At 42.6% G+C, this 72089-nt stretch overlaps 4 protein-coding genes and 1 pseudogene across 6 annotated transcripts in view; all 5 read left to right on the forward strand.

Annotated features, from left to right (window-relative positions):
• Window positions 1-1181: 1181 nt before the first annotated feature.
• kctd7 (potassium channel tetramerization domain containing 7) lies at window positions 1182-11816 on the forward strand. Its single transcript, XM_084075273.1, has 4 exons — window positions 1182-1760; window positions 4024-4193; window positions 5334-5512; window positions 6567-11816. The coding sequence occupies exons 1-4, from the start codon at window positions 1305-1307 to the stop codon at window positions 6941-6943; spliced, it is 1182 nt and encodes a 393-aa protein (XP_083931399.1). The 5' UTR covers window positions 1182-1304; the 3' UTR covers window positions 6944-11816.
• Window positions 11817-13435: 1619 nt separating this feature from the next.
• LOC311057192 (succinate dehydrogenase [ubiquinone] iron-sulfur subunit, mitochondrial-like) lies at window positions 13436-14487 on the forward strand (annotated as a pseudogene). The gene has a single exon. The product of its transcript is annotated as a succinate dehydrogenase [ubiquinone] iron-sulfur subunit, mitochondrial-like (transcript).
• A 1263-nt stretch (window positions 14488-15750) lies between these two features.
• On the forward strand, window positions 15751-29609 carry smg8 (SMG8 nonsense mediated mRNA decay factor). Of its 2 annotated transcripts, XR_014601961.1 has the most exons (10): window positions 15751-16055; window positions 18493-18671; window positions 18993-19228; window positions 19951-20628; window positions 21229-21351; window positions 22290-22552; window positions 24689-24834; window positions 25568-26491; window positions 26948-28322; window positions 28359-29609. XR_014601961.1 is itself a non-coding variant. In XM_084074437.1 (9 exons), the coding sequence occupies exons 1-9, from the start codon at window positions 16007-16009 to the stop codon at window positions 27158-27160; spliced, it is 2811 nt and encodes a 936-aa protein (XP_083930563.1). In that variant the 5' UTR covers window positions 15751-16006; the 3' UTR covers window positions 27161-29609. The 2 variants fall into 2 exon arrangements, 1 of the variants encoding a protein (XP_083930563.1); XM_084074437.1 differs by having other exon boundaries at window positions 26948-29609.
• Window positions 29610-53813: 24204 nt separating this feature from the next.
• Window positions 53814-59356, forward strand: ypel2a (yippee-like 2a). Its single transcript, XM_084073479.1, has 4 exons — window positions 53814-54165; window positions 56165-56208; window positions 56550-56658; window positions 57113-59356. The coding sequence occupies exons 1-4, from the start codon at window positions 54058-54060 to the stop codon at window positions 57200-57202; spliced, it is 351 nt and encodes a 116-aa protein (XP_083929605.1). The 5' UTR covers window positions 53814-54057; the 3' UTR covers window positions 57203-59356.
• An 11839-nt stretch (window positions 59357-71195) lies between these two features.
• LOC311057106 (E3 ubiquitin-protein ligase TRIM35-like) overlaps window positions 71196-72089 on the forward strand; it is a 4860-nt gene continuing 3966 nt past the window's right edge. Inside the window, exon 1 of the mRNA XM_084074035.1 lies at window positions 71196-71321. The gene's annotated coding sequence lies outside the window, so the exon portion shown is untranslated. The remainder of the gene's footprint in view (window positions 71322-72089) is intronic.

The raw sequence follows: 72089 nt of genomic DNA on the forward strand, positions 1-72089 counted from the left end.
ACTGGCAGTGGTTCTACTACAACATGAAAATAATAAATTCAATTTATTGTAGAGCCTTCTTTGGGGGAATTCATAAAAAGAGCGTCATAATATGTGATTTAAATGTAGTACATTAACAGAATCGTAAAACATGATCAAATCATTCAAAAAACATACAAATGTTCAACTGAATCGACACTACCTGTTCTGACTAATAGACAAGCGTCTAAAAACGTAACAGTTTATGCATAATATTACGAGCAAAGAGAACTACTCGAATGCATCACAGAGCCGCCCTCTTGTTACACCAGAATTGGTGACCTTTCAGAATATGTAACTCTAGACGTAGCTCGGCGTTTCTTTCTATTGTCACCTCGTTCTGTTTTGTTTCTTCTTAAGTGACATTATTTTCCCCGATGTAAATATAAATCAAATAATAACACCTGACCTATGAGCTGCTACCACTGTAGTACAGCTTACTCCTCATAATAGGTCACCAATTTCGGCGTAACACCAGTTCAGACACTGGTTTATTATTGTCAACCACGTGATTTGTGTCGGGTGTGCGGCATTTATTCTGCCACAACCACTGATGTTTGGTTTTGTGGTTGTAATTGTAACGATATATTACTGTCATACAATTATTAATATTTAATAACATCTGTTATATGACATAATAATATCCTTGCTTGCAGACGGAACCCTGGCTGCAGTGAGGAATTTCTAGTGGATTTATCGGACGGGTGCCTCCCCTGACCCAGACCAGGGTTGCCATGTCCGCTTATCATAAGCGACTTTGGGCTTATTTTCTGTGAAGTTGCTTGTGTTGGTAGTTGAGGGTTGCGTTTTTTTCCGGATTTTTTCACATGACGCTCGTCGGACAGTCATGTTACAGGGCTTCCCCCGTACCAGATTTGTGTACAAAAATCTTAATATTCCACTTTTTTTTTTTGAAAATAGCTGCTATTGTAGATCTGCTATTTTGCCAATGTGTAGTGTATACACTGTAGCGTCCCCATCACGCTACAATACTGTGTAGGTTTAAAGTCCTCTAGGCTAGCCTCTAGTGGAGTCTAGTTGCTTCTTTTAGGCTTGTTTTCATAGACCTGGTTGCTTGTTTCTCTCGCAGAACCTGGCAACACTGGGTTCTTTCTGCTTGGCTGCCTGGGACTGTGGGAGGCTGTGTTGCGTTCCAGCGTGGATCCATCGTAGTGTTTCCATAGCGATCACTGCATCGGATCGGACCTGTCCTCCTCACCCACCCCGGGGCCCCCCGATCAGCTGGCCGCTAGAACAACAACAACAAACGTCGCTGGTGTGCGTGCATGCAGCAGAATGGATCCGACGAACCACCCCCGGCCCACAACAACGGTGGCGGCGGCGGCGACCCCCGCCACCTCCTTAACCCCCCGTCCGTCCACTCGTTCAACATCCCCGGTGGCCCGTTATTACCGGCCGCGGCGGCGGCCGCTTCTTCTTCTTCGGCGGGGGGGCCGGGCACTTCGCGGGTGAGGCGCTTCGTCCAGGAGAGACAGCGGACGCTGCCGCTGCCCAGAGTGATGGTGGTGTTCTCCAGCGACCACAGCGACAACAACACCATCACCGCCACCAATAACAAGACCCCCGCGGCGGGCGGCGATCATCATGCCAGTGCCGCCGCCGCCATGGCGAGTTCAGATCCCGGCGGGGAGGAGGATTTCAGAAAGCCGCTGGCCATCGCCGCGGCTCCTCATATGAACCTGGGCAAGGCGCTCCGCTCGACCTTCAGTGCATCACAGGAGGTATTATTACCGTTACAGTATGTATGGGGCCCTGTGTGTGTGGGTGTGTTATTGCAACTGTACCGCTAGCATACTGTACACAGGAACGCCTCTGAATTCAGGGCTCATCGTGTGTGTGTGTGTGTGTGTGTGTGTGTGTGTGTGTGTGTGTGTGTGTGTGTGTGTGTGTGTGTGTGTGTGTGTGTGTGTCCAGAGTGGATACGTTCTGTTCTTGGATGAATGACTCCTACTTGACTCTCTCTGGCTCTGCCACATTTTCACATGGACCAGTGATGTCCAGTACAATAATAGTTCTCAAAAGAACCCCAAAGGCCACATTGATATGTATTTGGCCGCAGACCAGAAGACACTATTCACGTTATAATTTTTTTGTAATCAAAATTATTTAAAAAAAAACATTGTCGACATTTTTCAAAAATCACGAAGTGACGCGCTGTGAGCTTGTAGATCTGCTATTTTTGAATAGCCAACGTATAAAGTGGTTAAAATAATTCTGATGCTATATTAACTAATTTAGCTGGGGACCCCCTGGATTGGAACCCCCTCCAAAGACCCCTGGGGATCCCCGGACCCCACTTCACACTTCACAAAATCACTACGCTACACAACATGCCTGCTGTTGGGATAACAGCTGTACATGTGTCATTGTGTTGATAGATGGCACTCATTATGTTCACTGTTCACTGTTCAGTGACTGTACATATACAGTGTACAGTCACTTATCCCCAAGTGCCATTGGGGATAATGGTTGCAAGTAGTTGCAAGTGATTAGCTACATGTTGCAAGGAGTTGCATTGGTGTGGACTGGCCTTTAAAACAGTTTTGTTGAAATGAGTTGTGACTTGTTGCATTGGACTGACCTTTACTTGTGTACTTAGTAATAGACTATACTGTACATACCCAGTCAAAGTGCTAGCATCAGATGTTAAGTCTACTTAGTACTTATTTTTGTATTCATTTTTTATCTAATAGTCATATCTATCAACTCACCTGTAGCCTACCTATCCTGTGTTTCATGCTTATTGTTATTGCTGCAACAACACCTGAATTTCACCAACGAGGTCAATAAAGATCCATCGATCTATGCAATATAACAATATTTTATTGACATGTCTCCTGTCCTCTATTTCTACAACACGTTTTACAGTACATGCAACAGATGAATTATATTACACACACACACAGTTATTCCTCAGGGGTCTGTCCACTCGCATTGGCTCACATGGCAGTGCTCTGTAGCCACTAGCTGGGTCATGACTACCTGTTACGTGTCAGGTCTTATAATGTCCAAGCCAAGCTGATGGATCCCCATATGGCCTGTCAACACCAGTGTTGGGCTTGCTAGTACAGTATATAACCACAGGATAATCCTGTGGTCTCTTTAAGCTGCCAATTGCCAATAGGCTATTATGTTGTTTGGCATTTAGAAAATCCAAGCTCTGCCTCTTGAATGAAGCGATCCGCACTTTCAATCAGCCACCTTAAATGTGCCCCTGTCAGTCAAGTGAGTCAACCATTTTTAGTCAAATATCACCACATAAACATTTGGAGTGTTTTGCACTGCGGAAAAGTGGAAATCCAATTGCACATGTTTTGATAATGCATCATTTTGTGTACGCTCCAGATGTTAAGTGAGATATGTTTCAATTAAGTAACACCCATGTCTAGAATGAAATGATGCAAACTTTAAACCATCCACCTCAAATGAGACCCAGTTTAGTCAGATGTACAGTATATTTATGGTTATGCATTGCAGGAAAGAAGAGATCCTGGAATTTGCAATGATAATACTGTATATAAATATGTGACAGGAAAACCATTTTAGAAAATATGGCCTAATAGATTGCACTAAATTTATGGGGCCAAATTCCCATTGAACATGCTTAGTTTGCTTATAATCAATTTATAATCTGGATATATGACAGCTGTTGACAAACATGTTTGCGTCACTAAACTGTTCTCTTAACAACTTAAGCCCTATGTACTTAATGAAAAACACAGAATAATCAAGAGAATAGCTGATCTACAAACTCACAACACGTCACATTGTGAGCTTGTAGATCGGCTATTTTAGCTATTTATGGGGGTAAAAAATAGAAAGAGGGGTGACAGGGTTAATGGGATTAATCTCTTCCTTGTTACGGTACAATTTCCAGCTTCCTAAATACATCAAGAGTAAATTAATTATCGTCCCCCTCACTGTGTGAGTCTCATTTTCTCCAGTGTGTGTGACCTGCTTCCCTTTCATTCTGATCCCATCCAGTTCCCAGAGGTCATTCCTCTCAACGTGGGGGGCACCTTCTTCACCACCCGCCTGTCCACGCTGCGGCGCTACGAGGACACCATGCTGGCCGCCATGTTCAGTGGACGGCATCACATCCCGCGCGACGCCGAGGGACGCTTTTTCATTGACCGGGATGGGGCATACTTCGGGTGAGCAGCGTTGCACTATTAGTGCCTCTGACCACCAGGAATATACAGTATATACGCAGTGAAATCCTGATTTAACCCAAATGTTAAATGAACACTTAAGATTTGGGGCATTTTCTTGGGGCCCCTTTTTGTTAAGCCAGTAAGACTTGAGGCCGATTCTACAAAATTACTATATCAGTGGTGCTCAAACCTTTTCATATCTATTTGGCAGCAGAGCCCCATCTCAAATTCTTGTGTTCCACGGACCCCCAGAAGCAAAGATTTGAGTTACTAATGTTCGCTTTAAAAACATATACATTCAAAGATTTGCACACATTTTCAAGATTTTTCTAAAATAGCAGATCTACCAGCTCATAGTGCGGCACTCGGTGCCGCGCTATGAGCTTGTATATCTGCTATTTTTGAATAGCCATAAGTATAAAATAATGGTTTAAGTGGTTACACAGATGTGTTCCCGGTCTTAATGGGTTAAATGGATTTGATGGGGGCAGTGTAGAATGTCTCGAACTAGGGCTGGCTGATATGGACAAAATCTAATGTCACAATAGTTTTGACAAATTACCCCTATCCATGTTGGGGATGATTATTGGTGCTTTCACAAAAATATTTACACGATGATATTTTTGATAAATAATCATCAGTAATGCCTATATAATAACTAAGTGGGTAAAGGCAAATAATGGTATAGCTGGAACAGCCAGGTAAGGTCAGAGCTTTACCTCACTTTACTGTAATGTAGGCTTTAAGAGGATGGCCTTATCATGATATTATGATATCCCAGACCATATCTAGTCTCATATCACAATATTAATATAATATAGATTTATTATTACACGTTTTTACGTCTTTACTTGATTTTAAGTGCATTTGGTCATTTATTTTCTATATCTGAACGTGAATGTATGCTGGACATTATGCTATGTTGTGGTGGTGTTTGAGGCATATCTATTGTCTTGTATCTTATATTTTAAATACACAACAATGAAGAAGAGGAATTTCTGCATGGGTACAATGCGATTTCTATTCTGCATTGGTCCGTGTGTTATTGATTCAGATGCTGTGGATAAGCCAGTATTATATTGCTTTTGTACTGTCACACGGGTCGTGTGTGTCAAACGGTATATCGTTTCCCTTTCAAAGTGACATCCTAAACTTCCTGCGAGAAGGCGAGCTACCTCACAGAGACCGGGTCCGGGCGGTGCACAGGGAAGCACAGTACTACGCCATGGGACCCTTGCTGGACAGCCTGGAGGACAGACAGCCACTCACCGGAGAGAAGGTGCGGCAGGCCTTTCTGGACCTGCTACCCTACTACAAAGGTGTGGCTGGCATTCATTGCATCTGAATCTGCACAGTAAAAGCCTCTGTGTTAATTTAACTCTGAGCGTGTGCAAAATTGCGGGTCCATTTGGTTCCATTTGTACACACTCAGAGTTAAACTATTGTGTGGGTAAAAAATACCCTATGTCTATGCGTTAGTGTACAGCTGTGACGCTTAACAAGTCACTTCACGTCTTCGGGCATACGGAATGAATGTACGGCCGATAAGGTGAAACAACATGCCCAATAATGTAAAACGCTGTGTTTGACGCCAGAACTGTGCACTTCCCCATTCGTAGGAGGAATATACAGAATTATTAAATATTATTTACCAGGCACTCAAACATGTCGTTTCCCACCATCGGGCATACAGAATATACAGCTATGATGTGACATGATGGGCCCCGAGAACACAAAACAACGCTTTTGACGTCATGGGCATACTATGCATTCCGTCAGGAGAAATACACAGAAGAAGACAGTATTACCCCCTTAGTCATCCGCACATTTAGTTATAGGAACCTGAAATCCATTTATGCTCTTGAATGTTTTTTCATCAATTATTTGGTTTTATCTGAGTGCCTCACACACTATGATCTACAGTAAAAAATACATTTGTCATTTTCTTTTTCCATTTAAGTTCTAGAGTGACATTTCCTCCATACTTGTGAGCTGTGCTGAGGATTTGTTATCAGTAATATAAGACTGATTGAGCTGTTGCCTTCGGCTGAGTATGTACTGTAAGCAGCCACTGATCTTGTGCGATGATGCCTGTTAAAATGCCATTCAATAAAACCTGCAACTATGAAATTAGAATTTAGTTTTAATTGACAATATTGTGAAAATGAGAATGATGAAATATTATTCTTGTTATGAAATAATATTAATAGTAAGTTAACCATTTACTGTCTCATTTGTAGTACTTAGTTCACTTTATGGAATCCACAGACATCTAGTCTGGTTGGCAGAAATAGGGTGTTAGAATGCAGTGTTAAATAGGTGCCGTCCTGCTGGAGGTATGAAAAACCCCAAACAATTTCTTCCTCCTTCCAGACAATCTGGAGCGCATCGTGGAGATAGCGAAGCTGCGGGCCATGCAGCGGAAGGCGCGCTTCGCCAAGCTGAAGATCTGCGTGTACAAGGAGGAGATGCCCATCACGCCGTACGAGCGGCCGCTCTTCAACTCGCTGCGCTTCGAGCGCAGCGACAGCGAGGCCAAGCTCTTCGAGCACCACTGCGAGGTGGACGTCTCCTTCGGGCCGTGGGAGGCGGTGGCGGACGTGTACGACCTGCTGCACTGCATCGTCAGCGACCTGGCGGAGCGCGGCATCACCGCCGACCAGCAGTGCATCGGCGTCTGCGACAAGCACCTCATCAACCACTACTACTGTAAGAGGCCCATCTACGAGTTTAAGATCACGTGGTGGTGAAACGTGGACTGGGGGGGGGGGGGAACCTACAGGTCAATACGTGCTCCTTCCGACGTCGGAAGATCTCCCGGTTCGGAAAAAAGGCTTCCCGAACTATAGTTCGGAGAGAGCAGGGACATCATGGAGGTGCACGGGTTCCGAGGAAAAGTTCTGGGATCGCCCTTTCCGAAGCTCGGAATGGCGTCAATTTGTAGTTATTTCACCTCCCTTTCCGTAGAAAAGATAGGAGGGTCGGAAGGAGTATGGACCGCGCTATATGTTCACCTTTACGGCCCCCGGGTGGGGCGGGGGGGGAGTGGACCACGAAACACTATGAATGTCCTGAATGGGTGCTTTTGTCTTCGTCCGAACCTGGGTTGATGTGAGTGGATGATTGATCACCCCGATTACAAGAACTGACGACAAAGAGATACGGAAGAAATTGCCGAAATATTGCAGAAATGATCTTCTAGGACACCGTTTCTCAATGAAGGTTTCAGGGACCACCACCAGGTGTCCAAATGGACCTTTACAGTTCTGTAATTGTGAGCGTGTACAAATGGAAGATTGGTGTCCCAGAGCAAGAAAATGGTATCAATTGGGGGTCCGTGGACTAAAGGGGCTTTTTTGAGACGGGCAGCGATATAACACCTCTGTTGGTCTCACTTGGCTCCTCGTGGGAATAGATGCGTTTTAACACATTGCGTCGGTTTGCACAAATTACTATTTACTATTAACCAGAGCGACTTACAATAAGCAAGGTAAACACATACATCAAATGCAGATAGACAGTGTAGTGCCTCAGTAAACTAGGATCACGAGTAAACCAGGAACCTGCTAAGGTGCACGAATGCGACAGTTTCACAGGAGTGCGCCCGCTTGTCGCTCCGCCTGTCATATTGCCCGCACCTCCCAACCTGAATTACAAGGCACGTGTGAAAAGCCCTTAATGCATAACTGGGGGGTCCTTGAAATGAAAAGTGCTGAAAATCTCTGACCTAAACTATGTTATACTGGAAATACCCCAAACCTACACTGCAAAATGTGGGTCCCATTTGTACACCCTCAGAGTTACAGACCCATAAGGGTCAATTTGGACCCCTGGGGGTCCCCGGACCGGACCTGACATTGGGAACCAGTGCACTAGGCTCTGTCATTTCTTTTGAAAATCTCTATCATGCTGCTACCATAATATTTTAATGAATGAGTTAGTTGAAGGTTTTGTAAGCCGGTCGTTTTGTGTCATTTGCTTTCAGTTTTCCTGTTCGCATCAGTGATCATGTATGCTGTTAACTACGCATTGTGAGCCTGGAGATCTACTAGTTACGCAATTTTTTGAAAATTCTAGAAGTTCTTTCAAAATGGACAAATTGGACCGTTTTTGAAAATTGCAAAAACAGCAGATCTACAAGCTTTCCATACACCTCCAACTATAAGCTACTAGTCATCTGTCCGAGGATTGTTTAGGATTTAAGGGTAAGTTCATATTTTAATTCTTAATTTTCCATCCCTGTTGTGATTCCTTGGTATCTTAGATATGAGAGGACGCCTGACGCCTTCAAATTCAACCGGGATTCAGTGAATATATACCTACATGTAAATAACTCTAACTTCTGGTTCTGATGCCGTCATTTTAAAGACTTCTATCCTTCACATAGGTTAACTAAAATGTGATTCTCATGATCAATACCATTACTATTCATCTTCATAATAAGTTATACCAATAGAGCCAGCTTCATAAAAAATACACGGTTATAAAATGGCTTCAATTAATGACCTCAAATTGCTGCTGTCGGGCAGAAACCTTGTATCTCCATGTTGAAACTTTTTTATTTTTTTCGTAAATTAACGTCGTACTTCGTCATGCAAGAATATCACACAAAAGTTGCGAAAATGGCCGATCTACAAGCTCGCAACATGTCAGCTTGTGAGCTTGATGTAGATCAGCTATTTTCTTTCCGTCTACTTTTGAAACATTTCGAAAGTGAGTCTTTGGGTTTTCTAAATATTGAACCAATGAAAAGTATTAAAAAGAGCTTGGATCCATTGGACCACAGGTTATTTTCTCCATTTCCTGAAAAGTTAAGGTTTTGGGCATAGTTTAGTTAGTAAGTAATAACACAGGTTATAACCAATCGTGGATGTGACACAATAAAGTCCAGGACTTATTTCCATTGTGGTCCTCTTACAGTACAAACAATCCAAGGTTTCCACCCGACGGGGTTAAAGTGTATCTTCAACTTCTAACAAAAGTATAAATGCCAAACATCCCATATTAATGACTTGCGTCTGGCTGAGATAAAGATCTTCCTTTGTGTTTAACTATTGGAGCTGTTGGGTAGGGTGACATTCCTCTTCTGCAAACACCACATATGGTACCATTTTCAATCGCGAGCTGTTAATGCAAGCACTGGCAAAAGAATCATGCCGCTCTCAAAAGCAGGAATGGGACTACTAAAAGTTGCCAAAATTGGTATTGAGGGCTTCCAAATGAGAGGCAAAGTTCATAAAGTTATATGCTATTATCTTAGTTCTAAAAAGTACTATATACTTTATATGTATATAGGCGTTTGGAAACTTTTCTATTGTATACAATGCGTATACTGGCATATCAGCTATACACTACAGTTAGTAAAGTAACCCTCGATTTGTACTCGCATAGTTGTGTGACATGTTGCACACTGACAATAGCCGATGTACAGGCTCATAAAGGCATAGCGCTGCGACGCGTTGTAGATCGGCTGTTTTGATTGCACGAAACCAATGCACAACTGAGTATGAATCACCCTTTACTCTCCCAGACTCTTTAATGTCATCACAGAGAAAGATGGAGGGCTCCCAAGATGTTTTGCACTTGGCAAAATGAATGGGTTTTTGTTAAAAGTTTCTGTATACATTCAAATGGATATTTTTTGGAATAGGTGTTTTGCATTGTCAGTGCACGTTGTGGTGTAACTGGTACATACATTTACAGCCCCTGACCCTTGTTTAACTTGAGAAAAGATGCATAATGCTAGTTTATCCATATGGAATCGTGTTCTTAGATGGTGTGGTAACTCGGTCAACCCCCATCCAAAACTAATTTACTTATGGGGTTTTAGACGAAACAATCCGATATTGTACAGAAATCATAGTAATATCAATATGTTTGATCGTGTCAGAATGTCCAAGACAAGAAAAAGATTGTATTTTCATTACTGCATCACAATCCTTGCTTGCTACAGAAGTGTATTGCATTCATCTCCAAAAGGAATTTGGTTAGGTTTTCTTCTAATGTCAACACATTTTCTGGCACTGTTGACATTTTCTCATTATATTGAGATCTCTCCTTGGTATGCAGTCTATACATGTCATTTGTCATTATCATCGTTATTAATGATTTCAAGGACTCTCAGGCACACTTTGCGATGGATTAATAGTTTAAGTAACGGCAGGGCCTTATTCTCAGTCAACCCAAAGCCAGCTTTAAAGCATATTGGATGGTTTATTATGATCTGATCATCACATATTGGATAATGTGTTCCTAAAGGAATAAAATGACATCATGCCAGATAATATTTTACCCTCTGTACTACCCTAATTAATTTAATGACTTTGTATCTGTTACAATCAAGAAAGATGGTGGCTATTGCCTTGCCTGTTCACCCATTGCAAGGCCGTTATTGAACATTCTGCCAACATGCTGCTTGTTGGTCTTATGTGTACACTGCAGCAATTGAAAGAGATTTAGGATGTACTGCCTTATCACCAGATTACTGATCTTGTGGTGCTATGGTAGATTCTTTAACCAATTAAGCCCTATACACTTCGTCTTATAACAAAAGGTGAAAATAGCCAATCGACAAGCTTGTAAATCGAGCTATTTTTGCAAATCGTTTTGTAAGTCTTTCTGAAAACATAGGGGAAAAAGAGGAAATATATAATGAAATGCCCAACATAGGGACAACAGGTTGAAAGTGGTGATGGTTACAGGTCTAATACTGATATGGACATCATGTCATTGTCAATATACTGTAAGTGGAACGTTCTAATCAAAATGACACAAAGCTCAATCACAATCACAGTGATATTACTGTATTTGTTGTGATTATGGCACACACTATTTGCAAATCATGTTTATTTTCCATTTTAGAAGTCATAGAATAAACGTGGATATCTGCATACTGTACAAAGCAACATGGACATTAGATTCTGTACTGTTCAAAAATGTCCAATTATTTGATGTCTATTTTCAAGTGCATTAATGACAAAATGTTATGATGCTTCTAACTGGAACATTGTGAGCTATGCTTGTCTGGTACATTGGTGTGATTTGTTAGACGCAAACAGGCTTCTTTGTACAAACTCTACATACAGATGCAGTGGCGCCCTCTCTTGGACTAACTATTAATGTGATGCACAGAGAAAATATCTCTATTACAGTAAAAGCTCAGGTTGCCATGAGAAAAGATGTCAGAAAGAGACTAGGGGCCCTGTCTTAGCCCTTATGCCTAGGCGGCGTGCAAGATGGGGCCCTAGATCCCACTATCTGGAGAACACCTGATTACTTCTTTCAAGATAAATGCTCTTCCAATACCTTTATGGTACCGTAGCAACAGCTGCACTTACACCGTGGCATAAATTAGTCCAGGTGTTTCATGGAAATCTGTTGAGTCCAGGTTAAGTGCCTTCTCCCAAAGGCACTGCAGTTTTCCAATTACTAGTAGCCTAATTCACCAATTATTTGCATTCCATAGTATTAGTGTTTTTACACCATTTGACAATTTTGAGCTCAAAACACATGATTAGAATGTGTTTCCCGAGTTTCTTTTTAAAATGACTGATAAGTGACTGGTGGAAAAAGTGCAATGAGTTAGCTGGTACAATCACTGTAGTGTTATAGGGTGTCCTCTTTTTTAAATATATAGTGGGGTCTACTTTAGTTGTTTTGCAGGTATAATTTATTTAACAACCCTTATGGATATTATGTTTATGGCTCTCTTAATTCCCTTCACAGTCAGAGCCTGAGTGTAAGTGTTGTTTACTCTAAAAGTGTACAAATGTAACCAAATGGACCAAATGCAGCCCCTCTTGTGAAACGGCTTAAAATACCGAACAAATAAAACGATGGAAATAGCGGAAATAGACGATCTACAAGATGTGTTGCAAAGTTTTGGGGCAATAACTGAATGCCCAAAGAGCGACGGCAGGTTCAAAGTGTTGAACTGGCACAATAATCTTATGAATTGAATTTAAATTATTATTTTTTTAATTATAATTTATTCTTTCCAATTGGCCCTGGCCCCCACTTTGAAAATCATGTTTGGTTACATTTGTTCACTCGCCGAGTTGAATTAACGGATTTTAGTTCTGAATGTTTAGTTCCTGAATGTCATCATTAATCATTGTGCATCATTTCATTGCTGGCTGTAGCCGCCAGTGGCACAAGAAAGTAAAAAGGTGTTCAGCTGCACCAGTGTCCCACTATTCAGTCTTATCAGACTCTTGTGTTAACATGATATTGCATTATTTGTTGTAATGCTCTGCTATATTGTGCAAATAGTAAGTTATGTATATTTTATGGATTTTATAACAAAGTAAAATACAGTTTGCCTAATTCTGTATAAAGCTAATGTCTCTGTTGTCATTTATTTGCCCTGGTGGATGAAGGGTCAAGGGCAAGGCACTCATTAATTCCTTCTTTTTGGATAATTCATCAGGCAACTGAGTCCTTGGTTGATAAATAGCGTCATATGAACTGAGAGCTTGGTAGCCAAGCAATGTTATTACAGATCTGTTATGCATTAATATTGTAGATAGACTTAACACGGAACAATGAACTCGTTCAAGGCTACACCTCAATTCCTTCTAATGTCTGAACAATTTCTCTTTGTGATGGGGGGAAAAGGTGCCATTCAGAAGACATGAGACAGGGATAGAAAATGCAGTTCGGTAGATCTAAGTTCAACACCTCTACAAAAGCTGTGCTTCCAATACACTGTTACTGGCAGCTAACTTATGTTGTGAGCTTATAGTAGATCAGCTATGTTTGGCTAATGTTTTCCCCCAGAATATGGATGCTGGGGTTCAAGTAGTTAATTTGATAATGGAAGTCAATGGTGTTTAGATCGGGCAGAACCCGTACCCAAATAGAGAGGCATACGTCATACAGTAGATGACTGACGTCATAGACTTGTGGGTTTACCTCTGAAAAAGGCACTTTGGCATGCAATGCCAAATAAGGACACCTGCGCAAATCAGTGTCGTTAGGCAACAGTTTGTTGTGTGTGACATCAGACCACGGGATCAGTCTGTGTAGCAGAGCAGCCTACATTATCAGACAGCTACCTGGTTTGTTTATCTCTCATAGACCCACAAGAGCAATCGGAAAGACAGTGATAACAGACAACAAATAAACATAGCGATAGTTCCCTGACATCACACAATATAAACAGTCAAAACTGTCTCTACGACCATCGGATCAAAGCCGAGAGCACCTGCTATTGATGTTAAAATCAACTACTCTTTTCCAACATGTCAGTTGCTGCTCTGTCCTTGAGTCGCTGTGGTGTTTTGGCGTTCCGCTCCCCCATCAGACTAGTGGCGTTTAGATATGCCCAAGCAGCAGCAGCAGCAGCTCTAGCACCACAGCCCAGAGTAAAAGAATTCCAGGTGTACCGATGGGACCCAGACACTCCAGGGGTCAAGCCCCGTATGCAGACCTATGAGATCGACCTCAACACTTGTGGCCCCATGGTTCTCGATGCTCTCATCAAGATCAAGAATGAGATGGACTCCACGCTGACCTTCCGGCGCTCCTGCAGAGAAGGCATTTGTGGTTCTTGTGCGATGAATATCGGCGGGGGCAACACACTGGCCTGTCTCGACAAGATTGACCCCAACCTCGACAAGCCGGCTAAGATACGACCCCTGCCACACATGTACGTGATCAAGGATCTGGTGCCTGACATGAATCACTTCTATGCCCAGTACAAGTACATCGAGCCCTATCTGAAGAAGAAAGATGAGACAAACGAAGGGAAGGAGCAATACCTGCAGACCGTGGAAGACAGGAAGAAACTGGACGGCCTGTACGAATGTATTCTCTGCGCCTGCTGCACCACAAGTTGCCCCAGCTACTGGTGGAACGGCGACAAATACCTCGGGCCGGCTGTTCTCATGCAGGCCTACCGGTGGATAATTGACTCGCGAGATGAGTTCACGGACGAGCGCTTGTCCCAGCTGGAGGATGAGTTCAAACTCTACCGCTGTCACACTATCATGAACTGCACTCAGGCCTGCCCCAAGGCTCTGAACCCAGGAGAGGCCATAGCTGAGATCAAGAAGATGATGCCCACTAGTACTATGAGGAGAAATCGGCGGCAGTAGTTCTCAAACTGGGATCTGGGGGACACCCACGGGTGGTTGAGGGGGTTCCCCAGCAAAATGAGAAACTATGCATTCTCTGTTTCTGGCCCATTTTCAGCTTTGCTTGTCTTTGCTTGCGCAAACTGCTGGACCGATCAGCACCAGATTTATTGTGCACACTATGCAAGGACAAATATGGAGTCATTCATCACAGATGACTCTCCACATGAAGTCTGAGATCCACATGGTATCACACCATTATTAGATCCTGTTTTGTTAATTACATGTTGTTACATCCCATTACACTTATAAGAGAGTAGTAGGAGAGAAAAAAACTCACACATTTTGCCTAGATAACTGCAAGAGAAAACCATATACTGTAGCATAATTATGATGCTATGAATGAATAATAACCCACCATTTGAAGAATATAACATTATTACAGATGGAGTGAAGAAATGGAGTGAAAGAGCAATTTGTGCCTCCTGAGCAGATTGATTTTAAACTGTTGTCATATATAACATTAATGATTTCAGTAATGTTATGGCAATACCTATTTACAGGTATTGCTTTCCATTGAGTAAATTAAACAACACATTTATACAATACAATACAAATGAGCCATACATTTACCATCGTTACATTGTGATCATTCGATGACCAAAGTCAATGTATTTAACACACAGTAAAATCAGGATTATTATGGCTATAATTTTTTTAAGACATAAAATTAAAGCTAAATAAATACATATAATGAAAATAAGAGCTACACTAAAAATAGGAGGCAGCTTCCAAGCTGAAACTAGTTCATAGAACACTACATCAATTGTTACAATTGTGGAATACTTAATGTAAAAGAATGAGGGGCATTTAAAAAAAAGAGATACATGGACCGTTTGTTCTGAGGGTTATGGTTCCCACACGAACTATTTAAATCGAAGGAACCCAGAATAATGTTGCCATGTCTGCTTATTATAAGCAACGTTGGGCTTGTTTTTCTGTAAAGTTGCTTGTAAATATTGGTAGTTGCTGGTTGCGTTTTTTTGGCTTGTTTCTAAACTAAAGTGTAGTTGCTTATTGTTTCCAAATGTTGTTTAAACCAGTGGTGCTCAAACATTTTCATATCTTGGACCCCCAAATTAATATGTATTTATGACTCCCTAACCAGCATGTGAAAATATTCTGTGCCAGGGGGCCCAGACGCCAGTACCAGGTGTTGTTGAAAGAATATTCAAAATGTTTCACTTTTCACTCAAGATCTTTTTGAAAATAGCAGATCTACAAGCTCACAACGTGCCGCGATCTTGTAGATCTGCTATTTTCAAATAGCCGATGTGTGCAGGTTTAAAGAGCTCATGCTGCTTCTTCTGGGCTTGTTTCGATAGACCTGATTGCTTATATCTCTCACAAAATCTGGCCTTATATCTCTCACAAAATCTGGCAACGCCGACCCGGAAGTTTACTCTCTGCTGCGCGTTAATGACAAACCAAACCACCGGTAGCCACAGAAACTGGAACCTACATGATTTATCTTTCAATATAGACAAAATGTCTATCGGGAAACCGTCTGGAAGCACGTATTAAGCTTTTATTTCAAGCCCGTGACTGGAAGTTCTATTGTAATAGTCTTGCGTAGCCAGACAGCTGCTCTACAACCTATTGGATGCTAAAGCATTTCTAACCCGTGTGAGTCGGTCTCAACAACAGTCTGACTGGAGGAGACGAAGCAGCAGAAATATGTCGGTCCCTGAGAGCATAGGCTCGTTGCTGCAGTCCGAGGTGATAGGTGAGTGTGAAGGCTTTTATTACAACTACTATAGCCTTGGATCAAGACTCATCGTAGATGTATTTGTATCGAGTCTGACTTTTACTTTACGATTGTCTTGCCTGTGCACCCCCCCCCCCCCTCCTGCACTTTCACCAGTAAAGCCCGTACTTCTCCGTACATGTACAAAAACAATATATAAGGTGCTTACCCGGTAGACCCAAATGTTAACTAGCGCTGCGGAGTCTTTGTGCAATGTATTAGTCCGTATTTCTCAATAGATATGCGTTTTCATCTCGTCTGTGTCGGAAGTTCCCTGTATTCCTCTATGGGCGGTAGTGACGTGGCGCATCCGGTGAAAGGCGGTATTACACTCAATGTAAACAGGAGGGGAAATGGAACAGACGGGATTAAAACACATATCTATTGAAAAATACGGACTAATACATTGCACAAAGACTCCGAAGCGCGAGTCAACATTTGGGGCAACCGGGTAAGCACCTTTTATATATTTTCTTTGTACACGTACGGATAAATATGGACTTGCAGCCTCAACTCCACAATTTAATTTGCTGAGATCTTTCAGACATCAGTATCACCCCCAATCCTCTCCAGAACCTAGACGAGCTTACCCACATATCCTCGATTCCATAGCACCCCTCAAAGCAGTCAAGCCCCCTAAAAAATGTACACCTTGGTTAAACGACCAGACCAGACTCATAAAGAGACAGTGCAGACAAGCTGAGCGCAAATGGAAAGCTGACAATCTCCAAATCTCATTAGATATCCTGAAGACTCTCTTGATAGATTATCAAAGTGCTGTCAAGGTTGCAAGATCAAATTACTTTCCCAATATTATCTCAAATAATAGCCATCACTAATCCCACCCCCTCCCATAGTATCCATCTTTCCAAAGAGAAATGTGTAGAATTCCTCAACTACTTTTTAACCTAGGTTGAGAACATCAGGTCCCACATAACCCCTGACACTAGCTGTTCCCCCTGCTCCCTGAACAGTTACATTTCAGTTTCTACTAACCAATTTTTACCGGTCACCTGTCAGTCCTTAGAAAGAACTATGTTTCCTCTTCCTGCCAACTGGACCCCATCCCCACCAACATTTTTTAGGAGGTTTTCCACTCAGTTTCACCCCATATTTTGGCCATCATAAAGGCATCCCTATCCACCGGTACTTTCCCCTCCGTTTTTAAACATGCCATAATCCAGCCCCTACTTATATTAAGAAACCCAATTTAGATCCATCTGTCTTACAGAACTACAGGCCAATCTCCAAACTAATTTCTGTCAAAACTCTTAGAGAAAATGATCTCCTCCCAACTTACATGCGTTGTCCCGCAGGGGTCTCTTCTTGACTTGGACCCCTACTGTTCTCCATCTATATGCTGGATTTAGGTCACATCATCTGCAAGCATAAGCTCAGTTTCCACTGCTTTGCGGATGACTCACAAATACATGTCCCAGTCAAATCCCCAACCGCTGGAAGCTTAGATGCTCTAAGGGCCTGCCTCGCTGACATAAATTCATGGATGTCACAAAACTTCCTCCAGCTGAGTGAACACGGATAAGAAGACTGAGCTTGTTCTCTTTGGTCCCCAAAATCTCACAAGCTTTTTAAAAGGTGACCTGGGCAGCTTATCCGGCGCTGTGAAACCGGTCGCCAAAAACCTAGGTGTCTTCTTTGATTTCAGATCTCACATTCAATGTCCAAGTCAAAAAAGTCGTCCAAACCTGCTTTTATCAACTTAGAACTATTGTAAAAATCAAGTCCGTCCTGTCATTTGTGGACTTAGAGAATGTCATACAGTACACGCTTTTATAACTTCCCGCCTAGATTACTGCAATGGTCTGTACACCCGTTTAACCCACAGGTCCATTTCTCGCCTGCAACTGGTGCAAAATGCTGCTGCCAGGCCTCTGACCAACACTATAAAACGTGCCTGCCCATATCACCCCTTTCATGGAAACTCTCAACAACTTTTTTTTTAAAAAAGATTTGTTTTTTGGCTTTATGCTTTATTGATAGGATAGTAGTCTGACAGGAAATGGGGAGAGAGATGGGGAGTTACATGCAGCAAAGGCCGCCGGGATCGGGAATCGAACCCGCAACGTGCTGTCAGGTTACTTCTGAAAACACATTTGTTCAGGAAAGCCTTCCCCTAGATCACCTCATTTGCGATAATTGTGTTACGTATGTCTGTATATGTGTTTGTTGATGTGGGCAACGAGACCAAAGTTCTTTTGGTCTCCTTTTAGTTTGCTTAAATGTGTTTTATTGCTAGTCAGAACTAACTTATTCCCTTAGGCTTTTTTTTAAACGTGTATGTTTTATTTTACCTTACTTATAGATTTTATGCTCCAACTGCGGTTCAGAACTTTGTACAGTAACTCATGTTTTGAAAAGTGCTATATAAATAAAGTTATTATTATTATCATTATAGAGGACGCGCTGTACAAAGACGAGGGTCTGTGTGTGCTGGGTATCTTCGGGAAGAGCTCCATGCAGCCGGGCCCGCCCAAAGAGTCCCTCATCAACACGCTGGCTGACAAGCACCTGTTCCCCCTGTTCGGAGGACCTGAACACTACGACATGATCCCAGAGGGCGGCAGTCTGATCCAGGTGAGTTGGTGGTGGTGGACAGTAACTAATTCAATTCAATTGAATTGGATTCAATTGTTAGCTCATTTCTTTGTGTCATCGCTTCCAATTTCACTAGTTGTTCATCCTGTATCCTCTATGATTGGATAATATTGGCATCCCGACCTGGAAATACATTTCTGTTTATCAAATCTGCTACTTTTGATGCTTTTGTGTGACACTGTAGCATGATCAAGTACGGCATTAATTTATGGAAAACAGCACAAAAATTTAGAATATGGAGATAGGAGGTTTTTCTGCCCCGACAGCAACAATAATACTTTTGTCCATCACTCCATCCAGGCGTACTACAGCCAAGAGAACCGCGTCCTGTACCTGATGCTCACCTCCGTCTGCGACAACCGGCAGCTGCTGCGGGCGTGCGAGTCGCTGAGCGCCGGGATCGCGCACGCCGACGCGCAGGACTTCTGGAAGGGCACCGACAAGCAGCACTGCCTCCAGCTGCTCTACCTGTTCTCCCTGTGCCACGTCCTCCTGTTGGTCCACCCCAACTGCACCTTCGACGTCACCTACGACAGGTAGGGGGCAGTGGTTCTCAAACCTTTTCATGTTGTCAAGGACCCCCCCCCCCCCCCCCCCCAAAAGGTCGCGGACCCCCTCATCTGAAAATGTTTAGTGCCAGGGCCCTCCTCCAGAGGGAAAAATTGGAGTTGAAAATGTTCGCTTGGAAAAAATATATCAAACACTTTTTTTCAAAAATAGCATATATATGCTATTTTTGAATAGCCAAAGTATAAAATATGGTTCAAGTGGTTAAAATGATTGAGGCACTATATTAACATAGTACCCCCCTGGTAATCCCCCCCCACACACACACATAGAGAACCACTGAGGAAGGGAATGCACGATGTTGAAACCTTTCCGATATCCGCCTACCTATCATTCGCATGGTCAAATCAACCGATACTGATACCGATATTGCGATACAAATTTCCAGTAGGGTTTCACCTTACACCTGTTACACAGTAACTGTGATTCTGGGTGCTGATGCAGAATTCTAACAAACGCATTCTTATTACCTGGTTTATTAGATTCAAACAATGTACTATGTATTATTTAATATTTCTTTACAACCCATGGCCCCTTTTGAAAGCCTCTCCAAAAACACAGATTGAATCTGCAGCCCTCATCATCACATAAGGCTTTGTCTTTATATTCAATATTAAAACCGATTATTTTGATATTGTTTAGATACCGATATTGCCGATGCCAACGACTAATCGTGCATTCCTAACGACAGGCTGTTCCGGGCCCTGGACGCCCTGCGGCAGAAGATCCTTCCTCTCATCCGCGGCGCCATCAAAGACTGCCCGGTGTCCAAGGAGTGGAAGCTCAACTGCAGGCCTTGCCCTCCTCGCCTGCTCTTCGTCTTCCAGATGAACGGGACCCTGAAGGTCTCCGGGGGAAACGGCACCGAGTCCGGGGCCAACCCCGACAAGCCCAAGAAGCACTCGCCGCGAAGGCGACTCCAGCACGCGCTGGAGGATCAGATCTATCGCATCTTCCGGAAAAGCCGAGTCCTGACCAACCAGAGCAGCAACTGCCTGTTCACAGTGCCCGCCAACCAAGCGTTCGTCTACGTGATCCCGGGACCGGACGAGGACCCCGTGGGCGCGCTGCTCGGACACCTGCGGTCCAACTGCGCCCTGCGCGAGCAGGACTCGAACGCGCCCGTGTTGTCCGGGCCGAAGCGTTATCAGCAGATGCGTCGTTCGGCCAAGCAGCCCTATTTCGGCGTGGACCCGGGCAGCATGTCGGCGGGCGGCCAGCTGGTGGACTGCAGCTTGAAGGAGTTCCTGTGGCAGCACATAGAGCTGGTTCTGACCAAGAAGGGCTTCGATGACAGCGTGGGCCGTAACCCGCAGCCCGCGCACTTTGAGTTGCCCAACTACAGCAAGTGGGCGCTGGTGGCCCACAGGTAAGGCATGTCAGAATGATTACATAATCGTCCAAATAGCAATTATCCCATTAAGACCTGAGGCCCGTTCTACAAATGCCTTCTAAATCAGTAGTACTCACACTTTCTAGATTTTTTAAAAATGTAAAAAAATATCAGATGTACAGTACAAGCTTGTATATCTGCAATATTTTAATCTAAAATGACACGGATGCTTTCCCGGTTTCAATGGGTTATTTGAGATAATTGCAATTATTTTAATTCAGAATAGTGTCCATGATGAAAAACGTTCATACATTGTCAAAGTTAGTGGAAATAGCATTTATTTCCAGGATTTTGTAACCAATTTAACCATTATTACATTATGGCCATTATTGGCCATAGTACATTATTTATTTTTGATTAATGGTACTGGTCATTGTCAGTCATTTCTTTGTATATTTAAGTCATTTTTCATAATGTACCCTGTACAAATTTTTTTTTTACGAAGCCTAAAAGGCAAACAAAAATGAAATGTTCCGGTGTTCAATGCCAAACAACACAATGAAATCGTAATTATTTGAATGAATATTAATCAAGTAAAATGACATGATTGTGACGACAACAACCCTTAACCCACAGGCTCCACCAGGTCATGATCACCAACACCGAAGAAGAAACTGCCGAGCTGGCCGTGAAGGTGCAGGGCCAGCTGAAGGTCCTGGAGGCCTTCCTCGATGCAGACGCCAAGTTCTCGGAGAACAGGTAAAGTTCTCAGTCGCCACGACTGATTTCAGTCATTTTGGATTCCATAGAAGTCAGCATGTCTTCTATGGAAGCATGCCGTGCACCGAAAAATAGGCCATCTACACGCTTACAACACGTCACGCTGCAACGTGTTGTAAACTTGTAGATGGCCTATTTTTGGTTATTCGTTATTTTTAAGATTAAAGAGTATTGGAAGTGGTCCAATTAGCAATAGAATGCATGTTCAATCGTCCGGAAAATCCTATTGATCGCAGATCACAAAAGCAAAGGTTAACACGCCTCTGGCATCTGGCGTTTTGTTTTAAAATACAAAACTATCCTTTTTTGTCAGGGCTGGTATGGCCGACTTTAGCATCAATCTGCAATTTATTTTACTGGTTGGCTGTATATATTATGGCTACCAAAACATCATGATTCTACATATTGTGCTAATTGTTTATGAAACACAGCTAGTGGGGGCGGGGGCTCCTTTTCACGCTGTTTCACAAATCTCATATTAGGACTAAACTAAATCGTGAGATTCTATTTTGCTTTAACCCATTAAGACCTGAGGCCGATTCTACAAATGCCTTCTAAATCCTAACAGTTTTCTGAAAAGCTTTTGTTGCTATATATAGTCTCTGTCGGCTGGAAAGCAACTGTCCAAAACTGTTGCTCTTCAGGTTTCAAATTGCAAAAGTAGCAGATCGAAAAGGTCAAAACGTGTTGCTTCACGCCGCGTTACGAGCTTGTGGATCTGCTACTTTTGATGCTTTCGTGTGACAGTAATATGATCAAGTAGGGCGATAATTTACGGAAAAACACAAGTTAGAATACGGAAATAAGAGGTTTCTGCCCGACAACAGCGATAACTAAAACGACAGGCGTTCCCAGCTTCAAAGCTATAACAACGTATAGGTGTAGCAACAGGTCTAAATGGGGTTTAAATCATGCAGGTGCCAGAAAGCGCTGCCGCTGGCTCACAGCGCGTACCAGTCCAACCTTCCCCACAACTACACCACCACCGTGCACAAGAACCAGCTGGCCCAGGCGCTCCGGGTGTACAGCCAGCACGCCCGCGGCGTGGCCTTCCAGCGCTACGCCGTGCAGCTCCACGAGGACTGCTACAAGTTCTGGAGCAACGGCCACCAGCTGTGCGAGGAGCGCAGCCTCACCGACCAGCACTGCGTGCACAAGTTCCACCTGCTGCCACAGCCAGGTGAATTGTTGTTATAGCGTTATATAGGGCAATGGTTCCCAAAAACGGTGGGTTGGGACCCATGTTTGGGTTGTGGACCAATTTTTATGAGTCACAAGGAAATATACCTTTATTTTTTGCTTCCTACATTTTGTTTTGAATTATTTCAAAGGATTTTCTAAAATGTCCACAAAAAAAGCATTTAAAAAAAAAAAAAGAATTTCATAAATACATTTAAAAAAATGAAAGAAATTCCATAAAATCTGAGAGCCTGTACATTTGTACACTCGAAGTTACAAATTGATACATTAACTCTCTCAGTGCCACGCCCCGAGATATCCCGAGTTTTCCCCGAGTACCCTCGCTGCCAGAACGAGAAATCCAGAGTTTTTACTTTTTACTGTGGTCGCGCTATTCTGTTTATTTTTCATGATCACTTTCACTTACTGACTCCTTCAGACTCATTGGGTTCCGGTTTCATGACGCATATTCCGTTTCCGGTTCTCATTTTTTTCCCGCGGTCATTTTCGGCCAGAATAGGGAAAGTCACGGTTTTTCACACGGTATACAAAACGAACGGAGAGGTCCACGTCTATTCTCTTTGGTCTGGGTGACGATCAGTCATCGTAGTCGTGTATAACATTGTATTTTAACCCGACCAGAAATTGTCGAAAACGTCTCATCCGTTTATGACCGGATGTGACGTGGGCCTGTTTGGGAGGGGGCGAGCGAGTCAACGAGGTCATCCATGTCTCGATTTGCTGCTCTCTACTGGTAGAACTGTCGTATGAGTTTAAAACTGCATATAGACAAGCTATTTGAAAATTAAATTACAAAATAACAAACAAAAAAACGAAAATTGCTGGCACTGGGGGAGTACTTTATGAAAATACTCTGGCACTGAAAGAGTTAACAGAGGATTTTACTGTGTAGCTCCCAGTGGCCAACGGTACAAGACTGTACAGGTAGTTGTACTGGGCAGCTCCCAGTGGAGTGGACAATGGAACACTGTGTTTGTACTAAACCTGGGAGGCTTACCTGCTTGTTGTATGACCACAGTTCTGCCGCTGAACTGTTGGGAGTTTCCCAGTACAACCAGACAATCTTCTAGTACTGGAAAACCCCTAGTGGTCAATTACAGAACTCTGTTGGTCTTACAAGCCGGTAAGATCCCAGGTTTAGTGCAAAATGGTGGTCTGCTCTGCTACCCCTCCCTTTGTTAAAATAAAGGTTGGTTTATGAATTATTACCGTCTTTATCGCTTGACTAGTAAAACTGCCTATCCGTCACACATACGAACATGAGCATTGAATAATAATAATAATAATAATGGATTTTATTTATAACGCACTTTACATTTACAAGAAATCTCAAAGTGCTACAGAAGGCAATTGCATAAAAACAGAGACATCACACCAATAAAAGAAAACAACAATTAGGAGACTAGAGTAAAACTATTAAAACATGGGGCATAAAGCCTAGAGGTAAAACCAGCTAAGGAAAAGCTTTTCTAAAAAGGTAAGTCTTTAGTCCTCTCTTGAAGGAATCAAGTCACTGTGGAGCTCTCAGATGGACAGGGAGTGCGTTCCACAGTTCAGGGGCGGCCGAGCAGAAAGCCCGGTCGCCCATGGTGCGAAGGTTTGCCTTGTGGGTTTGGAGGAGGTATGTGTTTGCAGAGCGGGTGTTGCGGGTTGAGGGTTTTAGAGGGACTAATTCCTTGAGGTAGGAAGGAGCGTTTCCGTGGATGCACTGATGTGTCAGCAGGGATACCTTGTATTGGGTTCTGAAGGCGACGGGGAGCCAGTGGAGTGAACGGAGGATGGGTGTGATGTGTTCATGTTTACGCACTCTCATCAGGATCCTAGCCGCGCTGTTTTGTATATACTGGAGCCTTTGGAGGCTCTTGCTAGGGATCCCGATGAGAAGTGCGTTACAGTAGTCCAACCTGGAGGAGACGAAGGCATGGACAAGTTTCTCTGAGTCAACTAGTGTGAGTGTGGGGCGGAGTTTTGAAATGTTTCGGAGGTGGAAGAATGATGTTTTGCAGATGTGTTTGATATGGGATTCAAAGTTCAGATGGGGGTCCATTTTTACTCCCAGGTTAGTAAAAATGGATTTAGTGTCCAAGTCATTTAATCTGGGGGTGAATCTCCGCAGGTGAGAAGCCAGAGATCGATCGCAACCCGCCCATTCTAAATCACAACAGCAGGGGGCGCTCGACCAGCTCCTGCAACTGCGGCAGGAAGCAGGCCCCCCGAGAAGACCCCTTTGACATTCAGGCTGCCAACTACGACTTCTACCAGGTCAGTAGTCTCCTCGTGGATTAAAGTTCTCAGTCCCGGCCTTGGCTGTAGCGTGACAGTCCAGGCACCCTAGGCTGCAATGCCCCAATGCCCCATTTCCTGTCAGCCTACTTTCCCTATCCCTGTCTAAATAAAGGCATAAAAAGCCAAAAGGAAATCGTTGAGAAGTTCTCAGTCGCCACGACTGATTTCAGTCATTTGGATTCCATAGAAGCCAGCATGTCTTCTATGGAAGCTAAAATAGCCTATCTACAAGCATTGAGAGCTAAGATGTAGATAGGCTATTTTCGGTTATTATTTTAAGATTAGAACATTTAAAGTGGTCAAACTTGTGTTGTTTAGGAAACAGCACTAGTGTGGGGGGCTCCTTTCACAATGTTTCACAAATCGCACATTAGGGCACAATTTTTCGTGAGATTTGATTTAGCTTTAATCCATCAGTCTCTTGTGTGATCTCAAAAATCGATATTGAGGTATTTGGTTTGAAACAAATATTGTGATTTAATTGTGTCCATACTGTATCTCCCAGATGTGTTACTGTCCCCTCTACTCTATCTCAGTCTGTTCAAACCCCAGGCTGCTAAAGCCTGAGTTGTACTTGGAGGCACTGAGGCTGCGACGCATTGTGACCTTGTAGACTGGCAACCAAGTATAAACCAGGCATAAGCAGGGCGTTTAGAATCTTTAGTCTTGTTCAACCTCTTCTTCTCCTCTACCCTCCTCGTCTTTACAGATGGTGGAGGAAAAGTGTTGCGGGAAGCTGGAGAGGATACAGTTCCCCGTGTTCCAGCCCAGCACCCCGGACCCGGCCCCTGCGTGCAACGACGCACCGCAGCCCCCGTCGGAGTCCTCCGGGCCCAGTGCGGAAGGAGAGCGACTGAAGGACCCCTCTACTACCGCTGCTGCCAGTAGCACCACCACCGCCATGGCCCACAGCCACACCCCGGGGGACAGCACCAGCCTCAGCCTGGCCCTCAGCCTGGGCCAGTCCACGGACAGCCTCGGGGCCTACGGAGACGGGGTGGGGAGCGAGGCCCAGCCGCCGCACAAAAGGCCCAGCCTGGTGGACCGCCAGCCCTCCACGGTGGAGTACCTCCCCGGCATGCTGCACTCGGGCTGCCTCAAGGGCCTGCTGCCCAAGTTCTCCAGCTGGTCCCTGGTGAAGCTGGGCCCCGCCAAGTCGTACAACTTCCACACCGGCCTGGAGCAGCCGGGCTTCCTCCCCGGGTCGTCCTTCCTCCTGCCGTGGGACCTGGTGATCCGCTCGCGCTCCGAGGAGGAGGCGGGGCTGACGGAGCCGCTGGACGGCGGCTCGTCGTCGTGGCCCGCGCCCAACAAGGCCCTGGTGGGGAAGCGAGGGAGCGCCGGAGGGCTGGGGAGGAGTCGCAGGAGGGACGACGTGGCTCGCGTTTTCGTCGGGTTCGAGTATGAAGACAGCCGGGGCAGACGGTTCCTCAGCTCCGGGCCTGAGAAGATTGTGAAGGTGTTGGGGCCCGGAGGGCCCAAGGAGCCCGCCACCAGGGTGCTGAACACAGACATGCCTCTCTACATCCCCTCCCCCGCCCAGGGCCGAGGGCTGAAGCCCCACTACGCCCAGCTGACCCGACTGTTCGTTGTGGTGCCTGACGTCCCCCTGGACATAACACTCAACCCACAGGTAAGCTGCTAGGTGCTCCATCTCACCAGGTTCAATTTAAAAGACCAATCGTGTAGGGCTGCCCTCGACTAATGGAATTCTTTGTCGACTAATTAGTAGCCATGGGAACCAATGTGGCCCATCTCCTATTTCTGTTATGTGAGGCGGCTTGATGTACACGTGCATCCCCTGGACATGGCGCTAGTATGTCGCAGGGACTTACCCCCAATCCAACCTTTGATGCTGAGTACCATGCAGGGAGGCATTGGGTGCCATTTGTATAGTCTTTGGAATGACTCGGCTGGGGAATTGAACCCTGATCTCCCAATCTCAGGGCAGACACACACTCACCAGACCATTTCATGGCTAGCCCCTTGCGAAGCCATGCTATAAAAAAGTATGCAAAGCACAAAGCATTTTTTAATGTGATTAATTGTGACGTAAACAACTAGTTTTTGTCTTTGTGGTGTTTTCCAGGTCCAGCCAGGCCCTCCACCCTGCCCTATCTTCTACCCAGAGCAGACTGAAATCATACTGCCCCCCGATGGCCTGTGGGTGCTGCGCTTCCCGTACTCGTATGTGACGGAGCGAGGCCCCTGTTACCCCCCGAAAGAGAACCAGCCCCTCAACAACCACAAGGTGCTGCGAGGTATCCTGCGTGCCACGACCACGAGCCCACCGGCACAGTGAAACGACACGCTACAGCCAAATAACACTGGCTTCTATGGTTGGTTGCAAGCAGTGTCAAGCTATGTATGTACTGAGTCTGACTGTGCTTGAGAATGACTGAATGAACTGATGCTGATCCACACATCTGGAAGGAACATTGTCCTCTGAAAATAGAGCATACTAAAGCAATTTCTCTGACTGATTTCGCAAGTTCTCTTAACCTCATGAACCCTAGCATCCATCGTCTGGGCATGTCATAATAGGCAAACTTTCGGCGAAAGTAGCAGATCTGCAGATCTGTTTTGGCCTTGTAGAGCTATTTTCGGTGAAGAGACAAAGGAAGAGACCCAGTATTGACCCGTGGGGGACCCTGGCCTACTGAAGTATTAAAGTGGTTAGAGACAGTGGGGCTGGGTTTTGTTTTATGGTTTAGGTTGCTATTATTTTGAATGTCGGGTACTTATTGTGCCTAAATTATCAAGTTGGAGTTGGTGGTTGACTCCTGTGTGTTTAAAAAAGAAAAAAAAGTGATTGCCATTGAGAGAGCACCATTATGCTTATTTATAGACTGGCCTCTGCACTTGCATCCAGTTGGTCCTTTTAAAAAGTACATGTTCAGGAGATTAGGGAGGGTCCTTGCGTCTGTCAGAGAGATTAATTTTCAATGTTTTAGTCATTTCAGGACAAAAGTAACCGAACTGAACAAAGTGTTGACTCTATGGTAGGGCTGGTCAATATGTCGATATGATATCATGATATGAGACTAGATATCGTGTACTGAAGGATTTAGGATATTTTAGCAATATCGTGATATGGCAAGCTCACAAATAAAATATATATTATCGGTACAATATGACATAATCGTCGCTCACTATCGATATAAAGGAATTTGGTCAAAAAATATCATGTTTGATTTTGTCCATATCGCCTGGCCCTACTCTGTAGTGTGATCTCTTACTTCTGAATAATAGAAGGAGATTGGTTGAATTCGCTAACAGGTGGCAGCAGTCAGACATACTGTAGCCTTGTGGACAATGACATCTCATGCGTCATCTATCCAGACGTTATGGATGGACTGACCGCAGAACACCACTCATTACTGGATGTAGATGGATCCAGTCCACTAAGAACCAGTTGTGGACAAAGGTGAAAGTTGCTCTGTCAAATATGTGCTTGAGTTAAAGTACTGGAGTATTCTTTTTTTCTTTTCTTTCAAAAGTACAAATTATATTTTCTTGTTAATATAAATGCATTGGCTGTATTAACATTTTGATATTTTCCCAAATAAATTCGAAAGATATTCCAGAAAAAGAATGAAAGAAAATCAATAATAGTGAAACTAGCAGTTATAAGTTCACAATGAGTCGCATTGCAGTGTGCTGTAAGCGTGTAGATCTGCTATTTCACTTCAAATTGTGTCAATGCATAATGCACGTTTTCCATTGCCAAATAATAATAATAATAATGAATTGCATTTTTATGGCGCTTTTCTAAGTACTCAAAGTTACTCAAAGCGCTTTACAATGGTTCATTCATTCATACAGTGGGGGACATTGGGAGGATGTAGTGGAGTCAAAGGTACTAGATTTGTCTTTGAACTGTAGTGGGGTTGAAAGTCTCCAAAAATACAAATACTCAAGTGAAGTACAGAATACAGATACATTTATCTGTACTCAAGTACTTCATTACTGTCCACCACTGCGAACAACCAACAGTTGAAGGGTTATTTAATCTATAATCCATCTGATCTGTGCGTTGACCTTCTGGCTAACGGTGGATTTGATTCCCCGAGAGATTTCTCACTAAATCCTTTGTGTTCTTGTAATGGGATGCTTTGTTTTGGATTTGATTACCAGTATTAAGTGCTGTATATAAAACAACATGGCCGTTGTTTCACTGTTGTCATTTCACTGAACTGAACTGGATTTGGTGCTTGCTTGAACCACTTAAACCCTACATGGTTGACCGGAGCCCCTCAGGGCTCTATAGTAGTGTCTTCTCTGTTATTTTGGGGAAAGCTTTAGCTGAAAATAGCCGATCGACAAGCGGCTATTTTCAGCTAAAGCTTTCTCCACAATACGGATGCTGTGGTTTAAGTGATTAATGGTATAATGACATCACTGGCTGGATCCGTTCAGTACTATTGAGTTTGTGCAAAGCAAAGTTTATAGTCTTGGTGATATGATTATATACACCAAGGATATTTTCTTTTTGGGGGGGTTGATGTACCATATTAGGTTATTGTTGATGATCTTGTTTTCAGGTATTAAAGCTGCATTCTGTCTGTGTTAAAAGGAAAATGGCTATTTGAAAACATGTTTGATATTATTGTGCACAACTGAAATAGATTAATTATTTGGCTCTTTGGCAGGTTAAATATTTACACCTTGGAAAATACAACCATATTAAGTACGTCAGCATGCAGTCTTCATACATAACTGAGGTTAGTGCTACGGTAGGATACAAGAAGAGTGGGCATTAACTAAGGAAGAGGAAAAACCTATAAATAGATGAAAGGGTACTAAACTCTAGGCCAATTCTTACATGTACATGTGCCAATGTGATCATACCAAAGGTTTTATTGCATAAGAATATTAAATACACCAGTATTTAATCTTTTTTTCTATTTTTATTCCCCAAATTGGTACTAAAATGACTACTGCTAGTAGTTGCTGACAAGTCACTATTCTGTCTTTATTGTAATATTAATTGCTAAAAATGTACTCTTTTGAATGTAAAGAGTCAAAACATAATTACTTCATTCTTTCTAAATTAATACAGCTTGGCTATAAACATGTAATCACTCGTGTCACTTTTATCTAGCTGTTGTCCCTGATCATTCCAGTTCTATTATGTGATCATCATGGATATTCATTGTGGCCACTAGATGTCGTATGTTGACAGAACATCATTTCCTGCTGAGAGCTCTCACACACGCACGTTAATCTGCTGGGAGGCCAACTGGATACTGGATGTTGGATGGAATGCATAGGAGAGCCAGCCCAGGTGGACAAACATATGAATAAACACTACCTTTGACTGAATAAGACCTTTGTCAAATAATAAGTTCAGGAAATGAAAGATGACATATCACACATTGTTGTCTGTTTTCTCTTGTTTTTGTATCCAGGTACAGCCAAGTACAAAGATTGTCAGTTGTCAATTTGAGACCAGATGCTGTCATGGGAAACAAACAAGCCATTATTTGTTTATACAAGGAGGTGGCGCTAGAGTCCAAGTAATGCTAATACCTAATTACAGGTGAGACTATTCAATTAATTTCATCATGCGATAATATTTTTTAGCAATATTTAACATTGTAGTTTTAAATATCAGTCAATGTCAGCAGGTGTTTGTCACTAGGCTAATTGACAGTCTCGTGCTGACAGCTCATATTGTCCAGTCAGAAACTCTGACTGTGCTCTAATGCAGTGGTTCTCAACCTTTGCAGGCTGTGACCCCTCAAAAAATCATGTTTGAACCTATGATTTGAACATAATCATATTTCAACTGAGGACCCCCAAAATAATCATATTTCAACTGGGGACCCCCCACCCTGATAAGAACTTGGAATTGTAGGAGTTGAGGCTTTACATTTAGTTTGATTCGGTTCCACAGATAAATATTGTGAGAGTAGCCAATCTACAAGCTCACAACGCCTCGCAACACATAGATCGGTTATTTTCAAAATGTTTGCCTAAATATAATATTTAACTATTTGGCAATTGTTTGACCAGTTTTTATAGTATAGTTTGTTGATTACTTTTGATGCAGTGTTGGTCTTTTTTCGTTTTTTTTTTGGGGGGGGGGGTGTATTAAGAAGGTCCTTAAATTGTCACTTCACTGTCATCTGGGGACCCCCCAAAAAATCATGTGGGGACCCCCCGGGGGTCCTGACCCACAGGTTGAGAACCACAGCTCTAATTGATACCTCAATAAAAACATATATAGGCTTCAGTGGCCACAGTTACATGGACCATCATGTATTCATTCAGAATGAATTCATTCCGAATGAACTCATTCCGAATAGAGGAATCTGATCCACTCACCTGTTTACATGTAACCTGAATAAAAGTATTCCTCGTTTACATGACCAAAGCATTCATTCGGAATATAACTTTTGACATGCGCAAAGTGGTTCCCGCCTACGCCCGGGCATGGACCAGGGGCCACTACCCGGAGCAGAGCTTCCCCTGGTGGGCATGGGAGGAGGCAATAGCCCCCTTGTGCCTCCGCGGCGGAGGTCTGTAGGTCGTAGGCAGGCCGGTAAGCAATGCACCGACTCCTGGACAGGCAGCGTTGTATGCGGTGCAAGCCTGTGTTCCTTTATTATCGCCGTTTTAATGCAAAGGTAGCAGATCTAAACATGTGACAATTTACTTTAACCCTTATCTATAAAACAATACTTTTACACAAGCTCATATTATAAAATCTTTGTTTAACATCTTATTAGCTTCAAATTAAGTCCACACACATTATACATTCACAATTGCAAACAGCATTTCTCTTTGTTAACAACACAAGTAATAGTTATCAAGACTTTAATCATTTTAACTACACACTGCAGACCTAAGACTGAAGAATAATAAAAGTGTATATATTCTACTGTTTAGCCATCTTGACCTGGCTCCCATCACTACACATTTGCTGCCTGTGACCTATGCCCAGGAAGGAGTAATGATTACTCTGATTAGTTTAAATGAATACAAAAGACTTCTTCTGATAATCAAGACAAGACAGAGGTTGTCAATGCCTCTAAACCAAGGAACAAAAGGTTTATCAAAATCACTGTTGTGCCTCTCACCGCTTACCTGGACTCTACAATGGCCAGGAACTCTGAACTGATTGCATTACAGCTGAGCCCACACAAAGTTGGGTGAAATCTCTCTCTGGCTTACATTATTTGACCAAAGGTCAAACTCAGTCCTAAATACAAACCTTCAAGTGTTTTACCAATTAAATGGAATATCATAGAAATACATGCTCTCATGTTTGAAATGCTACTTTTAGTTCTGGATATACCATACTAGCCTATACGATTTGTCACATCTCTCATGTAGGTACGATGACGTCATCGCACATTCGCACATGGTCATTATAATAATAAATAATAATACATAAACACAGAGAGAGAGAGAGAGAGAGAGAGAGAGAGAGAGAGAGAGAGAGAGAGAGAAAGAAACACTACATAGTCTATGAAACAAGGCACGCTCATTTATGGCAAAAGTAGCCTACAAAAGTATTGGCATCAAAATATACTTAAGTAGAAAGTATAAGCTACTCGTTATGCCGAGTGTCACGTTTTTCTTGTATTATTATGAAAAGGCTACATGCTGTAACTCATTCACTGTGACGAAAACCCTCTTTCTGCGCCGAGTAGCGCGCGGAGCGCACACGGGTTGAATGCGGGGTCTGTCCATAGTCTGTCGCCCTAAAACACAATCGCCCCGGGTCAAAATCCAGCGACCATGGAGCAGCCGTGGATGGCCCGCTCAAAAGGTGCGTGGGGCGGGGTGTTTTGGGACGACCGTTCCGGCTGCCCATGTAATGAATTGATGAAGTAAAACTCATCTGTTTTCGCTGCAGCTGCGCCCTAATAATGTTGTTTTCATTTATTTTTGTTCACGTATGCTATTAAAATAATGCAGCTACTGCAGTATTGGGCCTTAACATGTGATTAAATGTATATGTATTTGGCCCCTCATATATAAAATAAATAAAAATAATAAAATAAAATCTGATTTAAAATTGAAACTTGCAGCTGATCAATGCGTTTCTGCGTTTACGTATGGACAGGGATTTAAAAAAAACAACTTTGTCATGTGGCCAGGGATTCTTTTTAAAAATTGAGGACTAAAATACCCGTTTAGAAAAAGGCTTATTAAATGACGCAATAGAATAGAATCATTAATTTTATCCCGCAGGAGCGAGCGCTTCTCAGCACCAACCGTGGCCGAATTAGAGATTTGATAGGTCATTTTTGGACAATTCTGACAGCACTACTAAGTACGGACATGCGCAAAGGAATGCATGTATTCCAAACAGAGAGGAGCGTTCGGAATAAAGTGTTTACATGGTCAATTCCGATTGGTATATCCCGATTCAAACGGTCTATACCACCCCTCCAAACGCGAATGAAAATTCATTCGGGTCAGACTGGAATGGAATATTCTATTCCAATTGAGGTGTTTACATGAGCATTTCTATTCTGAATGAATTCATCCATTCATTCATTCCGAATAGAAGTGTATTCATTCCGAATGAAACTGTCCATGTAACAGCAGCCTGTGTGTGTGTGTATGTCAGGCAACATCAAAGTGAGAAAATCAGGCAAAGGTGAACTTAAAAGAAATTCAAGGCACGCCGTTAAGTAAAGTAAAAGAAAAGGCCATTATTTGTCCATGGCTTGACAAAGGATAAAAACGTCACTTATCCCTGCTATTTCATGGTGTTGATTAGATTAGAGGTTTATTTAACAGAAACATGTATACAGTAGGCCACATTGATGTGCTTTACATGAGAGATAACAGACTAATGATGAATGAATCCTCACATGAACATGTGCGTCATCTATCTGAGATTACTTTCTAATCATCTGGGATAACAGTTCATTATAATTAGGCTAATGTCATTTGAACTAATTGTCTCTATAGTCTACATACAAACAGATAGTCAGTGGTGGAAAGTAACTAAGTACATGCACTCAAGTACTGTACTTGAGTACAGTTTTGAGGTATTTTTACTTTACTGGAGTATTTCCGGTTTTCAGTACTTTTACTGCTACTCCATTACATCTCAGAGCTAAATATTGTACTTTTTACCCCACTACAATTATTTGAAAACTTTAGTTACTTTGTAAAACATACATTAACCACTTTAGAACTATACTTTGGCTATTAAAATAGCCAATCTACAAGCTCACAACTCGCTTAGCGACGTGTCGTGAGCTTGTAGATCTGCTATTCTCAAAGGATTTTATATGTTCGTATAAAATTGTATAAACTTAAGTATATTTTAATGCCAATACTTTTGCACATTTACTCAAGTACATTTTGATCACTGGTACTTTTAATTGTAACAGAGTATTTCTACATTGCAGTATTGCTACTTCTACTTAAGTAGGGGCGGCCATAGCTGAGTGGTTAGTGAGCCCGCCTAGGGAGCCAGAGGGCCTGGTTGCCCCAGGTTCGATTCCAGGCCGGGCCAGCATATGTGTCGATGAAATGAAATTTGTCCCTGAGCAAGACTCTTAACCCCTAATTGCTCACAGGTTCTCATTGGAAACAAGACCGCAAGGACTTTCATGAAAGACCTGTTAAAAGGAATTATCCTTATCCTTACTAAATGTGAGTACTTCTTCCACCACTGCAGATACAGATACATAAGATTTGTTGTGATCTTCTTCAAATAGCCAATTTATAAAATAGGGCTAAAGTGGTTAATGTATGTATTATAATGTAATAATGTATATCTTCAAAGTAACTAGTAACTAAAGTTCTCAAATAATTGTAGTGGAGTAAAAGTACAATATTTGACTCTAAAGCCCACTCCACACAATGATTCGCCATGCAACTCCTTGCAACATGCAACTCCTTGCAACATGCAACTACTTGCAACATGCAACTCCTTGCAACATGCAACTACTTGCAACATGCAACTCCTTGCAACATGCAACTACTTGCAACCATTATCCCCAATGTCAGTTGCAAGGAGTTGCATTGGTGCGGTTGACCTTAAATCTGTTTTGTTGCAAGGAGTTGTGACTAGTTGCATTGGTGCGGTATGGCCTTTAGATGTAGTGGAGTAGAAGTAAAAGTATTGAAATTTGGAAATACTCCAATAAAGTAAAAAATCACACCCTGTGTGAAGGAAGCGGTGCCTTTGGGGCGGGCCTTAACTCATTTCAGTTCGTCCCTATTGGTGGTCTGAGTCCACTTACCAAATTTGTACTTGGTAGCATGCTGCAAACTGGAATGATGGCTGTTTAAAGCCCAGCCAATGGGCAGACAGAGGGGGCGGGGCTTAAGTAATGACAGTTAGTCCCTATTGCTGGCTTTAGTCCATGTACAAAATTTGTACTCCATAGCATGCTGCGAACTTCAGTTATGGCTGTTTGAAGGCCAGCCAATGGGAAGACAGAGGGGGCGGGGCTTCAGCAATTCATGCTGGTCCCTATTGGTGGTCTAAGTCCACATACCAAATGTGGACTTGGTGGCATGCTGCAAACTGGAATTATAGCTGTTTAAAATCCCGTGCTCATCCCGTGCTCATACGGGCGCTGGGGGTCCCTGGACCCCTCTTTGATAACTTCATCAATTCATGCTCGTGCCTATTGGTGGTCTAAGTCCACATACCAAATGTGGACTTGGTGGCATGCTGCAAACTGGAGTTATAGCTGTTTAAAATCCCGTGCTCATACGGGCGCTGGGGGTCCCTGGACCCCTCTTTGATAACGTCATCAATTCATGCTCGTCCCTATTGGTGGTCTAAGTCCACATACCAAATTTGGACTTGGTGGCATGCTGCAAACTGAAGTTATAGCTGTTCTTCTTCTTTGCCGTGCTCATCTCGTGCTCACACAAACGGACCCACGGACCCACGGACACGCAGACAGTCAAACGTAGAGCGGTTGGCACCGCTAAAAATACCTCAAAATTGTACTTAAGTACAGTAGTTGGATAAATTCTTAGTTATTTTCCACCACTGGAATTAAATGAGTATAGGCCTATTCCAAGTTAAATGCAGCATTCTCTTGTGTGAGCACTACAATGGACAGATCATTTAAACATTGTAACAGGAAGAGTGGGCAGTCTGGGCACCTTGATGTAAAATTGGCTATTTGATTAATATATATATATATATATATATATATATATATATATATATATATATATATATATATATATATATATATATAGGTCTAATATTTCTACAGTTGCTACATATTTGCTACAACACCTGTATATCCAGTCATTTTGAGCATAAACAAGAAGTTGAAGGGTCAATTTAAGTCTGATAATGATCTACCTGCATGTTCTCGACATGTATACTTTACATTATTTAACACCTTTTTTCAAAACATGGACAAACATTTCGGACAAAATAGCCAATTTTACATTGAGGTGCCCACTTTTCCTTAAGGCCCACTCTTCTTATATCCTTAGAAACACATAGAGCTAAAATCATAAAACTTGTGATAAAATGCAGTGGTGTAAAGTAGTAGTGAAAGTAACTAAGTACATTTACTCAAGTACAGTGCTTAAGTACAATTTTGAGGTATTCTTACTTGACCACTTGACTGAGCCACTTTAAACCTATTTTATACATCTCGCACTTTTACTTTACTTTTACTTTTGGTACTTTTAAGTATATTTGGATGCCAATACTTTTGTACTTTTACTCAAGGAACATTTTGAACACAGGCCTTTTACTTGTAACAAAGTATTTTTTTATATTGTGGTATTGCTACTTTTACTTAAGTAAAATATATCTGAGATTCTGAGTACTTCTTCCACGACCACCAGTGATAGAATGTTGAAGTTGGGATGAAAAAAAAACATAAGGCGAAACAGAAACATGTCTGGACGTGCATGAATCCCCAAAAGAGCAGATCTACAAGCTCTCAACAGGGATCTTGTGAGCTGTGTGAGAGCTTGTAGATCTGCTCTTTTTTGGGGGGCAATCGACACCGCTCGTGCGCCGTAAGTAAAGTAAAAAAAAAAAGAAAAAAATAGAATCCGACCAATCGACACAATGTTGCTATGCACGTGGCGACGACGCGATTGGCCGCGCCGGGTGTCAGTCAGTCAGACGGCGGCGAGTCCCGCCCCCTGCCGTGTGTGCTCAATAACAGCAGAGAGAGAGAGCAGCTCTTATTGTTACAGTATCTCCTCCAACACACACAGCTGCAGCAGGACTGCTCATTAGAACCTGTTAAAACAACTACAATAAGTTAACATTTTGCAGCTGACAAAGTGTTTCCCCCGACGACAGAAGGAGGAGGGAGAAGTTATTCTTTTTTTCTCTCCTGTCAAGGTAATTACGACGTTTTTTTTTCGGGGGGTGGGGGGCATTTTGGTATAAAATAAGAATTTGTAAAATGTTGCTTAACAACGCTTGAAGTTTATTGTGACGTGACGTTATGTTTAATAACATGTCGTTGGTTATAATGTTATTCAGTCGGCTGGCTGGCTGGCTTTTGTGTGTGTGTGTGTGTGTGTGTGTGTGTGTGTGTGTGTGTGTGTGTGTGTGTGTGTGCGCCCGCGCGCGTGCGTGTGTTGTGATGATGATGCCAGCAGCATCATCTTCATCATCATCATCACGGTTCGATTACACACTGTTCCACTTGTGCTGCTGCTGGAGGTATATGTTATGTTAGTCCACCATCCCATAGTCCAGAGAGAGGGTCGCTGCTGTGATTGGCTGTAGTTGATTTGTCAGAGCAGAGGGGTTGGCAACTTATTAGACGTGTGTGTGTGTGTGTGTGTGTGTGTGTGTGTGTGTGTGTGTGTGTGTGTGTGTGTGTGTGTGTGTGTGTGTGTGTGTGTGTGTGTGTGTGTGTGTGTGTGTGTGTGTGTGTGTGTGTGTGTGTGTGTGTGTGTGTGTGTGTGTCAAGGACCCCTGACATGTGTGAGAACGACTGCAGTAGATAACTTTTGATGTCCCTCCGCCTTACTAACCCTAGCATGTATAGACTAGGTTTTCACTGGCATTACTATCCCTAGCATGTATAGACTATGTTTTCACTGGCCTTGCTATCCCTAGCATGTATAGACTAGGTTTTCACTGGCATTACTATCCCTAGCATGTATAGACTAGGTTTTCACTGGCCTTGCTAAGCCTAGCATGTATAGACTAGGTTTTCACTGGCCTTACTAACCCTAGCATGTATAGACTAGGTTTTCACTGGCCTTACTAACCCTAGCATGTATAGACTAGGTTTTCACTGGCCTTACTAACCCTAGCATGTATAGACTAGGTTTTCACTGGAGGCAGGCTTGTTGCTTCTGGCAACCGACTGGCCAGTCACAGAGCGGCCGTCCTTTCAGACGATGGGATTTCATTCTACCCACACTTTAAGTTGTGCTTGTGGCGTATCCTGCAGCACCTCTGAGCAACACCTGTACACCTTGTACCATATTCAAACACACACCTCTGCATGCACTCTGTACAACAGTGGTTCTCAAACCTTTTCATGTCAAGGACCCCCAAATAAATATGTATTTGGCCGCGGACCCCCATATGAAAAGATTTTTATTTTTTGCACCCCATACAAGATGTGTGGTGTTAAAATGTTTCAGAAATATTACACATTTCTGTTCACTTTTTTTCCCTCAAGAGTTCTTGATAATATGTATAGGGTTGAAGTGGTTAAAACTGATAGCAATGTTATATTCACTCTCAAGGACCCCTGGGGGTGTCCGGACCCCACTTTGAGAATGACTGATGTACATTACAACATCCAAACGGTTATGTAGCATCATGTAAAAGGGGAAGTTTTTTATAGGAATAGGAACCAAGTCATTATGCATAACATAACATCTTCTTGGTTCTACAATCTGCTACAATGGCTATTTACTTCCATAATCTGAACTACTTCGAGAACAGCTGAGTCCAACACAAACATTCCTATTTTGGCTATAAGTAGCCCCCCCCCCCCCCCCCACACACACACACACACACACACACACACACACACACACACACACACACACACACACACACACACACACACACACACACACACACACACACGCAGGTTGACAAAGTTTTAAGTAATCTCCGTGGTTTGTTGTTCCTTGTTTTGTGGTGTCCCCAAATAGACCGGAGGTCTGACCGTTTGCATTTTAGCTGTTTTGTTGCATCCATGGCTGCTGTAGGTCAGGAACTGTCAAGCTTGTCAGACTGCAAAAAAAAAGAAAAAGCAACTCGACTGACCTGTTTTTATTTGCACTGCCTCAACACAATGGCAGAAAGAAACATATTAGACGATTAGGACCTGAGGCCGAGTCTACAAATTCCTTCTAAATCAGTATTTCTCAAATATTTTTCAAAAATAGCAGATGTGCAAGCTTGCAGTGCGGCACACAGTGATGCGCTGTGAGCTTGTATATCTTCTATTTTTGAATAGCCCACACTAAAATCTAAAATGACAGATGCTTTCCCGGTTTTAATGGGTTCTTTTTTTTTATTATTATTACATTTTTTTAACTAATGTATGTGTGTATGGCTTGTGTTTAGGGCTGTGATGGGAAACATTTGAACAAATCATTGCACAACAGTCTGAAAACTAATTTGTGTGTCTGTGTGTGTGCGTGCGTGGCGAGGACATGAATGATCTCAGAAATGGTATGGATGAATAATGTTCATCCATACCAAAATGCTCTTACTATTATAATTTCCTGCTTACATTCATTCAGTGGCATCACACCTTGCTGTGTAGTTGCTTTGTGTACTGAGTGAGAAGAGAAGCCATTCATCCTTTAGCCTTTTAATAAACCACTGTATATTTAAGCATAACACTAACAGCTACCTGACATCGCCGGGGAAAGCTGAATTGACAATAGGGCCACAGTGTGTGTGTGTACACAGTAAAGTCCTCAGTGTTCATTTCACTTGGAGGGGTCCATTTGGTTGCATTTGTACACCTCACGTAGTGAAATTAAACACAGGATTGTACTGTGTGGGCCCTTCACAAGTGAACCATACAAAGCAGTGTTGCCAGATTTTGCGAGGGAAATAAGCAACCAGGTATATGAAAACAAGCCTGGAAGAAGCGACTAATAGGCCACATGAGCACTTTAAACCTATAGGCCTATGCATCGGCTATTTGAAAATAGCCGATCTACAAGCTCAACGCGGATGCGACGCATTGTGAGCTTGTAGATCGTCTATTTTCAAACAAATGTTGGAGAAAAAAAAGCAAAACATTTTGAATATTTTTTGAAATATAACACGTATCTGGTACGGGGCTCCCTGGCACACAACATTTTCAGATAGGGATTTAGGGACAAATACACATTCATTTAGGGGTCCTTGAAATTACAATATTTGAGAAACACTGGTTTAAACAACATTTAGGAAGCAAGCCCAAATAAGCAACTACTCTTTGGAAACACGCCCAAAAAAACGCAGGTTAACTACCAATTGAAGCGACTTTACAGAGAAAAACAAGCCAAAAGTCGCTTATAATAAGCAGACATGGCAACATTGCATGCAAAGTCCATAGAGTGGAGCTTGTTTTTCAGCCAGCAGCCCACTGCCAGGCAGCACCCCCACCCCCAACCCCCAGTACCTATTCTTTGACTTGTTGTTCACACCTATTTCCTGCCCTACTGCTTAAGCACCATATGGGGAAAGAGCTGGCTGTACACACAGACACATGGAGGAATAATAATAACAATAATAGGAATCAGAAAAAGAGGAGGGCTGTGTCATTCTTCTAATGACTATAGTGAAAGATAAACACATTGTTGGAAGGCGATCTTTGGTTCAAAAGGGGAAGCCTTTAAAGTAAAAAAAAAAGAAAGAAGAAAGAAAATGATACCAAGGCACTCTTCACAGCGTAAATTAGCTTAACTACCACTTAACTATCACTCTAGACCAGTGTTTCCCAAACAGTGGGTCGGGACCCAATTTATGATATCCCGAAATGATGCGTTTTGAGCTTGTAGATCTGCTGCTTTTGGTGCTTTTGTGAGACGCTGTAGTATGAAATAGGGCATTAATTTACGAAAATATGGAGATGAGAGGTTTCTGCCCGACAGCAACAATATATTAAACTTATATGAAAAGAACATTTAACAATGAACAATTGTTGAACAAAAAGTAAATAATAAAAATAAGTTGAAAAAAAGTAAATAATACAAATAAGTTAATATATAACACATAACTGCATAATTGCCACCGATAGGAAAACAATTTAATATTTGGCCGATATATCAGCCAGACGGTCGGGCTCTAAAAGGCACCAGGGTTTTAAGGCCACTCCACACCACCGATTTGCGACGCAACTCCTTGCAACATGCAACTCCTTGCAACGACTTGCAACCATTATCCCAAATGGCAGTTGCAAGGAGTTGCGTTGGTGTTGACTGGCCTCAAAACAGTTGTGTTGCAAGGAGTTGCATTGGTGTGGACTGGCCTCAAAACAGTTGTGTTGCAAGGAGTTGCATTGGTGTTGACTGGCCTCAAAACAGTTGTGTTGCAAGGAGTTGCATTGGTGTTGACTGGCCTCAAAACAGTTGTGTTGCAAGGAGTTGCATTGGTGTGGACTGGCCTCAAAACAGTTGTGTTGCAAGGAGTTGCATTGGTGTGGACTGGCCTCAAAACAGTTGTGTTGCAAGGAGTTGCATTGGTGTGGACTGGCCTCAAAACAGTTGTGTTGCAAGGAGTTGCATTGGTGTTGACTGGCCTCAAAACAGTTGTGTTGCAAGGAGTTGCATTGGTGTTGACTGGCCTCAAAACAGTTGTGTTGCAAGGAGTTGCATTGGTGTGGACTGGCCTCAAAACAGTTGTGTTGCAAGGAGTTGCATTGGTGTGGACTGGCCTCAAAACAGTTGTGTTGCAAGGAGTTGCATTGGTGTGGACTGGCCTCAAAACAGTTGTGTTGCATTGGTGTTGACTGGCCTCAAAACAGTTGTGTTGCAAGGAGTTGCATTGGTGTGGACTGGCCTCAAAACGGTTTTGTTGCAAGGAGTTGCATTGGTGTGGACTGGCCTCAAAACTTTTTTTTGCAAGGAGTTGCATCGGTGTGGACTGGCCTTTAAGTGTCAACATTGGACGCTGTCTGTTCAACTGCTTCTGTCATACAGTCTGGAGCACGGAAGCTCTGAAAATGATCCAGGGATAAAGTGGATGTGACGCCTCCTCCCCGCTTCCGTTACGTCTTTACAGTCACCCAAATTTGTATATATTTGTAATATAAATCAAAATAAATGTAAAGATATTTTAAAATATTTCCATGAACGGAAATGACAAACAGATGACAGCTTCCGTTCTCCGCTTTTGGGATGTGTAGTTCCAGACGTTATATAGCATTCGGAGATTGTGACTAGTGTGACAGACTAGTCAAGTCCACCATAACCTGCCAATGGAGTGGTGGATGAAGTGTGAAAGTGTAAATGTAATATATTTCTGTGTGACTTTTTAACAGTCATATTAGCCACATTCCATGCTGTTGTTGCCATGTTTCCTGTCTATGGAAGTCCTTTCCATAGCACCCAGCCTCCAGGCAGGCCCAGGTGGCCAATTAGTCCCATCTGGCTAGCCCAGCTGCCCTGTCTTAAGCCCTAGTACTATGCATCATTGTCGGCTTGAAAATCAGCTCTTGTCGGCAAGCGACACTGGGCAATGGAGCTTTAAAAACTGCAATCCGGAACTCATTTGATTAATAAAGCGTTGTAAAGGTAGGGTAAGTGATATGCTCTGGTTAAAACAAAGATATTAAAGCACCTGATAGTAATCATTGCTATAGAGTGTTTGTTCAGTAACAGGAACAGAAAATACATTTTCGGGTGGGTTGCAAAATGTCAGCCAAGCCCAATTAGGAGAGAGTACCCATTTGTCAGCTTCAATTTTATAGTGTTCCAATTTTGTCTGCTCATTTCTTTGTGTCATCACTTCAAATTGCACTTGTTTAATCTGTATCCTGTCTGAGTTCTCTATCCTGATTGGATAAAATTGGTTAATAAAGACCTGGAGAGACAGAGACTCCTGTTACTGATCAAACATTCTATTGCAATGATTACTATCAGAATATAGAGCTATTCTTTTAACCAAATAAAATCACTTACGCTTTTAATTTGTATGCAAATAACAATATTATAACTTGTACATCTGCAGTGATTGGAGGTGGTCTCACTACACAGAGACTGGCTGTGACTAATGCATGTGTGCCTACTATAAATCATTGGTTGTCAAAGGACCCCAGGGGTCCTTGGGGGGGTTCCAGGGGGTTTCCAGTTAAAGTAGTTAATATAGCATCACAATCAGTTCAACCACTTTATCCATTTATATGTTGGCTATTCAAAAACAGCAGATCTACAAGCTTGAATACATCTGCAATTTAAATATTTAGAAAAAATATTCTTCTATTCTGGGGGTCCCTGGCACAAAACATTTTCAGATGGGGGTCCGTGGCCAAATGCATAACAATTTGGGGAAGGTTTGAAAAGGTTTGAGAACCACTGCAATAAGTGACAACTATAAATGACAAAGTGGTTAAGATTAGGCCTGCCACAATTATTACATAATCGCCTGATCGCAATTATTTGAGATAATCTCAATTATTTGCATAATCTCTAGGTCGTCCTCAGACGAGCCCTCCATCGTTGCTTCCAGTCATCCCGGTACTCCATACATCCGGCCAGCTCGTCTGTGCTTTGCGCTCCTGCGTCTTTCTTGAGTACATCCACATATGTTAGTGCGGGACGTAATTGACAGGATCATTTCCATTCATCTATATAAATTAATCTGTTGAAAAATGTTGAATATAGACGATCTACAAGCTCAGCTTGTAGCTTGTCTATTTTTGCTCTTTTTGAGTATATTTTAGTATAGATTAAGTATAAAGGCATGGCTTGTTTTACAGTACATTTTTAGTACATTATTGGTACCGGTAATTGACATTGTATTTTTTTGTATATTTAAGTGATTTGTCATATCTGCCCTGGGCAATTTTTTGTTTACAAAGCCTAAACAGAAATGCATTTTTTATTTCTATGTTCCAAATTTTCAATGACAAAAAAAATGTACTCCTTAATCGCAATTCTTTTTTTGACAATTAATTGTCAAGTAAAACGTCATGTTCGTATATGTAATACATAATTATTACATGTTATTTCTGCTTTACAGCCACTTAAACCCCAGCATCCGTATTCTGGGAAAACCTTAGCAGAAAATAGCAGCTCGACAAGCTTGTGAGCTTGTCGGCTATTTTCAGCTAAAGATATTTAAAGTAGAGCAAAAACAGAAAAGTCACGTCTAGTATGGAGCCTTGAGGGACTCCGCTCAACAACGTATGGGGTTAATTAAAGTGGTTGTTTTATTGATGACTGCCATGCGCTGTGTGTTTATGTTTGAGAGGATCAGAGTTGTTTATTCAGTATCAGAGCTGATTATGTGTGTGTGGAGCCAGTTAGGATTATCACACATGTTAGTAGGTTAAACTCTGATGGTGTCAACGCAACACTCAGTTCTACACCACAGAGATAAGTGAACGCTGCTGTGTTTACAACAGTTACAGGAACATAGCCCAGTGAGCTTCTATTTTCTCACTGTCTGTGTTAAGTTAACACCCAAACGTGTTGCTGTGTGTACTGTACAGTCTCAAACTTCAACACGTAACTGAATAATAATAATGATGATTCTGATTGGTCAATCATTGAATTCAGCGGTGTGTTTTTATTTTATAATGACCGCTGAGCTCAATAACAGACCGCTGTCTAATCAAAGACTCAGAGCACCTGCTGCGCTGCTTGATTTTGTGCCGTATCCAACATGGCAGTCATTTACAAACTAAACATTGCTCTCAAGAATGTTTATGAAAACATTTGAAGCGAGAAATAGACAATGCCGTAACTGTATATTGATTGTATTTGATCAAACCGTTGTTTTCCGAGGCGACACGTTGCACTGAACGCACCTGGCATACATTAATGGACTGCTTTCATTACCGTAAGCAATGAAATCCTTTGTTTTGTTGTTACTTTTGGGTCAATTTATCAATTTCTTTATTAAGTAGCTGTTTAATAAGCGGGATAATTGACGGCAAAACCGGTCATTGTTGAGAAATAAATCCCTTCAGGGTGATAAAGTTATCAATTATCCCTTGCATAAGTGCACCCAATATATTTTATTTATTCGTTTTTCTACATCTTATCAAGGGTGCCACTAATTGTGTGGGTGACTATCCATTGTTGAGTTGTGTAATTAAGGAAGTTTAGAGAGAACATGATGCCATGAAGAGTGAGACGTGTTGAATGTCAGCATGATCTGATCCTGAAGGAGAAGCCATAGAGCTGTGGTGTGGTTTTAAGTAAAAGTAGCAATACCATCATAGAAATACTCTGTTATAAGTCCTGTGTTCCAAACTATTTGAAGATCCGGGTTTTAAAAATAGCAAAATCAACAGGAAGGTAAAATGTTTATTTAAAGAATAAAAATAGTACTGGTTTGGTGATGTTCTATATTGTCAGAATCAGCTTCGTTTCCGTTCGTTTACAGGCTAAAAGAGCTCCTCCTGAGCCTCTTCACTGTACAATGTAAGTCAACGAGGAGTATATTTTGAATTATCAATTTCTAGTGAATGGAGCAATGTATTAATTTTTTTTGCCCACCTTTGGAGTTATATCATGTAAAGGTAACTACACAACCCAAACCTCTACCAAAGTGATCAAGCCCTTTAAACTTTTTGATTATATATATTCGCAAAAATTGCTGGGGACCCCCTGGACCCCCCTCCAAGGACCTCCGGGGGTCCCCGGACCACATTTTTAGAACCAGTGCTCTACTGGGTTTACACAGAAACTACTCATCATGAAATAATCTGACCATACAGGAAGTGAGCATAGCGCTGCTGTCCAATCAGTGAGGTGTTGATTACGCAACACGTGGATGCTTTGTGTCCTGGGGAAAGACTCAGGTTTCACTCTGAAGGCCTCAGGGGGAGATTATTCTAAACCAGGGGTCTTCAACAGGGGGTCCAGGACGCGAACGGCCTTTTGGCGTGTAGTTGAAGCGCAAGGGGGCGGGGGGGGAGAGAGTCAGTGCACTGAAGTCAAGACACAGGCTACTGTGTTGTTGACGGACTAGAGAAATGTAAAGTTTCAATTCCATTAACCACTTGAACCCTAGCAAAACCTTTCTGAGGGGAACATTGGCCGAAAATTGCAGATCTACAACACCTTGCGCTGCGAGCCGTTGAGAGCTTGTACTCTACCTCTACCTCTACTTGCGGCAAAGAGATGTTTGGTGTTGAGGGTTTAACTGGTTAACTGAAAATACACATTAACATGAAACACAAGTCTATGAAGCTATTTATGAAATCAATGAACATTTTTTTAAATGGGGGGGTCCCTGCTTCATCTCTCTCTCAGCTAAGGGGTCCTTGGCCTGAAAAACGTTGAAGACCCCCCTGCTCTAAACAGTGAAGTGGGCAGCAGTATTAAGAATGGACACAGATTCATTGTCTAAATAGAGTGTACCATATGTTCTGTTCTTACAGTGTTATTATAAACACTTGACCTGTAGACAATTGGAACACCTCTCTGTGTAGGGGGTGCAGCAGTTAATTGAATTATCAATTTAATCGATTATTACAAATGTCAATAGAATAAACAAAATGTGGAATATGTTTTGGAACAACATTTGTGTATTTATTTTCTAGCCTTTTAATGTCATTAAAGGCATTAACCTTCCAGTATTATATACGGCTTGTCTAGAACCGCCTGATCAACTTAAAACACTGTGTATGTGTTAAGTGAAGTCTGTGTATTGCTCCTCAGCAAGACTGTGTGAAGTGTAAAGTCGATCGGATGAATGTTCTCAAGATATGTGAATGACAGACAGACAGACAGACAGAGATTCCTTGAATGTATTGATTGATTGATTGATTGATTGTGAGCAAAGAGGAGATAGGAACATTCCATTTTGTAATTGGTATAGTGGCTCCTGAAACCGGCAGCATCAATCACAATGATGCATTGTGCAAACAGCCAGAGCTTGAGGTGTGGGTCTGTTGTTGTTCAGGATTAGGTCAGGTAGCATGACCTCAAACTCCCGGATTCACTTGGCTTGTACAAACCGGATACCCGCTCAAGAGCCACAAGCTATTGACTGCTGATTTCAATGTCGTGTGTCACGACTCAGTCCTCCCAGTCAGTGTAAAAGCAGCCGAGAAAGAACTGGTTTAAGTTAGTAATGTAATCCATTGGTTGTTTAAGTGGGGTCCCCAGGGGTCCTGGGGGGGGGGGCCTCTGGAACATTTTAAGCACTTTATCCATTTATATCTTGGCTATTCAAAATTAGCAGGTATACAAGCTCACAGTGCGTCATTTTGTGTTTTATTTTACTTCTCTTTTGGGGGTCAATGCCACAAATCATTTTCAGATGGGGGTCTGCGGCCATCAATTTGGGGGTCCCCTTGTCACGAAAAACTTTGAGAACCACTGATGTAATGAACCTGGAGTAAACAAAATGACATGCTATCTTTCCATCTTAGAGCTAAATGCAGCACATTCTCCACTGATGATGGTGTGAGTCAGAGGTGGATTTGCCACCCTCTCTTTGATAACACAAGGAGTTCTTTGTCTCCTTTTCCCACTTTTCTTCCATCTGTCTGCCTCTCTCTCTCTCTCTCTCTCTCTCTCTCTATCTCTCTCTCTCTCTCTCTCTCTCTCTCTCTCTCTGCCACCTCCTCTCCTCTGCCGTATGCTGTACTTTTACCTCTATCTCCCTTTCCCTGTTTTGTTGTCTCTCCTATTGTTTGTTGTTGTTTTTTCTTACCCTACTTGGTTGTACAAGAGTGTCACACAAAATCTGTGAAAATAGCAGATCTACAAGCTCACAATGTGACGGGTAGATCGACTATTTTCATAATTTTAAAATGTTTTTAAAATAACGAAAAAGGAACGTTTTTTTTTACATACTGTACCAGGTTTCCTCCCAGACAGAGGCAATATTATGTTCTCCATGCTCCTTGCGCTGCACAATAAAATCTGAGTGAATTTAAAAAAAAACATCCCACCCTGGATTTGAAATGTAAAAATGTGACGTAATACTTTCCAGTTGCCTTCAGCGTTGAGAGCTTGTGCTGGAAAACCATCACCCAGCCTTAGGTAAAACTCTTCAGAACGCCTCATTATGTGGGCTGGTGGCAGATCTCCAACGGAAGCTCTCAAAACTATATTACATTTTATTGCTAGTAGGACGTAGGAGCTGGTTCTGGTTAAAGCTGCAATGCAGAACTTATTTTAGCGAATATAACATTTTAACATTTTAACCAATCTCTATGGTAGAGTATGTTAATGCAGTATAACTAGCACATCTGCAGTGGAGGTGGTCTCCCTACTCTTCCATTGAGACATTTAGACCCTGGTGTAGGGTCAGTTATCAACCAGTTGCACTGCCTGAAGCCAGTCCAACAGCTTGGCCAAGAAGAGTGGGTTGCCTCTCGGATGAGCCGCGGAAATGTAGTTTCTCAGGAGATCACAACGGCGTCGCAAGGTGACACAATATTCGGCACAAACATTCTTTCGACACAATACTTTGGATTTTCCTCCTAACTGAACTATAGAATTCACTTTAAATGCCGGCCAAGTTCCCCTATTATTTCTGTTGGAAGCTCTCCTCATCTCTCGCCAAATATCCTATTTTCATTCTCTTCCCCCTGTCTCGCTTCGTTTCAGATAATGGCCATAGTGTTCTGAAAAATCACACTTCAAAGACTGCAGAGCCACAGTACCAAACCGGATGCCTTTTCCTCTAAATCAATGGTTCTCAACCAGTGGTCGGGGGACCACCAGTGGTTCTTGGGGGGGTTCCAGGTGGTCCCCAGCTAAATGATGGAAGAGTTGGTAACCAAATGGACCCTATATAATCTGCATTACTTAATGCAGATTACTTAGTTTAAAAAGTCTACACAATTAGAGAATGTAATCAACCTTTTGTCTGTCCTCTCTCCTTATGGTACCAACATCAATACAGCATGGATTTGTGGAAAAAATCGTATCCAACGACAACTAAAAATTCTAAGTTTTGGGTCTGAGAGTCTAAATCTCATCAAGTGATGGTCCGTTGCTCAAATGCCTAATAAATAATGGACCTTGGTATGAAAAAGTTTGAAGACCCTTGCTCTAAATAGCAAACCCCCAGTCCTATCTCTGTAGTGAAAAGACGACCTCAGCTCAGCATAACCCAGTCAACACCACTCGAACCCTAGCGTCCCCTATTCTGGGTAGAATAGCCGAACTACAAGCTCACGTTGTGACGCGTTGTGAGCTTGCAGATCGGCTATTTTCAACGTAGAGATATTGTGTGTATAGACCCCTGGGGGACCACCCTGGTCAACGAAGTATACAGGGTTTTAAGTGGTAAAGCCCAGCCCTAATATACAGCACTTGGGCCGTACAACAAGCAGCTAACGTAGCAGATCTACAAGCCCACAACATGTCACACCGTGACGCGTTGTGAGCTTGTAGATCTGCTATTTTAGCTGCTTAAACAAAATCAATGAATACAATTCTGACATCTTCTAAACATGGCATGCCCAAAAATAGGGCCGGCAGGTTTGAAAGTGGTTTATAACCAACCCACCCAAATACATATTTAGATCCCGGCTGGCCTGTTGGCCTGGCTGGCTCAGGGCGTCAGCATCGCGGAACATGACTCACACACACACACACACACACACACACACACACACACACACACACACACACACACACACACACACACACACACACACACACAGAGAGAGAGTTTTAATCTACTGTAGCAGTTGGACGCGCAGCAGCTGCCGTCCATTGGTGGCTTGGCTATAACCCACAAAGCTTAGTCTTTTACACATGCGTACAAAGGAAGTCATCCCTCCTCCTCCTCCTCCTCCTCCTCCCAACCGTGGGAATTTGTTGGACATCATCATCTCTGCCGGGTGGAAAAATCTTGTATGTCCAAAACAGTTACTTTTCAGGAAATGGGAGGGGGAAAAAAGAACCTGGGTTCCAAATGTATCCGATGTAGTTATGATTTAGTCACAAGCTTGTTAATATGTTTCATTGGTTAAATATTTATAAAACACGGCGGACAAATGTGACCACTTTAATTTACACTTTCAAATGATTTTAAAATAGCTTTTGCCTGACACTATTGTACGACAATTGCGCGTGCGTGCGTGTCCAGGAGGCTTTGTGCTCTGACTTTACCCCGAGGGGAAGTGTTTTGGATGGAGCATGTTTTTTTGATTGATTGAATACTTTATTAGTCCAAAATGTAAACAGCGTGGAGGTACAGAACGTTTTTTTTTTTTCAGGACAATTTTGAAAGAAACCAGTGTTTCACGTCCTGTATGTGGTGTGCATGCACTGTAGATTCCCCACATAAGTTCCATTTGTACACTCCTCTGTGAGTGAGGATTTTTAGTGTGGGAGACCTGGGAATGGGTTAAGGACAGTCCTAGCAGATGAGACACACACACACACACACACACACACACACACACACACACACACACACACACACACACACACACACACACACACACACACACACACACACACACACACACACACACACACACACACAGAGAGAGGTTGAGGTGCCATGGCTATTGAGAGCTATCAGTGTCGGCTGTATACCTGCTGGCTAAGAACTTTGTTTGAACCTCCTTATAAGCTAAAGCTTAATTTGCATGGCACAGCGGTGTCGCTTGCAGAAAGGAACCGGATTTTCGGCAAGCGACAACATCGTACTACAGAGTATAGATTTGATTTATTGCTGGTTGGTTTACTGGCATTTTGATTGGGGTTAGAGTCTTGAGTCTGAGGTGTTGTATTCAGAGCGGTGTAAGCTACATAGATCAGTGTAGGTCCCCCCTATACAATTGTCACAAATGTTTACATTGCCATACACGCTGAGGAAGGCTTGACGCCAAAGCGTGTCCGTGTATGCTGTCCATGCATCTATGAATTAAAAGAGTGCTGACTAATAGTGAGCTCGTTTTTGTTTTCTACTGTGATGGTTAACTGGCACGTTAGTGATGAATGCTGTTTGTAAAACCAACAAGGTATATGACTTAATCTCTGTGAGTCAGGCTATTACTGTATCTTACATTTTAGTTGGTGTCGTGAGCTTGTAGATCTTTTTTGATATTTTTTAAACCGCTTCAATTTTCTTTATTCCTATTATTACATGCCCAAAATAGGGTGGAAACCTTAAAAAAGGGTTCAAACCATTGTTGCCAAGTCTGCTTATTATAAGTGACTGGGCTTGTTTTTTTCTGTAAAGTCGCTTGTAAATATTGGTAGTTGCAGTTTGTGTTCTTTTTTGGGCTTGTTGCTTATTTGGGCTTGCTTCCTAAATGTTCTTTAAACCAGTGGTTCTCAAACATTTTCTTGTCAAGGACCCCTTAATTAATATGTGACACGTTGTTGTGAGCTTGTAGATCTGCTATTTTCAAATAGCTGATGTACTGTATAGGGTTAAAGTGATTTGTTTACCATTTTGCCTCTAGTGGCTCCAATTGGGATGGTCTATCTTCATAAATTAACCATTGTTGGTAAGACTCAGACCTTGACCTTGATTATGACCATGACCTTTGACCTCCTCCACCCAAAAGGGACCTCCCCCACCTTTTGTCTGCTGATCATTTCCTCTAGTGGTGCAGCAGTTAATCCAACTAATCAATTATATATAAAAAAAAAACAAAAAAAACAATCATCTATTATTTAATAAAATAATCGATTAATAATTTATCAATATCTGAACGAGTTGTGAGCTTGTAGAGGTGATATTTTCACTATAAAAAATAAAAAAAAACGTGTGGCGTCCGCTGGCCTAGCGGTCCAGGCACATACCATATATGCTGGTAATCCAGCTTGACAGCGTGTCGCGGGTTCAACTCCCGATACCGGCGACCTTTGCTGTATGTCATCCCCCCCATCTCTCTCCCCATTTCCTGTCAGCCTACTATCCTATCAATAAAGGCAGAAAAAGCCCCAAAAAATGTTAAAACATTATAAATGTGTAAATATATTGTAAAAAGAAAAAATAACATAATTCTAGGAAAGGTCACAAATACGTGATATTTACTCATGACCCATAAAAACTGGTCCTCGTACCCAGAATGGGTGTGCTGCCCTATGTTTGTGAACGAGTGCATTAGCGTAATGACGTATGGGATAAAATGGCTCATGTTTTATTCACATTCAAAGGTATAGGATTAGAGTTTCACACTTCCTCTTGGACACGTCTCAGTATCCACTTACGTCAGCATAGTGTCAGTGCAGAAGAACAGCCTCCAGAACCAGTTGGTTGTAGATCTGCTATTTTTGACTTTTGAAACATTTCACCTATAATGACAACATGGCCAAAATAGGGACACCAGATTGAAAGTGGTTAAAAATCTGGAAACAACGGCTGTATGATTGCAGATGCCGATGTAAAAAAAGAAATAATGGTCGATATCCTTGTCTCCTGTCATATGTCCACAGCTGTTACTTTTCAGGATTCAACTTCAAAAATAGCGAATTTTGATGCTTTTGTGTGACGTTGTAGTATGATCAAGTAGGGCATTCGTTTACGGCGCAAAAAGTTAAAATATGGAGATAAGAGGTTTCTTATGGTTCATCATGCTAAAGGCAACCAGGACACTGTCATCATCACTCGTCTGTCAGTGTGTCAGCCCCGTACGTAGCTGTGACCCCTGACCTCCAACGCTCCCCCCGCAATGCTCTGACCTCAGCACTTCCATTCACACCCCGCTAAGTGACCCCCCTCACACACACACACACACACACACACACACACACACACACATTGTGCCAACTAGTGGCACTGAGTCAGCAGGCCCCCCCCGCCTGCAGCAGGCCAGGCCCACCACAGCTGAAGAGCTGCTTACCTCAGGGATACTGCTGAGGTGGGGGACCACAGGGCTGAACTCCAGGACCCCTTGCAGACTGGACACAACATGTTAACCCATTCCACCCGACAGAGAGACGATATATATATATATATATATATATAGCTAAATATCTCAAATGTCACGGATGCTTTCCCGGTTTGAATGGGTTTTTAACAGAGAGACTGTGTACATGACTGACTGCATGCACACCTGACCAACTGGTCAAACAAGATGTGTGTGTGTAAGCTTCCCCTGCCCTGCATGCTCTCTGGTTTTAAAGGCTTTGGATGCTGCTAGACCTGAGCGGCTTACCTGTCTGTGTGTCTGTGTACCTGTGTGTGTGGTTGTGTGGTTGTATGCGTGTGCGTGCGTGTGCGTCAACAACTGTAACTCTAATCTGGCGGCCATATGCTTGATAAACCCAGTAAATCTGTCGTGTCGTTGAGTAGTCAAAAAGGGCATTTCTGTGTCATCTTTTCAGACGTGCACTTTTCAGCGTGCACTAGGGCAGTGGTTCTCAACCTGGGGGTCGCCAAATAATTTGGGGGGGTCGCCAGATTTTTTTGGTGAATTTGAAAAAAAAAAAAAGATTTTTTTTTTTTTTTTTTACAAAAGATTTTTTTATGTTATCATTAATTCATGTTTTATCAGTTAATTTACTCAATTTACCCACTTTTTGCAAAAATGTTTTGATAATAAACAATTATCAAATAACCTATTATAATTAAATAACCTTCGCGCACGCGAACGGGACCGCTCGCACGCGCGAACGGGACCGCACGCGTGCATGCGGGGGGTCGCGGGAAATAATATCATTATTTTGGGGGTCACGGCCTGAAAAGGTTGAGAACCCCTGCACTAGGGATGCATGATATTGAAGTATTTGGGGTTAAAAGGGGTATTTTTCAATTACTTTTGTTCTTATCTTATCCAAAAAAGGAGAAGAAAGTAACAAAATAAAACATGAAAATAAATGAGTTCGGTTATGCCTCATTTGTGGAAATGTGCCGCCCATTTCTGACCAATTCCCCTTGCATTTCCGTCTCCTTCAGGCTGGTGGCTCTTGGCCCTGGTGGCTCCCATCACGGCCCTTGCCTGCCTGCTGCCCCGTTTCCCCTGCAGGACCACCGGAGTGTCCAACCCTTTCCTCCTGCTCCGCCCGCCCCGACGGCCCGGCCGCCTGGGCCCTACCACCAACAACACCGTCATCCCCACCACCACCACCACCACCTCCAGCACCACCACCGCCGCTGCCGCCACCGCCTCCCTGTCGGCGCCCAGGCCGCCCGCCGCCGGCGAGATGACGCGCTCCAAGACCTTCCAGGCGTACCTGCCCAACTGCCATCGCACCTACAGCTGCATCCACTGCCGAGCGCACCTGGCCAACCACGACGAGCTCATCTCCAAGGTCAGCGGTGGTCTGATCTCTTTTTTTTTTTGGTGATATTTTCTTTGGCTTGTTCTGCCTTTATTGATAGTATACAGCATGTAGACAGGACATGGGGAGAGAGAGACGGGGAGTGGCACGCAGCAAAGGTCATCGGAGCCTAAGTGCCCGGACCCCCCCATCTCAAAACTATTTTGTTCCAGGGAGCTTCAAAAGCAAAGATTTGAGTTAAAAATGTTCGCTTAGAAGAATATATATATTCAAAGATTTGCACAAATATGTAGCTTTGCATTATTAAAAAGAAATAATAAAGGGGCACTGCTGGACTAGCGGTTAGGCTCTAATGGCAGCTTGACAGCGGCTCGCGGGTTCGATTCCGAAGCCAGACGACCTTTGCTGCTTGTCACTCCCTGTCTCTCTCTACTGTGTACTATCAATAAAGGCAGAAAAGGCCCCAAAAATATCTTTAAAATATTTTTTTTAAAAAAGGAATGGTTTTGGACATACAAGGGTTTCCACCCGACACAGGCGAATCTGGCTAATGGCTAATGTATCACATTGTCTCTGTCGGATGGAAACCTCATATGTCCAAAACTGTTCAAATTCAAAAGTAGCAGATCCACAAGCTCGAAACGTGGCGCTTTGCGCCGCGAAAAAAAAACACACAAAAAGTTTGAATATGGAGATAGAGATAGAAGGATTCTGGCAGACAACAACGACATGTCATATCCCACTGTCCAGTAAAGCAGAAATGTCTTTAAAAACATCTTTCGGGAGGTGGGTTCTATAACAAGGTGGGTGTTTCCCTGCCTCTAGGACATTTTCATGTGTAGCCATATGGCTGTTTGAATGGCCAGAGCCCCCCGCCCGTCCACTCTGCACAAGGCTTTGTTCCATTGTGTTAACAACGCTTTTGGGTTGGTTTGTTGTCCCGACTGATATGCCCACAGGGCCCAGGATACCATATTTACATTCAATATACATATCCAGCTGGAGCTTTGTTTAAACAGTCTCTGACCTTAATAATATAGCTTTGTGTTTGTCCTGCAACCAGTGTTGCCATGTCTGCTTCTTATAAGGCTTATAAGGCTCGTAGTTCTGTAAAGTCGCTTGTAAATATGGGTAGTTGCGGGCTGCATTTTTTTTAGGCTTGTTTCTGAAGTGTAGTTGCTTATTTTGGCTTGCTTCCAATGTTGTCTTTTTAATTATTATTATTTTTATTATTATTGTGGTTGAAACCAGTGGTTCTCAAACATTTTCATGGTAAGGACGCCCAAATTAATTTGTCCGCGGACCCCCATCTAAAAATGTTTTGTTCCGGTGACCCCTATACCAGATTTGTGTTGTTAAAATCATGTTATTCCTCATTTTGCACTTTTTTTCTCTACCATTTTTTGAAAATAGCAGATTTACAATTGTGAGCTTGTAGATCGCTACTATCAAATAGCCGATGTGTATCCAATCTGGCAACACTGCCTGCAACATTACTCAGTCTTCATTTTAAAGGGTCTATCAATCATTTGGAGAGTTTTACCCAATATTAAAACAAGAGTAAATCTAATGCTGCCAATCTGAAGCCCAAATTCTACCAAAATGATGGATTTATCTATGGTCCCTGTTTTGAGGAGATAATTTGTGGCGTCTAACATTATTTTTGAAGAAAAAGAAATATGTTAAGAAATTAGGGGTGGCTAATATATGGACATTAATGACATTGTCATTATTGTGATATGAGACCTGATATCGCCTGGGATTTTGGCTCTATTGTGATATGGCATAAATGTTCCTGGTTTTTAATCGTTTAAGCCCTATTTTATACTTCCCCCCCCAAAAAAAAAAATATATATATAAATAGTGAAAATAGCTCAATCTAGATCTGCAATTGTTTCTTCTTTTTTTCTTTTCTTTTTTAATAAAAAAATGAATTAGTGTCACAGTGCAATATCATCGCAATGTTGTTATTGAGGTATTTGGTAAAAAATATTGTGATGTTTGATTTTGTCCCATTCCTCTGTTTCAGTCATTCCAAGGGAGTCAAGGCAGAGCTTACCTATTCAATTCCGTGTAAGTACCAAATAATATCACTTACCCTACCTTTAATGGATCAATTGATTTATGTATGTAAAAATGTAAATAAATCGCTAAGAAACTGAAAATGAAGAGTTCCTCTGTTTACCTGTGGTGTTCCTCCGCGCGCGCGTGTGTGTGCGTGTGTGTGTGCGTGTGTGTGTGTGTGTGTGTGTGTGTGTGTGTGTGTGTGTGTGTGTGGGTGGGTGGGTGGGTGTGTTTTGTATTAACATTTTAGCCATAATGTCTGGCTGTGCCTTGTGCTGTTTACATTTCTGACTAGTAAAGTATTTAATCAATCAATCAATCAATCAATGTGTGTGTGTGTGTGTGTTCAGGGTGAACGTGGGCTGTGGACCAGCAGAGGAGCGGGTTCTACTGACGGGTCTCCACGCCGTGGCCGACATCTACTGTGAAAACTGTAAAACCACCCTGGGATGGAAATACGTACGTAGACACTCACTGACACACATAAACACACACCTCATTTCATCGCCGGTGGGCATGAGGGTGGATGAGAGACTGGCATAAAGCCTTATTCTGTTTTTAAATAACGTCTATTCCTCACAGAAACCCTTCAGTTTGTTTTTACAGCTATTACCAGTAAATAATGGACATGGTAATGATACTAGACAGGCCCTAAGCTGTCGCTTTACCTTACCTCTGCCCACAAGTAGTAGCAGATCTAAAACGGTAGTAGTTGCAGATCAAAACGCGTCGTTTCGCACCGTGTTTAGAGCCGCGTTGCGAGCTTGTAGATCTGCTACTTTTGATACTTTTGTGTGACGCTGTAGTACGATCAAGTAGGGCATTAATTTACGAAAAAACACAAAACAATATGGAGTTAAAAGGTTTCCGCCCGACAACGATATCCAACCTGTCTTCGTGTCCTCGTTTGCAGGAGCATGCGTTCGAGAGCAGTCAGAAGTACAAAGAGGGCAAATTCATCATCGAACTGGCCCACATGATCAAGGACAACGGCTGGGATTGAACAGGAGGAGGAGCCCATGTTCCCCCCGGGAGGCGTGGCTTAGGACTAAAGGGTGTGGCTTGCCGATGGACGTCTAAGCAGGAACTCAGTGTCCAGTCTTCACACTCCGTACACGCCCAGACGTGCGTGCGCTCGTGTTCGCATGAGCGTGCGCATTCTTCTATTAGCTCACAATCTGTAAGGCAACGGACCGTGAAAAGACAACTTTGAGACGATGTGCAACACGCACGCGCGCGCACACACGCACACACACACACACACACACACACACACACACACACACACACACACACGTACACGTACATGAATATTGTCCCAATGAGACACTGTTTTTTTGTGGTGTCACCTTCCCTCCTTTTTTTTCGTAGTCTCCATCCCTCATCCCGAGTGGTGTTGTTGCCGTCCCAGCTTCCTCGTTCCTTCTCATTCCTTAGCTTAGCCTCCTGGTTTGGTGGAGGGTTTCTGAGCCCCCCCCCCCCCCCCCACCCCTCCCACCCCTCAAGCCCACATCCCTGGCTGATGTGCCACAGTCTGGGCAAGCAGGCGGGCGCTTGTGCCCCTGGTCAGGCTGAATCGCCACGCTCTAGTCTGTGCTTGTGTGCGCGGGAATCAACGGAGGGAGGGGGAGAGGATGATGGTGATGATGTTGTCCTTTGTCTCTCTGTCCAACACACAGCGATTCCTGCTCTCCCTCCGTGGTCGTTTTCCGGGGACAGCGGTGATGGGGGTTTTATTACTGTACGTGGGGTTCATTTCCCCCCCGGTTAAAGGAGTAATTCACTCCCTAAATGTTTTTCTTTTGGGGTGAAGAACTCAGGACCCGGCCCTTATGGGAATGTACTGTAAGTCCATATACAAATATTAGATTGTATCAAAGAATGTGTCATCACGCATACACACGCACGCGTGTGCACACACACACACACACACACACACACACACACACACACACACACACACACACACACACACACATACATACACTCGGCACCTTAAACAAATGAGCTGAACTTAATCTGAAATCAGACTGTTTTGACTGTTTAACTGAAAAGATATATACAAAAAACAGGCAGAAAATGTTCTTGCTTTTTCTTTTTTAAATATTTGCTTAAGATTTTTATTATTTATTCATGTGTTCCAAGTTACTATAAAATGTATGCTTGCTTAATTTATTTGGTCCCATTGTGACAAATGGTAGCAATCTTTATGAGGTAACACTTTGTCATGTTGTCTTTTTATTTATTTTTCTTTGCCTTTGTCAGTGTGATGTTACCACACAGCAAAAATCCCGAACTACGAAGGTATAAATATGGACCCGTAAGGGGATTTAGCTGTTTACCGCCCCTTGAATGCTTTACAAAAGTAGAACGACGTGAGGAACACTTTTGAAGAGTGAAGCATCGAAGAGTGAAGCATTTGACGTGGTCGACGATAGATGGGAGAATTGTAGCATGCTAGCGTCGTTAATGCTAGTAGCGTTCTTCAAGACAGCCTTCGAGACATTTGAAATCATGAGAATATCTTGTTACGGAGTCCAGAACAACTGGACTAATGGGTTCTGATACTGTACTTATTGACATCAATCGGCTCACTCTCGTACCGGACAATTGCTGTTCTCTGAGACTTACACTCTCATCGGATGTATTCATGCCAGAATGTTACACTTGAATTTTGTAAACGGATTTTTCTCTCACGTCCTACTCCTTGCTGGTTTGTTTGTTTCTTTGTTTAATTATTATGTTTATTTTTTACAAAAAAAAAACATTTTACTGAAGACATTTGTTTTTTTTTCTTGAGTCCCTAAAGCCTTGAACTCAAGAACCGAATACAAACCACAGAATGTGTTTTTAATGGTGTAAAACCCAGCCACAGAAACGGGGATCAATGTGGAATTTAAACCAATCAAAAGGGAGTCAAGTGTCCCTCCGCAACCAAAGACTGTCTCATCAGTGAACCGTGGACCTAGTGCAGACATCAGGAAGTTAAAGACTGTCCCAATCGGTGAACCGTGGACCTAGTCCAGACATCAGGAAGTTGACCTCATGAACCCTAGCGTCCCTACTCTGGGGCAAACGTTTGGTGTAGAAAGATATTTGGTGTAGAGCAGGGGTCTTCAACAGGGGGCCCGGGTCGGTCCTCGGAGATACTGCAAGGGGGGGGGGGCACCAAATCTTTGTGTGATAGGGACGTTTTTTTCTTTTTTTAACATTAATTATCCCTATTCTGGGGGGGAACATTAGCCGAAAATAGCCGATCTACAAGGCCACAACGTGTCTGCGACGCGTTGTGAGCTTGTTGATCGGCTATTTTCGCCAAAGAGGTTTGGTGTACACTAGGGGAAAAAGAGCATACCAAGTACAGAGCCAAAGGTCACGTTTACAAAGAATTGAGGGTTTAAGTGGTTAAATGTCTGAAAATACACATTAACATGAATCCAATATGTAGTGGGGGGGTCCCTGCTTCATCTCTCTCTCGGCTAAGGGGTCCTTGGCCTGAAAAACGTTGAAGACCCCTGATGTAGTGGGAAAACAGGAGTCTAGTATAGACCCCAAGGGGGCAAAGGTCAACCAAGTGGTTCATGAAACATTGGGTCTGGCTACGAGCCAGTGGAAGGCAGGCCTTTCTCTGTGAGATCGTGATAATAGCTGTATATTCTCTACAAACAAAGCATTATATATTGTGATAAAACCATATTTGCATTGTGTAAATAGCCATATTCAATGTTTTATTTATTTATTCACTCATTCAAGTTGATGATTGGTTATTTTAGTGTATGCTTTGCTGTCTTGTCTTGTGCTAGCGGGACATGCGACAGGTTTAGATTTCCTACTTTTTTACACTTTGACGAACAAATGTTTTCAATTTTAGTGTCTTGTAAAAGGAACAATTATGGCAATATGAGGACTCAATAAAGATTCTCGTCTGATGATCAGTATTGTATCTTTTTACCACCAATGTTTTTGCAATTCTACTGCACACACATTATTTACGCAGAAAAACGTAGTTACACCGAATACACTTTTCCCCCCAAAAAAATCACATTTCCGACTTCATATCTCTAAAAAGGAATTCTCTGTATTGTGACGGACTTTGTGAGTTCCTGAGATGTACAGTACCTCAAACTTTTACACCCATGCATTTCCTCCATGAGGCCTGAGTGTGTGTGTGTGTGTGTGTGTGTGTGTGTGTGTGTGTGTGTGTGTGTGTGTGTGTGTGTGTGTGTGTGTGTGTGTGTGTGTGTGTGTGTGTGGGCTGCATGGCTTTGTAATGTATGTGGTTCTCTACAATCAGCAGATGGTAGAACAGGGGTCTCCTAGCAACTGGCTTCCAGAAGCAAACTGAATAGCTGCTGTTAATGTGGGCTTGGCCTCTCTTTCTTTGAATACATCCATGGCACGCTCCCAGCAAGACATGACCTGTCAACTCCTCACTGTTCATTTAAAGGTGCAGGAAGTGATTAAATTGCTCTGTATCGTTGCTGTCGAGCAGAAACGTCTCATCTCGATATTTGAACTTTTTGTGTTCTTTTGTAAATGAACGCCCTGCTTGATCATACTACAGTGTCACACGGAACGGAAGTATCAAAAATAGCAGATCTGCAAGCTCGAAACACGGCACAAAGTGACACATTTTTAGCTTGCAGATCTGCTATATTTGCTATTTTGGTCCCTGTCTCCCTATCTCCCCAGCTTTTAAGTAAACAGAAAATGCATTTTCAGGTCAGGATACCCATTTTAAAGCCTGGTAAACCATCCCGATCGCAGAATTCACATTTCAAATTCACAAGTGAATTCTGCGATGGTTTACCAATTACCAGGCTTCCATTTTAATCCAATCAGGAGAGAGAACTCATACAGGATACAGGAGCAAGTCACTGAAATTGGAAGTGATGATGACACAGAAATGAGCAGACAAATTTGGAACTGGAACCCTATAAAAACGGGTACTCTCTCCTGATTGGATGAAATTGGGTGTCCCACCTGAAAACGTGTTTTTCTGTTTATTAAAGAGCTGGAGAGACGAGGAGGCCCCTGTTACTGAACAAATGCAGTACCAGGGTCCATTTTGTTCCACTGGCATTAGCATTCAATACAGGTCTAATAGTTCATTATTGAACTATTAGAGCAAACACGTGTCTCATGATGACCACATTTGTAAAGTAAAGTTGTCAGGCTGTCTTTTGACTTTTTTCATCAGGCATTAATGGTCAGACAGGTTTTAATTTATTTAAGCGGCGCATTTTCTCAAATGTCCAAATGTCTCCTCAGCGATGAATTAAGTTTTATCTTATGTTACCTAACCTTACTTTAACTTACCGTATCTTTCATTTATCTAGTCAGTAGATCAATGAACCTAACCCCAGTGCTCTGAAAGGCCACATGCTCTTGTGTAACAGAGTGTGAGAGAATAGCTTAACTGCTATACATTAGGCAATTGGTCTTTTATGGAGCAGGCCGGGGGGCAGGGCATGCTTTTTTAATTTAGAAGAGATGAGATTAGTGTGTGCGCGTGTGTGTGTGTGTGTGTGTGTGTGTGTGTGTGTGTGTGTGTGTGTGTGCGTGTGTGCGTGTGTGCGTGTGTGTGTGTGTGTGCGTGTGTGTGTGTGTGTGCGCCCCACTGCTGCTAAAAATAACAGAGCCCTGTGCGTTCGTGGAAACGTTCTGTACAAAGGACAGTTAAAACTCACAGGGGGGCCGTTGTCACAAAACATGTTAAGGCTAAAAGTTCACGCTACAGCTGAGTGGGATTAATCATTTTGAATGTAGGACAGGGGTCTTCAACAGGGGGTCCCCTATAGGGGTCCTCAGAGTTACTACAGGGGGGGCACAAAATCTTTGTGTGATTGAAACTTTGTATTTATCGACTACATGAACTCTAGCATCCCTAATCTGGGCCCTGCGAGGCATTGTGAGCTTGTAGATAGGCTATTTTTGGCAGAGAGGTTTGGTGGGGGACTGGGGGGGGGGAAAGAGCAGACCAAGTACCGAGCGAAAGGTCAAGTTATTGACCCACTAAGTATTGACGGGTTAAGTGGTTGAATGTGTGAAATCCACATTAACATGAATCCAACATTCACTGATGATAGTGCTGTCAAACAAGTCTACGAAGCCATATCTATGAAATCTATGAAAAGGTTTAATCTGCAACACAATGTTATACAATATCTAGAGGGGGTCCCTGCTTCATCTCTCTCTCAGATAAGGGGTTTGATTGATTGATTGATGTACTTTATTTAGTAAGACATGAGAACAACAGTACATGGAAGTACAAATTCACAATACAAGGTCTACTAAACTGGAAGACTCATAAAAGCACTGAGCTTGTTTCAAATGAGTTCCCCATGCACACAAATCATGATGACATATAAGAGACAGACAGATATACACAACTACTATAGAATGTCATACAATCAGTTTACAGGTTACTGGTATGAAGAGTGAGAAATATGTACAAAAGGAGAAGGAGAGAGGGGGGGGGGGGTAGGGGGTAGAGAGGGGGGGGGGGGGTAGGGGGGTAGGTTAGGTTAGGACTTAGACAGGGGCCATTTTCCAATTGCAGCCTCCTGAAGGTGTATCTTTAGGGCTGTTTTGAAAGAGAGTAGGGTTTTACACTCCTTTACTCCTTTTGGTAGGGCGTTCCACATTTTTGATGAATAGCATGAGAACGAGTTACTTCCCTTCGTTGAGCCAAAAAAAGGGTTGGACAAGGTTTGTGGAGCTGCCTCTGGTATTGTGATCATGGACATCATTAACATTTTGGAAGTATTTTGACAAATACAGGGGGATCCCAATGTTGTGATATATCTTGAAGACCAGGCCCATAGCAAGTTGCTGTACTCTGTCCGCAACCCTAAGCCATCCAATCCTATCAAAATGATCAGGGGTTAGATGGGTTTTGTAGTTGAGGCCAAGAAGTAGCCTTACAAGTTTGTTTTGGGATGTTTGGAGCCTTGTTTTTAAGGCCTTGGAGGTGTTGTGATACCATGAAGTACATGCATAATCGTAATGACCTTGTATGAGGGCCACTGCAAGAGTCTTCAGAGTCTTCTTACTGACTTTACGATCAATACTCCGCAAATAGCGTGTTTTTTTGTGGACCGTTTTGATCGTTTTTTCAGCATTTTTGTCACCAGAGAGGTCAGCCTCCAAGATAGAGCCCAGGTAGGTAATTTCGTTTTTTCTTTTGATGATATCATCACCCGCTTTGATCGTGAAGCTCTCTGCCTTTCTGAGGTTAGGAGTGGACCCAAAGAGGATGCATTCCGTTTTGCCCAGGTGTAATGAGAGCTTGTTGTCGGAGAGCCAGATGCAGATCTTGTTGAGTTCAGAGCTGAGAGTTTTCTCAACCTGCAGCCTGTCCCTGTCCGAGACTAGCAGGGCCGAGTCATCTGCGAACAGGAACAGGTTGCAGTCGCAGGCTGACGACATGTCATTCACATATATCAGGAACAGTAAGGGTCCTAGTATACTTCCTTGGGGAACACCACAAGTCACTGGGAGGGGGGGGGACTGGGGGGGACTGGGTTCCCAAACTGCTGGGAATAAGAAAACAAAACTTGACAAATAAATCTTACTATCGTATTAACCACATTGAGCCATTTAGACCTCTTACAGCTATACGTTGTATTTACCTTTCAAGCTGGGAACGCCTCTGTGTCATTTTAGTTGTTGCTAATAATATATATCGCTGTTGTTGAGCAGAGAAAGGTTTTTGTGTTTTTTAAATACATTAACGCCCTTCTTGATCATACTACAGCATCACACAAAACTATCAAAAGTAGCAGATCGCAAATTCGCGCCCCGTTTTGAGCTTGTAGATCTGCTACTTTTGCTATTTTTTAATTTTGAATTTGTTTTGGATATATGAGGTTTCCACCCAACAGAGACGATATATTGGCGTCCTTATTTTGGGCACGCAATTATAGGCTAACATCTTCAAAAAACATTCAAAAACACCAGATCTACAAGCTCACACAACATCATCACCTGACACAGAACACTTTGACTTAAGTGGATAACATGTAGATTGACCCAGTGACTGACCAGAAGGTCACGGTATCAGATAGTCACTACAGCCTCTTGTGGCTCACTTTGTGAGCATGTAACCAGTACTGTACGACTGACATCTGAATTCATTACTGTACGACTGACAGTTGAATTTACACAACTGTCATACAGTAATGACATGTTGATGTAACTTCAAATGTCAGTCGCACAGTACTGACATGTCAGTTGACATTTTATATATATATATATATATATAATTAAAAAATATGTATTCATGTTAAATCATCATTAAAATCTTAGTGTTTTGCCAATTATTTGGGGGCCCACTTGTGATATCGTCACAGTGGGCCCCGGGCCCACAGGTTGAGAACCAGGGCTGTACGCGATTTAACTGTGTCAGTCGTACAATCATGTCATTACTGTATGACTGACAGTTGAACTTGGCCGGGAGCTTTGGCTACAGCCCGGTCAGCCACTAAGGCTTATCGGTTAAGGAGGCACACGGGCCATCTGTTGCCAACCCAGTGTGTACGTGCGCACACTCACAGACAAACACACACTCACACACACCCCCACACACACACGTAGACTCGTGCAGACACGTGCTAGGCCATCGGTAGATAGACAAGTGTGTCAATCCATACAGGCTTGCTTTCATGTACGTAATTGTATTACTTTAGTGTTGCTTTATTCTTTTTGTTTTTTTTCTGTGTGTATTTTCCTTGTACATCCTCGCTAATACTTTCACTTGGTTATTATTGAGGGGGGGGGGGGGGGTGAGGCACTTTTGAAGTAATGATGATTGTACCTTTAGTCCTTTACAATGTTTCTTTTTTTTTCTTTTTCATTTCATTTCATTTTCATCAGAATTGGCACAAAATGGGCACTTACAGATCTATTTGGTTCCATTTATACACTCTCAGAGTTACACACCCGTAAGGGTCCATTTGGGAACCCCCTCGAGGAACCATGAGGGTCCCTGGACCACACTACACTGGTGTAGCAGAGTGTTTCCAGTGAGCCAACATGCACAATGTCAGCACCCTGACTCTGTTTGACCAGAATGGGACACAACCTTAATTAGCATCATTGGTGACACCTGTGAAGGAAGTATAAGGAAGATGCCCAATTTCTTTCCAATATAGCAGCTGTGCCTATATTGGCTGTGTTTGGGGGAGGAATGCGAGGTAGTGAGGGGGTGATCTTTGTTGCTGGTGTATATTTCTGAGTAGAATGTATGTCGGGGTTTGGGGGGCTTCAGGTCTCAGTAATTAGCTTATCCTCTTAGCAGCAGATGGTATGGACGGGCTGGGGATGGGATGGGATGGGAGGGGGACACGGAGATAATAGCAGACTAGAGTCACAGCTGTGTAGAGTAGACCTCTCATTTATAAAAGGCTTTCTCACACACACACACACACACACACACACACACACACACACACACACCAGCTTACCCCAACACACAGTCAAATCCTGGGTGTCGATTTAACTCTGAAAATGGTACAAATGGAACCAAGTGGACCCATATGTTGTGGACCCACCATAGGCCTATATAGTCCATTTTGGTTCCATTTGGTTGACATAGTTTCTGAACTGTCCACACTCACTCACTCACTCGCCTCTGAGACATACAGTGTGAAGTGGTACTTAAATCATGGGTCACTTTGTGACACTTTGTGATATTGTTCATGACTTTTTTAGGATCCTAAAATACTGTATTTTAGAGACGTGGGGCTACGGGGAGCCAGACTGAGCAAAGGCACCAAAGAGCTATCAGAGGAAGCAGAGAAAGCAAGCCACTGGCTCTGGCTGAGACGACGAGACAAGACTTGGGGGGGACATCAAAATAAGTTGAGCTGCAGGGGGTGTCAGGGAGACGTCCCTGTTCACTGCCCCGCCACCAGGAGATGTTCTGGGTAAGGGGCGAAACATCAATGAAAGGTGGTCCCCAGCTGAAGACCCTGTAGCTCAACTGTTTGGTATGCGGTCAGGTTTAGGCCTGGCTCAGGGAAGCGGACGCCCCTGCCATGCATAGTCCTCCATCTGCACCGTTGGAGGTGCGACAGGCCAAGGCCTAGCAGGTACACCATCATCCTGTATGAAATAATGTGTCTGGAAAATATTAGAAAATCATTATTATTAAGCAATATAACATGCTCAAACCCCACACACAACCCATTTGAATGGGGGTACCATTAACCTACAACCAGGTCAGGGGTGGGGACTGGCTTGGCCCCTGCCAGGGTGTACCAACTGGGGGGTCTATAAACCCAGGCCCATTTACCTCAGTGGTTCACAAACGTTTTCAGCTGAGACCCAAAATATAGATGTGGCGTCTCCCCGGAACCCAAACGTACAAAAAATACACGATTGGGCTCTCAGGTGGTGAAGTGGTAAAGTAGAATATATTTTTGAAATACTTTTTGTTGGTAAAAACGGGGATATTTACTACAGGAATGGGTCCCAACCCAGTGTTTTGGAATCACTGATTCACATGCCAGAGGTTTGGCCAACAACCAGCTGATTAGCACTTCACTCAGGCATGGTGCTCTGTTTCCTGAACAGAGAAGCGGGGAGGGAAGGATTGTTGTCTGTCCATTGTGATGCATGTCTGTGTTTACAGCGGTGGGGGAAAGTAAGTAAGTACATGTACTTAAGTACTGTACTAAAGTACATTTGTTTTACTTGAGTATTTCAATGTTTTTATACTTTTAAACTTCTACTCCACTACTGATCAGGGGCATAATTAGGCCAGCCTTTTTTACTTGTAACAGAGTATTTTATGCTGTGGTTTTGCTACTTAGGCCTACACTAAATCTGAGTACTTGTTGCACCACAGGTTTGAAGCATCTATCTGCACAGAAAGGATAATGGCTACAGCATGTGTCTGTCCTGAAGACAATAGAGGTGAAAGGCTTGGAAGTTTCCCAGGGCCCTGAAAGGTCCTCAGAGAAATCCATAGTTTCTTGATTTTATTGTTTAATTATAGTTCCAGGCTTTTTGCGTGATAGATAGGTCATCGTGTTCCCCAGGATTTCCAAAGCCTGATTTATATACTTCATTGCACTACGGCGTCACTCGCCGAAAATAGCAGATCTGCACGCTGTGACATGTTGTGGGCTTGTAGATCGTCTATTTATGGTGAGCGACACTTGTGAGACGGAGTAGCAGTTAAGGGTGTTTCTGACCTCCACTTTTAATGTCAGATTTTTTTTAAACACTATATACTTTGTTGACTGGAGTCCCCCAAGGCTCTATACAAGACCCTCTAGAATTTTCCCTCTACAATGTCTTAAAAAAAATAGCCGATATACGAGCTCACAACGCGTTTGGGATCCAGGGGAGACATCAAATTTGTCTTTTGGGTCTGGAGCTATAAGGTTTTGACCGCAGCTGCAGGACTGTGATTTAGGCACTGACCCCCCTGACCCCAAAACTGAATGTAGATGAAAGTTAATGAATGTTAAAGGACTGGGATGAAGAACACATCTGCTCCCAAACACACACTAATGGGGCCATTATCCTGCACTCCCCTGTCACACACACACAGGCAGGCACGCGCGCGCACACACACACACACACACACACACACACACACACACACACACACGCACAGGCACAGGCACGCGCGCGCGCACACACACACACACACACACACACACACACACACACACACACACACACACACACACACACACACACACACACACACACACACACACACACACACACACACACACACACACACACACAGACATAGGGTACCAGAGTTTGTAGCTATTTTCGGCAAAGACATTTTCGTGTAGAGGGAAATAGAGCAGACCAAGTATTGATGATTTAAGTGGTTGAAATGAAAATACAAGTGAACACGACATAAAAGTTAGATTTAGCAAATTTGAGTAATTGGAAATGTAATAGTCTTAACTGTATCATCAAGTGTTTTAATGTACTCTTTTCTCATAGCTCCATGTACTAATAAAAATGCTTCTGAGACAAGTCTGCTTCACATCTTTCAATTACAATTGATTGACAGCCCCAGTCATGGATGGTCAGCATTGTCAGGGGTCTTACAGCCAACTGGGTTGCCACAAATATCGCTCAGTGGTCTGCAGTGGTGTAAAGTAACTAAGTACATTTATTCAAGTACTGAACTTAAGTACATTTTTAAGGCATTTTTACTTTACTGGAGTGCTTCCAATTTTCAATACTTCTCCACTACATCTCAAAGGTCAATATTGTACTTTTACTCCACTATAATTATTTTAAAACTTGAGTTACTAGTAACTTTGTAGATTTTGATTATTATTACAAAACATGCATTACCCACTTCAGCCCTATATACATTTCGACCATTTGAAAATAGCCGATCTACAAGCTCTCAAAGGATTTTTATGCATTTTATACATTTGAAAACTGCATTATGAGTACTTTTACTTTTGGTACTTTAAGTATATTTTGATACCATTACCTTTGTACTTTTACTGAAGTAAATTTTGAATCCTGGACTACTTCTAACAGAGTATTTATACATGGCAGTATTGATACTTTTATTTAAGTAAAAAAAAAATTGTAGCCTATTTTTACCACCACTGGTGGTCTGGCTAGGGCCTAGTGTATACTGTATCTGTGTGTCCAAAAATATGAATTTAGCACAATGGACCCCAATGGAAACAAGCCATAGGCTTTCTTGGGTTTTAAATCCTCGTAGCTGACCTTGTATTGAACTGTACATTCTGTGCTTTTTCTTTTTTTCCCCGCAAACTGGCTGCTAATAAAGTATTCAATCAATCAATCAAAGATGATCACGTCATAAAAAATGTAATAAAATTACCCCGGCGATTTTACTCGTGAGTAATTTTATCCAAAGAGTAAGAAAATAAAAGGTTATCAAATGTAACGCAATATCATAAACGTTTGTTTATTTTGGACACCATCTAAGATTTCTCTACGGGGGAAATAATCCATGACCATGACCCAGGGGGATAGTGCCCTCTAGCGGCAGTATGTCGTCAGGACTTCAGTACTCTATTATTGTATGCTATACGTCAGTGGTTCTCAACCAGTGGTCCTTGGGGGGTACCAGGGGGTCCCCAGCATAATTAGTTAACATAGCGTCATAGTCATTTTAACCACTTAGCTTTGGCTATTCAAAAATAGCAGATATACAAGCTCAAAGCGCGGCACCGAGTGCCGCGCTATGAGCTTGTAGATCTGCTATTTTTGAAAAGTCTTGAAAAAGTGTGCATATCTTTGAATGTATATATTTTTTAAAGCGAACATTTTTAACTAAAATCTTTACTTCTGGAGGTTCCTGGCACAAAACATTTTCAGATGGGGGTCCGATGCCAAATGTATATGAGTGTAGTCCCATATAGAGACCAAGGGAGGGGAGTTGATACTTTTATTACTTGCAAATAATGTGTGTGGAATTGTCTAGTGCGGTTGGTAGAAAGCATTTTCAGTAGCCTACTTTTACTCTACTCCACTATATCTCAGAGACAAATATAATTTACTCCACTACAATTATTTGAAAACTTTATTACTAGTGTTGGCAACTTATATCCTTATATGGCAACTGATATCCTTTTTAAGCCTTAGTTATTATGAGCAAATGACTTATATCCTTATATGGCAATGAATATCCTTTTTTAGCCCTAGTAAGAGCCAATGTGTGCGTTTTTACTATTACTGTTTTTTCAAGTCCCAGTTACTAAGAGCAAATGTGTGTGTCTTCATTAGTGCTGTTGTATTGTTGTTCGCATAGACCCTAACAGAAAACACATTATTAACTTATGAAATCATTATAGCCTTGCTAGAATGATGTCCTTAGAAATACAGTCACTGTGATAAACATTATCTATTCGCATAGCTGAACACTGTGTTATCTCCTAGTTACTAGGAGATAACACAGTGTTCAGCTATGCGAATAGATAATGTCAGATAATGTCAACCAGGAACATGGGAATGAATTATGTCTACTAGGACCTAGTAGACATAATTCATTCCCATGTTCCTGGCTGACACTGTGAGAGAGAAGGAATACAATGATATCTGCATCTACTTTTTAGGGAGGCTGGTTGTGAATTGCATTCCCAGGTGCTGAGACTAGGCTGGTGAGACCAAGGCCGTCGGCTGGACCTTTAAATCAGTTTGAGGCCACTTGCCCACCCTGGGAAGAGAACCTGGACCAATGGGGATGCTTACTGCCGGCCCATGCATTGAGACAGTATGCCCAGACTGTTATCTGTAGGGAGGATGTGCTGCATTCCATAGGTGCGAGGCACTCGGTCCGTGGATCCAAGGTCGTCATTCAAACCCGTAAATCAGCCAGGGGGGACCACTTGCCTACCCTGATGAAGAAACCATGGTGGACCGACAGCGACTTCTTTTGATAACTTTTAGTATAACATGTATAGGATATTATAAATAGGCTCCAGGGACAGATAGCGGGACTCAGACCTGATGAACTGACCTCGAAGTAACTTGTTGCTGTTAAGGACAGTTGATTGGGAGCCCAGAGATCTCTGTTAAGTACATTTCTATATTCAATCTGTAATTATTTTAACTTACTGCTTTATTATTAAATACACTTAATGTTAAGTCTTGTCTGCTCTTAATTTCACCAATTCAACGGACGCGCGGAGACGTGTGATCTGAAGGGTTACAAATTATTACATTGCACAATTTGTCTGCTGTTTTTAGCCCAGAGTCTCCAACACTAGTTACTTTGTAGATGTTGTTTAATGCAATCAGATGACTTTTCTGTTTCGATGCATGGGCTGTCAAGGCCAGAAAGTATTTTTTTGACACTCAGTAGGCTTTCCTGCATAACTTCCGGGTTTGATGATGTGCATAGAGCCTTGTGGTATTGATACTTTTACTTGAGTAAAAACTCAGGTTTTAGGAAGTGGAACTATTGTGCTCCTGCATACAGGTTCCTTTGTTGTACGGGGACACATTTAGTCGTCGCAACAACTGGCTACTCCGTGTTAAAAGTTTTATGCTGCTTTTGCACAAAGTTTCAATGTTAGAAAGGCCGAAAGGAAACCATTGTCTGATTTAAACTAGTTTGTGACACATTTACTCTCAATTGTCTGCAGCCAAGCGAGGTATGTTTGTTTTCTTTGTGTCGTTGTTTATGGTTATGTTTTGGTGGTGTAGCTATATGTTTATTTTCAGTCCTGAGCATAGAGTTACAAATAAGGTCCCGCCCGAACAGTGGTGGAAAAAGTACTCTCATTTTAACTTAAGTATCAATACGGCAATGTAGAAATGCTCTGTTACTAGTAAAAGTACGGAATTCAAAGTATTCTTATCAACATGTACTTAAAGTACCAAAAGTAAAAGTACTCAATATGCGATGCGACGCATTGTGAGCTTGTTTCAAATGGCTGAAGTGGTTAATGTATGTTTTGTAAATCAAAATCTACAAAGTAACTAGTAACTAAGTTTTCATATCATTGTAGAGTAAAAGTATAATATTTGCTTCTGAGATGTATTGTGGAGTAGAAGTAAAAGTACTGAAAATTGGAAATACTCTAGTGAAAAAAAGTACAGTACTTGAGTAAATGTACTTAGTTACTTTCCACCACTGGTCCCAAGTCCCGACAGATATTTCGCCAGAATGAATATAATAGTTGTTGTTTAGAGTGGTTGCATAGAAGTTTATCATGTTCTTTACATGTAAACATACTCATACCATTTGTTCTCACAGTGGGAGGTAGGGGGCCCAAAGTGGGGGTTGGGGGATAATGAAGAAAAACATGCAAATTATTTTTTTGGGGGTCCCCAGAACCAACATACAGTATAAGTGTTGATGGGGAAATATGGCATCCATCTTAAAGGGTCTACACCATGAATTTTAAATGTTCCTTTTT

This window comes from Gymnoscopelus microlampas, assembly GCF_963454915.1.
Source record: "Gymnoscopelus microlampas genome assembly, chromosome: 12".
Taxonomy (NCBI): domain Eukaryota; kingdom Metazoa; phylum Chordata; class Actinopteri; order Myctophiformes; family Myctophidae; genus Gymnoscopelus; species Gymnoscopelus microlampas.

Coding starts and splice junctions, on each gene's coding strand:
- kctd7 (XM_084075273.1), top strand. CDS start 1,305: ATGCAGCAGAATGGATCCGACGAACCACCCCCGGCCCACAACAACGGT. Junction 4,194..5,333: donor CGGGATGGGGCATACTTCGG/GTGAGCAGCGTT, acceptor TCCCTTTCAAAG/TGACATCCTAAACTTCCTGC. Junction 5,513..6,566: donor CCTGCTACCCTACTACAAAG/GTGTGGCTGGCA, acceptor TCCTCCTTCCAG/ACAATCTGGAGCGCATCGTG.
- smg8 (XM_084074437.1), top strand. CDS start 16,007: ATGTCGGTCCCTGAGAGCATAGGCTCGTTGCTGCAGTCCGAGGTGATA. Junction 21,352..22,289: donor GCCAAGTTCTCGGAGAACAG/GTAAAGTTCTCA, acceptor TAAATCATGCAG/GTGCCAGAAAGCGCTGCCGC. Junction 22,553..24,688: donor CCACCTGCTGCCACAGCCAG/GTGAATTGTTGT, acceptor GAATCTCCGCAG/GTGAGAAGCCAGAGATCGAT.
- ypel2a (XM_084073479.1), top strand. CDS start 54,058: ATGACGCGCTCCAAGACCTTCCAGGCGTACCTGCCCAACTGCCATCGC. Junction 56,209..56,549: donor GCTTACCTATTCAATTCCGT/GTAAGTACCAAA, acceptor GTGTGTGTTCAG/GGTGAACGTGGGCTGTGGAC. Junction 56,659..57,112: donor CCACCCTGGGATGGAAATAC/GTACGTAGACAC, acceptor CCTCGTTTGCAG/GAGCATGCGTTCGAGAGCAG.